General features: G+C 45.4%; 2 protein-coding genes and 1 long non-coding RNA gene across 5 annotated transcripts; 2 read left to right on the top strand and 1 right to left on the bottom strand.

Annotated features, from left to right (window-relative positions):
• Nucleotides 1–12813: 12813 nt before the first annotated feature.
• On the top strand, nt 12814–13519 carry LOC106697368. Its single transcript, XR_001348464.2, has 3 exons — nt 12814–12878; nt 13247–13289; nt 13457–13519. It is a non-coding gene; the product is annotated as an uncharacterized LOC106697368 (long non-coding RNA).
• A 130-nt stretch (nt 13520–13649) lies between these two features.
• On the top strand, nt 13650–41324 carry VASH2 (vasohibin 2). Its single transcript, XM_023754814.1, has 5 exons — nt 13650–13925; nt 22596–22684; nt 26206–26262; nt 26814–26904; nt 38292–41324. Exons 1-5 carry the CDS (start codon nt 13650–13652, stop codon nt 38406–38408), a joined length of 630 nt encoding a protein of 209 aa, XP_023610582.1. The 3' UTR covers nt 38409–41324.
• Nucleotides 41325–42773: 1449 nt separating this feature from the next.
• ANGEL2 (angel homolog 2) lies at nt 42774–55380 on the bottom strand. 3 transcript variants are annotated; one of them, XM_006089887.3, is made up of 10 exons: nt 54390–55213; nt 52692–52942; nt 52007–52065; nt 51105–51361; nt 50370–50439; nt 47981–48402; nt 46985–47111; nt 46284–46341; nt 45617–45780; nt 42774–44216 (listed from the first exon to the last, which is right to left on the bottom strand). In XM_006089887.3, the coding sequence occupies exons 3-10, from the start codon at nt 52011–52013 to the stop codon at nt 44065–44067; spliced, it is 1257 nt and encodes a 418-aa protein (XP_006089949.1). In that variant the 5' UTR covers nt 52014–52065; nt 52692–52942; nt 54390–55213; the 3' UTR covers nt 42774–44064. The 3 variants fall into 3 exon arrangements, with proteins under 3 accessions (XP_006089949.1, XP_023610533.1, XP_014312327.1); XM_023754765.1 differs by lacking the exons at nt 52007–52065; nt 52692–52942 and adding an exon at nt 55360–55380 and having other exon boundaries at nt 54390–54715; XM_014456841.2 differs by lacking the exon at nt 52692–52942.
• Between the last annotated feature and the right edge of the window lie 1643 nt (nt 55381–57023).

Genomic DNA, 57023 nt, shown 5'->3' with positions numbered 1-57023 from the left:
TTAAAAAACAAGACACTCGCAGCCAAACACAGACACACACACACACAGACACACACACACACACACACACCTCAGCGGCATCAACTACTGCACTACGGCTTCATCAGCACTACACTGATAAAGGCTTTGGTGAAAGATGATCCTGAGCCGATAACTGTTCCTTCGTCCCCAGCGCAGTACATGAACCCCTCCCGGGGAGCCTCACTCAGAGTATTTTGGGCAGCCTGAGAGTTTAACCCTCATTGGCCCCAACTAAAAACGGACCCGCTGGAATTTTTATGCACAGCTATTAAGCATCAAGTAGAACTTTCAGTGCATTGTTACAAGCTCTCTTACTAATTATACCTCCCAGCCCCTCATGAGCAAAGGAGGCTGTTTTGTCCTGCCTTCCAGGGGTGAAAGCACGGTTGCTCTTATCACTGACAATTTCTCCACCTCCCCGCCGTGCCCCTGGGCTCTCCGGAGCACCCTCTGCCGCCTTGTAGAATTTTGCTAATCGTTTCTATTTCGAGCATGTTACAGCCACTGAAGCCACCAGCCTCCTCTATGGAAGGAACTGAAACACCTGGTATGGGGACCCCTGCTTAATGTCTGGAGAGCACTCAGCACATTGGCTGTGATCCCTAGGGGGCGCTACACACAGCTAATTCATTATTTGCCAGTTGCTTCCTCATGAATAGCCTTGTTTCATCCTTCCAGATCTCCGGTGAGGTGGTGTTACTGGATCCATTTGCAGAAGAGGAAATGGGCTCAGTTACTTGGTTCGGCCACGTCTACCTGGCTCTCTGCACTGACTATACCTTAGACCAGTGGTTCTCAACCTTGGCTGCACATTAGAATCACCTGGGAATCTTTTTAAAATCCTGATTTCTGGGCTTCATCCTCCAGAAATTCTGTTTCTTTGTTATGGGGTGGGGCCACGAGACTATTAAAGAAAAGATGGAAACTCCAGGGAAAAAAGCCAGTAAATCACGATTCTTAAAAGATTCCCAGTTGATTCTAATGTGCAGCCAAGGTTGAGAACCACTGCCTTAGACAATCTGGGTCCTGATGGTACTCATTTCCTGAAGGCAGGGGCTCAGAGAGAGTCTACACACGGGAATATGCCAAAGCAGAGAGAGAATCAGCTCCAAGAAGAGAGGCAGGAGGAGAAAGGAGTGAGAACCATTTAGTCCAGTTGGGGCAGACCAGATACAACATGTCAACATGGCCCATAGATAGGTCTTAAGTGGCCTGTTTCATGATGGAATTTGTTGCCAATATTTGAAAAAACACATTTCCCCCAAAAGATCTAGACTTCCAAGTTTTCCTTGAAAAACGGTAGATCTGACAATGTGGTGGGCAGTTAGACGGACATGAGCAGAACAAGGATGATGGGCCAGATACAGAAGGTCACCAGGGTAGAAAGCCCAGGTACCTAGCAAAGGGCAATTGTAGGATGGGACCTGGTCCCCAGGGTGACCTTTCCTCCCCTAGCGTATTGATGGTCATTCAGTTTGGACTCCCTGACCTTTCCTCCCTAGAGATATCATCTAGGCCTCAGTTGTATTTCAGCTCCAGCCCAGAAAAGCAGCAAAACCAGATGAGCAACACCATGACTTAACACAGGACCAGCTGCATTGAATAATGAATGACCCACTGTATTGGTGCCCACCAATCAATCAGTGGAGACCTAGACCCTGAAAGGACACACCAGGAAAACTGATGAGTATTCTATTAAGATCTTCCCCTAGGACCTCCCCTAAAATCACCACCCTTAAGACTGAAGACCCAGTGTGCTGTCCCTCCCCCTACTGGGAGCTTCTCCTCCACCCTCCAAGCACATGACCTTTACCTTCCTCACTTCTAAACTACAAGGGCCCTTCCTTTGCCCCTATAATTTGTTTCCTAAGCCCATTTCTTCCACCTCTATGATTTTCCAAATAAACGTTCTCTTATCATTTGAGTCTTGGCTCTGAATTCTTTCATAGCCAGAACTCAAGTACCGAGGTTACTGAACCCAGGTCGAGTCTGACCCCACTGGTCCAACCCCTGGTGCAGCCTCCCCACACAACCTTGGGCTCACAGTTGATGCTCATGGTCTGGATACACCAATGCCTTGTTCTCCGTCTTGTGTTAAGTCCTTGTTACACCTTATCTGTCTATCCCTTTCATCCCCACGTGTGTGAAATTCCTCCAGAGGACAAGCCCCACCCTGAAAATTGAGGTGCATTATCATCTGTTTGCCACCTTGCCCATCCACTTGCTGCTCTGCTTTCTGCCTAGAGATTCCCTGTGACCTGTTCCTCACCTACCTCTAAACCACCTGGGTAGGTGTTTAAAAATGCATTTTCTAGGCTACCAGCCCGGATTTCCCGAGGTCAGAATGGACCAGATCCCACAGGCCAGGCTCAGCTGACCCCAGTCCTGTGCCCCCTCAAAACAATTGCAGCCTTCACCCTCTTCACCAGCACCCCCCACGCCGGACCATCTCTGAGCTCCTCGGAGGGGCTATGCTCCTTGTGCCTTAACGCTAACGCTAAACCTAACCATACCCCTAATCCTAACCCAGCCATAAACCTAACCCTACCCTATCCCTAGCCCTAACTCTAACCCTAGCCCTAGTCCTAACCCTAACGCTAGCCCTAGCCCTAACCCTAACCTTGTGCCCTAACCCTAGCCCTAACCCTGACTCTAACCCTAACCTTGTGCCCTAACCCTAGCCCTAGCCCTAGCCCTAGCCCTAGCCCTGACTCTAACCCTAACCCTAACCCTAAGAGTTCCTTGCCATCCTTGACGGTTCCCTTCCTCCTAACTATGCCTCTGTCAAACACATACGTCTATCACTTAAAAATTTTTGAGAGTTCCACCTGTTACCTGCTTGACCCCTGACTGACGTAAGAGGAACCAATCTGCCCATAGTTTTCAGGGGACAGTAGAGAGATCTGAAACACCCCCCCAACCCCCGCAAATCTGCTCAGTACCCTGGCATGCTCAGGGAAGATTTCCAACTCCACTTTCTGTGCATATTCATCACACAGGTCCTGCGGCATTCATCACACACCCAGAAGTGGCTACCTGCCTCACCCAGGATGTGACACGCAGAGTGAAAATTAGCAGGTGGAGGTCCCCTCACATCACAAGGGTTTCTGAACCTTCAGAAACACCTCAGTGTAGTTCCCATACGATCCCAATCACGTGCCTCCACAGCAACTGCTGTAGGCCTCACTCATCAGATTGGGCCGGCCTGGGGCAGTGTGTCCCATTTTCTTTTGGGACACAGATGCCATCCTGTTAAACGGGCTTCATTTTCACCTTCCTAAAGAGCCAGAGAGCCCAAAGGGAAGCTTCTTCATATAACCCCAGTGGTCTCAAGGCATCTGGGCAATTGCGACTCTCTGAGTTTCAGGAAAGCCCCACAAAGGCCACATCCAAGTCTTCACATGATGGTCGCCGAATGTGTGTGTCCCTCCAGATGATGATAGTAGGAGGTGGGGCCCTGGGAAGTGCGTAGGTCATGAGAGAGGATCCCTCCGGAATAAGATTAGTGCCTTTATATAAAATGTCTGAGAGAGCTCCTTTGTCCCTTCTGCCATGGGAAGACACGGCGAAATGATAGCCATCTATGAACTAGAAGGCCATCCCTCTCTAAACACTGAATCTGCCAGTGCCTTGAACTTGGGTGTCCCAGACTCCCGAACTGTGAGAAATACATGTCTGTTGTATATAAGCCATGCAGACTATGCTATTTTTGTTACAGTAGCCCCGAATGACTAAGACAGTCGCTTTCCTAGGAAGGAGCGGGCAGGCACAGAGCCTCCAACTGCACTGTCAAGTAGAGAGATCTGAGGTTTCTCCCTGAAGGCTGCCATTGTAAGAGAAGACAGTGATTTTACAGCAGGTGATCCTCTTCTCTGGGCAGAAAGTAGCTGGAATCCAAGAAAGTCTTAAATTTCTGCTCCCTCTCGCCAAATGTCCTCAAAGTACCTTAGCACCCTAACGCTGGCGGGAACAACGTAGTGCAGGGCCCCGCTCCTGCCAGTGGGTTATTCAGGCACTACTGTGGCCCTTTCCCTGGTGGCCCTTTCCCTGGTCTTGGCCATTTTGTTTCTAATTCTCCTCCATGCTCCCCCTTCCCTGGCATCCCCTCTCCAAGGGATAAGTTAGAAAAACAAATGAGCCCGAAATTCAAGAGACTTCCCTAGAGGGTAAAAATTTGAATCATTAGGACAGTAAAACTTTTTGATCATAAAGATGTCTGGGAATTGTCTCTGATTACCATTTAAATCCACATTCTTCCTGCTATTACAGAAAAAGAAAACAAAAGAAAAGAAAAGAAAAGAAAGAAAAGAAAAGAAAAGAAAAGAAAAGAAAAGAAAAGAAAAGGAAAGAAAAGAAAAGAAAAGAAAAGAAAAGAAAAGAAAAGAAAAGAAAAGAAAAGAAAAAAGACCTGCATTACAAGGCTCTAGAGTCTAGGCTTAATTCCCAGTTCTGACACTTACTAATTGTACCATCTTATGCAAGTTACCTAACCTTTTCAAACCTGTTTCTTCCTTTGTAAAATGGAAATAATAATACCTATCTCACAAGGTTATTAGAGTAGACATTTATTATGGTTTCAGGGGTTATTTAGTCCCCCACCTTTTTCTATAACTTTTTACTTGGAAATAATTTTAAACTTATAGAAAAGTGGCAAGAATAAGAGTAGTTAGAAGAATGCCCATATACCCTTTCCCCAGATTCATCTACTGTACTGTAAACTTGTTGCCACTCTTTATCCTGCAGATCAAATCTAACTTATGATCAGGCATCATATTTAATTGTCATGTCTCTTTAGTCTTTACTCTGGAACATTTCCACAGATTTTCTTTGTCATTGATTACATTGACAGTCTTTAAAGCAGAACTTTCCTTATTTTGGCCTGATGTTTCTTCATGGCTAGATTCATGTTATGGATTCTCAGACAGAGTAGTGCAGAGGAGATATTGTGTCCTCAGGGCATCACATATGGAGACATGGTGTCCATCTGCCCATCATTGGTGATGTTAATTTTGATTACCTGGTCAAGGTGTTGTGTAATTACTCCACTGAAAAGTTAATATTTTTTTCCCCTTGAAACTATTAAGAATTGTGTAGGAAGACACTTTAAGACCATCCAGATATCATGTTCCCTGAGATTTAGTATGACTCTTGCCTGAAATAATCTTACTATTATGGTTGCAAAATAATTTTCTAACTCTAACACTTTCTATATTCATATTCTATTGTAAGCAAGAGTCTCCCCTTCTTCTCTAATTTGTCTATTTATAATCAATATGGACTCATAGATTCCTGTTTTTTCCCCAATGGCTTGCACTTCATTCTGTGGTTAATTATTTTGTGCTCAAATTGTCCCAGATTTGACCAGTGGGAGCCCCTTCTAATTGACTCTTTGTCCTTGTGAGTTGCCTTCATCATTTTTCAAAACAATTACTTTCTGACCTAACAAGATATACTGGGGTCCTCTTGTATTTACCCTGCACCAGCCATGGAACTGACCATTTCATCAAAGAGCTTTGGTTCCTTTTGATGGGGAATGGTATTTAGACAGCAAGGTATGAGCTCTCGGTGTGCTCATTGCTACAGGGGCATCTTTGCTTCTTGACCCTTTCAGCAGATGGTGCTAGTAAATGTAAACATATAATACATATACACATGCATATATGTGTACATCTTTATATACATATACACATATTTTAGAAATAATAGTTCACATCAATACCTATAATTCCAATTCATCCTACACGGTTCTTTTTTGCTTCTCTGATTCCATATTCTATGTTCCTGCTTCCATAGTGAGAACACTGTCTCCCAACACTAGTGATACGTTTACTCATTTGCTTAATCCTATCGGATATCTAAAATAGTTTAGGAACTGTGTAGCATCTTTTGAATACTCTTGTTATGTCTGTGGAATTTTCCACCATGTGAATCTTTTTTTCTAAGATAAGTCTAGGATAAAATCTAGAAGATTCCCTCTTCAACTTCCTTTACAAGTAGGGCACACACAAGTGACCTGGGCTTCACCAGTATATTCATCATATTCAATCAATGTGATATGTTGATTCACAACAAAACAGGGGGAGGAAACCCACCCAGCACTAAACATCTATTTTGCTGGTGAGGGTGGGTGATGGCTAAACAGTCTGGATTGGAAGATTCACTGGGGGTGTTAGGTTGAGTCCTACACAGAAATGGCATTGAAGGGGCCAGCAAGATCCACTCCAATAAAGTCAAGTTGGCAAATTGTAGGATCTAATATTAAAGGTGGTGGCAGCAATTCCTCACCAAGTCCAGTTCTGCAACATGATTTTGCATGTTGACCTTGGAAGCTTAGCCTCAAGTCTGGTTCTCTAGTCCTTCCAACAATTCTGCAAGCTACTCAGCATCCCTTTAATAAATGTTTTTTCTACTTGTAACAGGAGTCAGCTTTGGTGCTTATTATGAAGAATTCTGGCTTGATAAACTTTCCCTATCCTGGGTAATTTGCCCATATTTTCCACTAATTTTTTTCAATTTGTTTTTCACAGGTAACTCACCTAGAATATTTTTCAACATTTTTTTCTTAAGGCTATGTCTTAACCCATAGAACTTGCTTCTCTCAAAGTGCGGTCCTCAACTAGCAGCATCATTGGGAGCTTGTTAGAAATGTGGACTCTTAGGCTTTACTCTAGAGCCATTGAATCAGCTAAGTGATATGCAATTTGAGAACTTCTGCCCTAAAAGCAGAGCCTGAAGCAAGGATTCCCTGCTGATGGTTCATTTGAGGGGTGTTAACTCACAACAGGATGAGTGAGAAAAAAGAGAAGTGAGGCCAGGAAAGCTGGGAAGCAATGCAAGGTGATGGGTTTCTACTCTGGCCTCAGCTTTAACTGAGTCTCAAAGGGACAAAGTAGTTTGCTTGGAAGATTTGGGTACTTGACCATTGACAGCTTGTATGGAGAAACTGTACATACAACAATGGGGCAGGTGAGGGAATTTATTCTCATAAGACTTCCATTTCATGCTTCTCATTGGTTCCCCCATAGGGAGTTAATCATGATGCTTCTGGGACTCTTCGGTGGCCATTCACAAGCCAGGTTTCACATCCTATGATATGGTATTTCACCCAAGTCTGGAAGTAATAGGAGGAGCCAGAGAATATATTTATCCACTGGCCAGCCTGGCTATACAACAGCAACCAAAGAGAAAAGCCTAGGAAGTAGAACTGTGTGGAGCAGTCAAGGCCAACGAAATCTGAAAAGGCATAAAAATATGCCCAATACAATCTATCCTTTTACCAATCAGAAAAACTGTATGATATAACAAGTCAATGGATGAGACATTCTGTAAACCCTTAGATGGTGGTGCTAGTTGAAGCCCAGTGGATGATTAAAGCAAACCCATATATGGTATATATGTTGATTCCCGTAAAGACAGATCACTGCCCCTCCCATTATATATGGGTCCTGTATTAGAATATGGAGCCGCCATTCTTTTGCTTTAAAAAAAAAAGAATAAAACACCCTTACCTCTTTTCCAAAAGAGGGGGTAAAAATCCATTCAGTTATGAAGTTCTCTGCAAGTCTGTGGCCAGTTGCAATCTCCTAGAAGACCTAAAGGGAAGATGGCCAATGAATCAACTGACTGTAGCTTGATTCAAGCTACTATGGCTGGTCCTAAGGCAGCGATGGCGAACCTATGACATGCGTGTCAGAGGTGACACACAAACTCATTTTTTTTTGGTTGATTTTTCGTTGTTAAATGGCATTTAAATATATAAAACAAATATCAAAAATATAAGTCTTTGTTTTACTATGGTTGCAAATATCAAAAAATTTCTATATGTGACACGGCACCAGAGTTAAGTTAGGGTTTTTCAAAATGCTGACACGCCGAGCTCAAAAGGTTCGCCATCACTGTCCTAAGGCTATAACTGATATTCATCATCTCCCTTCTCCACCACCCATTCTAGACTTCCCTCACTTGTGTCCAACACTTCAGCTGCTTTATCTAGATTGGTTGTCTGATTGGTTGCCTACTTGGGAGAGGGTCTGAAGCTCTTAAGTTGAAAAAAATCAATAAAATATATTTAAAAAAAAAAAGTTATTGCTTTGCCAGGCACAGAAGTACTAGGAGCTATCTCAGGAAACCCTGCAATCCAGGAGTCGTCAACCAGGCTCCTTGAGGTAGTTAGAACTGCTATACTTTAACTCCTTTCTTTGCCAACTGGCCTCACATGGCCAGTGCAGTTAGGTACAGTCACAGTTTTCAGATCAGTGGAACCTTACTGGCAGAGCTAGCTCCTTGGAAATCAGAACCTCTCACATAACAAAGTCCAAAGTCTTAGGAACAAAAAGCACAAATTCCTCAAGGGGGTCACTGGATGTAATAGTGAAAGGTGCCACTTCTGCGTCCCTTGGTTCCTGGATGCATTCTTTCTAGCTATTGGGTATTAGTATCCTGTATTGGTCATTAGTTTAAAGAACATTATAACCTAAAGGACTGTACCACAACGTTGCCAAGTGTCCCCTAGTTTTGCGTTAACTGAGTTTCATGAGGCTTTTCCTCTATATTATCAGGTCAGCTGCATCTGGATTTGGGATGCATAGTAAGACCAGTAGACCATGGTCATGAGCCCATTGTTGCCCCCTCCTTCACCATAAAATGGGTCTCTTGTTCTGAGGAAATGTTGTAAGGGGTAACATGTCAATGCATAAGGTAATCTGCAGGCTCTCAGATGGTGGTACTGCCTGCAGCCGTGTGTGCAGGGAAGACAAACCCATATATTGATTGAGGTCAAGTCAAGTCTCTGCCACCTCCAAGGTAGGAGATGTGATATAAATTTACCTGCCACTAGGTGGATATCTGGCTTCCCTAAGGAATGCTGCTATATTGAGGGTTCAGCATCAGTTTTGCAGTTGGCCAGTTGGGCTCACTCAGCAGTGGCAACAGCTTTGGGACAAATCTGACTTAGACTTGGAAATTAGGTGAAGGTCTATGATTTTTCACCAAGGTGACCAAAGTCAGTCTTCTGCCCACCAGCTATTCTTTCTGATTATATTGATCAAGCAATAGCCTGCATGGCTGCTCATCTGTTTTAGCCTCGGTAGGGTAACACAGGTGTCAGTTAGACTAGGATGGTCTTGATGTATACCATGTAATCATTACTAGCACCCCTTCTTGCTCTCAAAAGTAGCTCAGTTTGGACAATAAATTATATGAATACTCTTTCCCTAGGAACTCTATGAGCTATTAGTCAGCACCATGAGTCCTGGCAGAGAAAGTCGCCCTGATCACTCCTCCACCTTGCTGTTCACTGCGATATGTCCACCTGGTCTTTTATGACTTAGTGCTCCCACCTGGCCTCTGCAATTCTGGGATTTTTGTCATTTTCACTAATAGTAAGGAGCTCAGTTACAGGGTGGTTTTCCCCAACCATCAACCCTGAACCAAGGACAGCCACTACCAACTCTTGTGGTGCTCTTGCACATCAGACTTATTACCGTCTCTCTTATGACCAGCAAAGGGATCTCTATTGATTTCAGACACGTAAGCAATGCACTCCCCATATCCATCCTAGAACCACTGGTGGAACCAATGGCCTGAGCTCAGTTTCCCTAGGAAACAGAAATCTGAAGCAAAAGTTAAATCTGATTGAGAAGGCCGCAAGAGTGAAAGGGGAAACGAAGTAGGCTAGGATGAGAAGCAATGCAAGTGGTGTGTTGTCATGCAGGCAACTGCTTCAGGACCAGCTGCAAAGAGCCATGGCAGGTTACTCAGTAGGTGCATCTCAGTAGCTCTGCAGGACATATCCGGGGAGGTTGTCCATAGGAAGGAGGAATGAAAGAGAATGCATCTGCCCAGCTCCCTCCCATCTCTTGTTTCTCATTGGTCAAAATGCTCCCCACAGGGAATTTCCTAGGGTGCATCATCTAGTCTCTTTGATGGCTGCCTAGAAGCCACATCCTGCAGTATGGCATTTCCTCTGAGTCCAGAAGTAGTGGAGGAGTCAGAGACTCCAGACATGTGGCTGGCCAGCCTGGCTGTGCAGCAGCGGCCAAGAAGGATTTGGCTGGGCAAGCGACTAGTCATTTCCCAGCGGCTGAACGGCACAGATTTAATTGGCTGTGGAGGCAGCTATGGAGCCAGCAGAAAGGCAAGGTCTAGCCGATGTGAGGAGGGACATAAGCTGTGTCTGATATACTCATTAATAGGCTATTAACACCAACAAGTGATGGAGCTAGAAAAATGATCACCAGGTTAGCATCTTGTCTTATTTACCTTAGAGACTCCAGCACCAGGCACTTGAAAAATGAGATGCTGTTTAAACCGTTTTTCTTGTTCCAAACCTTCCCACTACACCTCTCTGCTGTGCCAGTCATTATGCTAACGAATGGAGGTGACTATGCTCTTAGAGGTTGAGCATAGTCCCTGTTCAAATCACAAGTTGGCTCTGTCCCACTACATCACTGTTATTATTGACCCAAACTTTCAAAACCCATCATCTGTCAGGCCTGGGTTCATTTGAGACTTATGTAACACAAAGTACACAAGGAAAGGAAGAGCAGAGTTGGCTGGTCCATGCAACTCGCACAGCTCTCAAATGCACAAGGATTCTGAACAAAAGGGCTCTTCTGCCGCCCAGTCCCTCACTGGACAGCACAGTTCACTTTAGAAGCCTTCTTATCACCTTTTGGGAAAAGTAGTTAAGTCTCACACTTCTCTTCATATGTCATGTGGCCTCCCACTGCATCCCACCGCCCAGGGAAGAAGAGAATGCACAGCTGGAATACTGGACATGAAAACAAAAGCTTTTCGTTGAACTGTCGAGGAGTCCTGATGTGCCTGGGGCAGGAAGATGAACGGATAACCCCTCTCTGGTCCCTAGGATTCTGATTCAGGCAGGGCAGGATCCAGGCCTTGGTTTAACAGGGTGATTGTAGTTGTTTGGACCTGGCCTGAGTGCCCACACTGGGAATCAATACCAGGGAAGGTGACACTTGCCAGACATTCTTCGATGTTCACCAACGGGTCTGATCACTTGAGCTTTGAGAGCTCAGTTTTCTCCTGAGGGAGTGTGAGGCCAAATCCTCATCCTCTGCACACAAGTCTTCATCCTGAAATTCTAGTCTCCTGGACTTGAAACTCCAGGGAAGTGAGAGAAAGGGACAGATCTGAGAGATGGGTGAGAAAAAAGGGAGGAAGGATGCTTGAGATGAGAAAACAGATTGCTCGCTGAGGCAGGTTTTCTTTTAATCAGGAAATGAAAACGGAGCCAATTATATGGTGAGAGGGTCATTCCCCCCCAATTTCCTGATATTTTTCAGGTGATTCTCCCACTTGAATTATTCAGATAATTTCCAGAATGAGCCAAACCGTTTCCTTTGTGTTATTGGGACCTAAGTTATTATTCTCATTATTGAATGCATCAAGTCCTAGGCATGGGCTCTTGTCTGCAGCCATGCAGGGCTGGTCCAGAGTCCTGGGCTCCTCACCCATGTCCGGACTCTCAGCTATACCCAGTGACCTCTGCTGGCACTGGCCCCCTCGCCATGCCTCCCAGGGAAGAGAAGTTCCAGAAACTGATCTGTCATCAGTGGCTCTTTGACAAGTGCATTCTTAATTCTAGGTTAACTTAGCATCGCTATCACCACTGCTTTACCCTCTCAAAGCTGGCATGCTGGCTTGGAGTTGAAAGAGAAAGGAAACTAGAGACAGGTTCCTAAGTGCCCACAAGAGAGAGTCAGAGAGAATCACAGAACCTCAGAGCCAGAACAGACCTTGGAGAGTGAGGGGCTTGGCTTGCTCTCCTCTTCTCAGAAAGAGGAGCTAAAACCCAGAACAGGCAAGTGGTTTGTCCTGGGTCACACAGCTTAGCCCAGTGATAAATGTGGACTTAGAGCCAGCCCTCAGGTCAGCAGTCTGGTGCTCTTCCCATCTCTCCTTGCTCTTCTCTTTCTTTAAAGAAAAAAAAAAAAAAGAGGCCTTTAAGGAAAAGTTGTTCCAGTGGGGAGTGGGGAGGGATTTCCCCCTTCACCCTGACCTTGAAGCATCTCTCCAGCCCCTCCTCTAACTCTATAGTTCTGACCAAACGACCAGGGGGCGGCTGACCACCTGGGTTTTAGGTGTCAGCTTAGGTTTAAAGGACTTGATTAATCACGGCTAACGTCAGACAGTACATGACTGTGCCCCCTTGTTAGTTTGGGGTAATTTGTCATGTGGGATTAAAAAAGAGATTGCTTTGTACCTTTCTGTACAGCCCCTGCCTGAACCCCCTGACAGAGGCAGGTGGCTGTGTCCAGCCTTCCTCAGGGGATGATGCTCAGAGGAGAAGCCCTCCTCTACTTCTGGGTCACTTCCCAGGTGACTTGTCCTCTGCTTCTCACAGCTGCAAACCCTCGCAGTGCCACGAGCCCTGGGGGAACTCGGTCTTCCGTCTCTTGGACAAACGCTCCAGCCCCAGGACACGACCGCGATCGCAATTTCGCGTGGCCGTGCAGCTCCCCCTGCTCCTCCCCTCCACCCCCACCCCCACCCCCCAGGCCCGGGAACCTCGGAGCCAATGGGAGCGTCGCGAAACTCCGGGTTGTAGAGTTCCGAGCCCGGGACCCGCCCCTCTTTGTTGCGGCGGCCAATGGACGCATTCGGAACATCGGCGGCTGCCCGGGTGACTCGGTTATATGTCACAGAATAACATTCGAGAATGGGACTTGGAATGAGGGGCCGCCCGCCGCAGCCGCAGCAGCCCCAGCCCCAGCCCCAGGCCCAGGCCCAGCAGCAGCAGCAGCAGCAGCAGCAGCAGCAGCAGCCTCCGCCTCCTCCGCCGCCGCCCCCGCCGCCTGGAGTTGCGCCGCAGCAATGAGGCCGAGCGCCCGGAGGTGAGGTCCTGCAGCGGCGGCGCCCTTCCCGCGTCCCGCCTGCAGCCGGTCCCCCAGGGGAACTCGTGGAACGCGGGCGGGTGGACCTATTTCCACGGGAGCCTGGGGGCTCCGGGAGGGCTTCCTGGAAGCAGCGCGGCCGCCTTTGCAAGCCCAAGCGGCTACTGCGCCCTCGCGCCGACCCCGGGCGCTCACGTGCGGGCGCGTTCTTGGTGTGCTCGGCGCTCGACCCCATCGGGCGACCAAGCGCTGCGTGGAGCCGTGCGGGGACCCCCTGCTCCTTGACGCGGCACGAGCCGCCTTTCTCCCCCCGCTACCCGGTCCACTCCGCACCCCCCACGCCTCTTTATTTCCCTCCCGGTGTGTAGGTGTGCGTGACGCTTTGTGCCAAAATTCCAGTCGCCTTTCGAGGTAATTGCGGGGCTGGACGCTCGTAATTCAAATCTGTGGAGGGTCTGTCAGCGAGGGGGTGGAGGGGCGGGAGTGACGCGGGGACAGTCCGAGGCCCCACCGCCGTCGGGCACGGTGTCTCGGGTGTCCACTTACCGCGGTGCGTGCTGTGTCTCCGCTGGTTGCAGGCTCGGCCCGTAAGCGGAGCGCCCGCCGCCGCTCCCCCTTGGCGCGTCCCCGAGGCGGCGCGAAGCATGGAGGAGGCGGCCCCCCGCGGGGCACTGATCCCGCGCGCGCCCGCGCGCACACGCCCCCCGCCGCCGCCGCCGACGTCGCGCGACCCCCCGCCCCGCCCCCGCCCTCCCGGCCCCCGGCCCCACCATGACCGGCTCCGCGGCTGACACTCGCCGCTGCCCCCACCCCAAAGGCGCCAAAGGCACCCGGTCCCGCAGCAGCCACGCGCGGCCCGTGAGCCTCGCCACCAGCGGGGGCTCCGAGGAGGAGGACAAAGACGGCGGGGTGCTCTTTCACGTGAACAAGAGCGGCTTCCCCATCGACAGCCACACCTGGGAGCGCATGTGGATGCACGTGGCCAAGGTGCACCCCAAAGGGGGAGAAATGGTGGGCGCCATCAGGAACGCCGCCTTCTTGGCAAAGGTCAGTGGCTTCCGAGGAGGGGGGTGGGGTGGGCGGCGAGGGGACCATTTCGGTCTGTACAGGGCAAATAGAGGCACTATCCACGTCCCGGGTTCTGCTACGAACACCCTTCCTCTCCAGTCTTCCCCCCCCATCCCCAGTCCCTTTGCTTAATTGAGATGTTTGTCTTGGAAGCCTTAGAAATGGGGGAGGGGGAGGTGGGGGCTGGCTGTCCTGGGACTGTGTGGTCTCTTGTGCCAAGGTTTCCTTGAATCTCTATCCAAACTCTATTATTTATTTACTCACCCCCATGTTCATCCTCTTTCAGCAAGAGCTGTAGCCGCTCTGTTGCAGCGGCGATGCCAAGAATGCATAGGTCCCCTAGGGATCCCACCCTGCTTCTCCCCTTTGGAGTCTCCCCCTTGCAAATGATTTATTAGGCTGTGAATGAATTTGACTCAACCAGTCAGACTTCTCAGCGTGAATCATTTCTAGACTTTTTGCCAATTTTTTTTTTATGACAGTGACTTTCACCTCTGAAACTTGCAAAAACAGTGAACTATCTCTCTTTTCCCAGCTTATCTGGGCTCCAAGAAAAAAAAAAAAGAAGTTTTGGCCATGCCTTAAAGGGGACGTTCCAGTCGACATGATGAATTAGTCTCACTGGATTGAGAAGGAGGCTCGGGAGTAGAACTCTTTTTACTTTTTTTACTTTGGAGAGAAGCCAGTGAGCTGATTGGGTTTGGTGGCCAAGGATCACTTAGCAAGACGGAGGGAGGGAGATGTGCAGTGGTCACTGTATGAAACATAAAATGCAAACCTGGGGGAGAAATGCTGCCAGAGCCTGGGGGGGTTGTAGCATGGCAGATGGTTTCCCTGGCACCCTGGGGACACTGGCATGGCTGAGAAGATTCCTGGGCAAGCCTAGGAATGCCAGACCTGAGACCTGGAAGGCCATCTGGTCGAGTCCCCAACCTGGAGCATCTGGTGACCTGAGCGTCTGAGCCCTACAGGCCAGAAAGCTGTGTGTGCCCTTGGGAGAAGTGGCCCAGCCGGTAAGCTTCCTGTCGCAGTCAGTCACAGTGTCTTATTACTCTGCCGGTCAAGGAGCTCTTCACTGTGCCCAAGGAGAGTCCTGCCTGCTTTCCTGTCAGCCGTAATTACCCTTGCTGAGACCTCCTTGAGCATGAGAACAACGTTGGTCCTGGCTTGTGGTTCGGGCTTTGTCCATACTTAAGTGAGCCTTCTTTACTGAAGGACGAGCTGGGAGCCCTTAAACCTGGAGGAGAGGTGGCCACAGGCAACAGAGGCCTGTTCCTACCACCCCGTGCTGCCTTTCTAATTCTGCACCCTCAGCGGCGACCCCGCTTCTAATTGTGGCTTCATCCTTCTCCAGATTTTGTGTGCAGTGACCCCCTTTCTCGATGGGAACCAGGGAATGTTAGTATCTCCCTTCCGCGTTCTGAAGACCTCCTGAGAACCGGGGGCTCATTGCCTCCCAGGGCAGCTGGTCCCAGGCCTGGCCAGATTTGATTGGTGGGAAAATCTTTCCTGGGACTGAACAGAAGTCCTCCTTCTCTCCCCTTAGTCACATGTCACCACGGATTCTTGTGTTGCCCTTTGAGCCAGAGTAGCACATGCCAACTTCCTTTGCTACTCACAGCTCCCTAGAATGTCACTAGACGGGGCTCTTAGAGAGGAAGGGACTGAATTCCAGTCCTAGCTGTGCCACCTCTAGCTTACTTAAAACCTCTGATCTCAGTTTTCTCATCTATACAATGGGAGTAGGCCAGACTTCAAGTAAAGTTCTTTCCAACTCTCACATTCCATAATGTTATGACCCGTGGGTCTCCAGGTTCTAATGCTGACCTGTGTGACACCAGAGGTGCACGGAATTACGAGTCCTCAGAACTGTGACATCTGTCAGTCTGCACCTTCCTTTAGTCTCCTTTGTCCACAGGTAGCTCCTTTCACCTTTTCTTATTTGTTAGAGTTCCCAGATCAACTCACTCTTCTCGCCTTCTTTCTAGGACAGTGGCTAGTTTGAAATCAGTCAGTCCCCTAAAATAAGCACATATGAAAAACAATATTCTAAATGTTGTCTGAGCAGCTTAGAACATAGATTGCTACTTCCAGAGACCTCCAATACTGTGGCTGAATGCTGTGTTCTTAAAAAGGAGTGGCCCCTGCCCTCGCCGGGTGTTCAGTGGTTAGAGCATCAGCCAGTGCACCCAAGGGTTGTGGGTTTGATCTACGTGTATAGGAAGCAACCAATCAATGTTTTTCTCTCTATCTCCCCTCCCCCCCAACTCATCCCCTCCCTTCCACTCTCTCTAAAAATCAATGGAAAAAAAATACCCTCTGGTGAGGATTAACAACAACAAAGAGTGGTCTCTCTCTTTTTTTTTAATAGAGTGGCCATATTGCACTTTTATTTTTTTTTAATCCTCATCAGAGGATATGTTTTTATTGATTTGAGAGAGAGAGGAAGGGAGTGGGGGAGAGAGAGAGGAGGCTTATGGGCCCTGACAGGGATTGAATCCTCAACATAGGTATGTGCCCTGACCAGGAATTGAACCCACAGCCATTTTTGGTGTATGGTACGATGTTCCCACCAATGGAGCCACCTGGCCAGGGCCACATTAATACTATTGTAGTAACTCGTAGGTCACGTTTGAACTCCTGCCAAGCCAGGACAACCCCAGCCCGAACGTGGTCATTGGCTTTTTGAACCTAAGTAAAGAACTTAACATTTCTCTCTCTTACATTGTGTCATAATGGTTGGTTCTCCACCCCCTGCCCCATCATGGGATCCTACCTCTCCCTGGTCCCCACATTCCCCAAACCTTGACTTCTACACAGGCTTTGAGATGGGGACCGTTTCAAAAGCTCCTGTTTCTAGGTGCCACTCCTCTTGGATTCAAGGGCTATTCCTGCGCTCAGATTGGCAGACTTTTCCCTCTGGGACCAAGTCCTTTGCTCCTTTAACCAAATCGATGCTTTACTGAGGAATTTGTAGAGAAGAGGAGGAAGTGGTGGAAGGGTTGGAGAGTTTCAGGGAGATTATGTTTTCTGGCAACTGAATTTGGCAAAGAAGTAGGCGGAGGGAAGGTGTCAGAGGCCTAAGAGGGGGACTGAATGTTACTTCCTTTGACTGCCGGGCATTCTGTTAGCAGCCATGGTAAGTTCTGCCCGAAGGTCCAGGTACCCCCTCCTGGGGCGTGGAGGAGCTCACCTGCTCTGAGATCTTCCTTCTAAATTTTCTACCAAAGACCCCTTCTCTGCTGGTTGCTACATCTGGAGTTAACAATTGTGTAGGTGAAGGCCAGGGTTTTTTAGGGATAGTGCAAGAAAGCAGCTCAAGCCAGGTGGAGGATGATAGAGGATGGGAAGCCAGGGGCAGAGAGGGAACTGGCCCAAGAAAAAAACAGCTGGGCTGTTTCTTTCAGAACCCACATTCTTGTGCCTCATTCTCACGTTGATCCCAAATTGGAAAGTAATTCACATTTAGAGGACGCAGCTTTGCCTGAGTGAAGAGGTAAATGCTATGAGGTGAGACTTTGCTGCAAGCAGGGCTCCACTCCTGCCCCCTGCTGGTTCACTGGGCAGCTCCTTCCCTCCCTTGTTCTGCATTCAAGACCATCCACTGGTCTTTCCTGCTCAGCCCAAGGTTGTGGCCCCTGGGCCTCCATGGCAGGCTACCACCAACAGATTCCAGGCTGCTGCTGATGCAGGGGCCTGGGGCCATTCTTGGGCTCATGAGTGATGTTCCTTGCTCTCCTCCAGGAGACTCTTCTGCCTGGTGTCTGCCAAGTGTATTTTTCAGAGCAGGGACAGCAAAAGGCTTTGCTTTGTCCTTGTTCTCTCTTATTAAAGATCCCTGGTACCTGGGGTTCCAGCTGCCTCCCTGGCTCCTCTTCTAGCTCCCGCTTCTCTCCCACATGGTGATGATATGCACTTGTGTCCATCCACATCCCTTCTCCTTGCATTCTTCTTTTTTTAAAAAATATATTTTTATTGATTTCAGAGAGGAAGGGAAAGGGAAAGAGAGAAACATCAATGATGAGAGAGAATCATTGATCGGTTGCCTCCTGTGCGCCCCCTGCCAGGGGTTGAGCCCACAACCCGGGCATGTGCCCTAACAGGGAGTCGAACCATGACTTCCCGGTTCATAGGTTGACGCTCAACCACTGAGCCATACTGGCTGGGCTCCTTGCATTCTTCTGACAGGTCATTGTATTTGGCAAGAATGGAGTGAAATTGAGTCTGTCCATAAAAACCTTGCCTGTGGTTTGTTTCATCATTATTCTTGAGCAATCCTTTTCCTGTCCACTCCACTTCCCCCTCCCACTCCCCGACCCCTGACCACAGGCATAGTATGGAAAGGGTCATTTTGACTTGTGCCCTCTAGATCCTGCCTCCGTCAGCGGGGCTGTGGCTTGAGGGGACTGGATGCAGATGGCAGGAGGTGGGAATCTTGAGGGGAGGGGCCATGGGAAATCTAGGCTGGCGTTTCAGGTGAAATAGGGCAGGAAAATGACAGGAGAAGAGACTCTCAGGTCCCCCATCATGGAGAAAACAAAAGGAGTGTGCCCTGGGCTTTTTGTTTTTGTAAACGGTTGTACCAATTTACACTCCCATCCGCTGTATGGGAGCATCCCCGTCAGCATTGAGTGTCCACGCTTCAGAGCATCCCTGCTAAATGGAGAGGTGAAACTGACATTCTGCACTGGCTTTAATGTGCATTTCTTAAATTATTAGTGAGTTTGAACTTTTTTTTTCAAATATTTATCCACTATTTGCATTTATTTTTTTGTGTGAATTGTCTTTTCACGGCCATTTAAAAATTGTGGTAAAATATGCATAACATATAGTTTACCATTTAAGTGTTCGGTTTTGTGCATGGTTGTGCATGCAACATCACCACCTTCCATCTCCAAAACCTCTTCTTCTTCCCCAGCTGAAACTCTGTACCCCTTAAACAGAAACTCCCTCTTCCTCCCTCCCACCCCTAGCCCCTGGCAACCACCCTTCTTCTTTCTGTCTCTATGACCTTGGCAATTCTAGAAACTCATATAAAGGAATTGAACGATATTCGCGACTGGCTTATTTCACTTAGCGTGAGGTCCTCAAGGTTTATCCCTGTTGTAGCATGTGCCAGAATGGCCTTTCTTTTTATTGCTGAATAATATCCCATTGTGTGTACATGCCCCATCTTGTTTATTCATTCACCTGGTTTGCTTCTACCTTTTGGGGCCATTAAAAAAAAAGGACAGATTGATTGATTTATTATTTTTATTGATTTCAGAGAGGAAGGGGGAGGGAGAGAGAGAGAGAGATACATCAATGATGAGAGAGAATCATCGATCTGCTGCCTCCTGCACACCCAACACTGCAACCCGGTCCCTGACCAGGAATCGAACCGTGATCTCCTGGTTCATTGGTTGACATTCAACACTGAGCCATGCCAGCCGGGCCAGTTGTTTTTTTCTCGAGGCCCCAAAGTTTTCTCATCACCTTGTGTGAACACTTCATGAATTAAGGAGGTTAACGCATGGTCCCAGAGGGAAGTGGATGGTTTCATCCTCTTTTATTAGGGTGAGAAGGCATCTCAGGAATGCTCCCGAGTGTCCAGGGACTCAAGTGCTGCTGATTCTGTTTTCCTGAAAAGTGAAGACATATCAGGCCTCCCCGTTGTCCGCCCCTGAAGGCACACTTCAGACGATAATAACACAGCTCACACTTAGAGAGCACCCAGTGCCAAGCCCCAAGGTGCAGGTTGTATACGTAGGTTATAGAATCCTCATAGCCAGCCCAGCAGGTTTGGAGTAGGTGATATTCTCCTGTTTTATCGGGAAGGTAACAGAGGCTTAGAGAGGTCATGTAGCTTGACCAGGGTCCACAGCCAGCAGGTGACAGAGCAGGGACTCCAACCTCGTTGTGTTGGACGCGTCATCACAACTGAAGGAGCCCACCTGGTTAATAGTTCATCGTCCTGTGGAGGCATTGGCAGCCTGAGGGGCCGGTTGGGAGCTGAGTCCCAGCCTGAGTCTCAGTCAGCGCTCCCAGATGTCAGAGTTGTAGCCAGATGACATCATCCCCTCAGCAGCCTCGGCCCCTCTTCCTGCCACAGCTCTGCTCCTCAGCTGGGGTTTGGGGAATGTGGCCACTCGCTCTCAGCAGGGGCTGAGGTAAACAGGCAGCTGTTCTTAAAAACCTTTGGGCGCCACTGAGCTTCTATTCTGAGGACCAGCTGCCGCCTGACTCCCACCCCGTCATCCGGCTCTTGTGGGCTCTGTTGGGTTTGCTGGAGTTGAAATAATTTGGTGGTTGGCCCCCACGGCCGGCTGACTCAGAACCCCGTTTCTCTGGCCACCTCAGGGCTGTGGTCAACAGATGCCCCTCTGGGGATCCCTCAGGTGGCCCGTGCTTCTATGGGGCATTTCCCTGTGCTTACCAGCTTTTCTATTAAATAGGTACTCTTCTGTGTGGAAGCATGCTCATGACTTAATAAACTGTGTCATCCTGCCTTTCTCTCTGTGCCCCTCCCACTTTGTGCCTGCTCTAGAGCTGGGAACACAGCAAGTACTAAAGAGATGTTTGTGCGCATCTCCCCTTCTCTCTCTGCTTCTCTGCGGAATTTTTGACACGTTCTTACACAGAATTCCCGGTTTGGGTATATCAGTGGATGTTATTGCACACACACAAAAATAAGGACAAGCCAGATACTTCTTGGTGTTTGTTAGGGCAGAAAACACAAAGGTACACTTCATTTTTTAAAAAAATATGTTTTTATTGATTTTAAAGAGAGAGGAAGGGAGAGGGAGAGAGAGAAATATCAATGAGAGAGAAACATTGATTGGTTGCCTTCTGCATGCCCTCTATTGGGGATTGAGCCCACAAAGCAGGCATGTGCCCTTATTGGGAATCAAATCAGCGACCTCTCAGTGCATGGGATGATGTTCAACCAACTGAGCGACACAGGCCACAGCTACACTTCATTTTTTGACTGTGTGTGTGTCGGGGAGGGTGAGGGGCATGTGAGCAAATGTTCCAATTTGCTCCCAAAAAAGACTCTCCAAGACAAGAATGTGATTTGAGTTGATATGTTGTAATCGAAATGTAGTTCACAGAACAGCTGTGTGTGCACACACTCTTACATTCACACACACACAGCACCTTGGCTGTGAAGTAGGAAGTGTGACTAGTTTCCTTTCTGTTGAAGGGGCAGTTGCTGTGAAGTAGGAAGTCTCAAAGCCAAGAGAGAATAGAGGCACAGAGAGGAAAAGAATGTCAAGTAGCATTATAAGTAAATGCAGCCTGGGGTACAGAAGTATGAGCAGCCCTCTCCATTCCCCCTCCTCCTCCCACCCTCCTCAGGCCCAGGGCCAGCATACCCTCCAGCTTCACTGGGGCCTGAACCCAGGGAGCTGGGAGAGCTCTGGTTCCCAGCAGGCTGCCCAGCACTGTCCCCAAGTCAGTTGACCAGCAGCTTCACTGTCCATCAGCTAAGCCCTAAATCCCCAGGGCCTCCCTTTCCCTGTTTTCTCCCAGGATGGAACTAATCTGTCCCGAGGCCCTTTCTGCTCCTTCCTAAGCACATAGGCCTGCAGGAGCCTCCTCTCCTTCCTGACAACGCACTGCAGGGGCCTCAGGCCCACATGAGCCGAGTGCCTCTGCCCCCAATGGCCCTACCCCACCAGCGAGGCCGAGGATGAGAGACTGAGAAACATACAGGGGGAGAGAAAGCAAAAATCGTCCCTCACTTCCCAGGAGTGACTGGATTGGAAGCCCCAGCCTGTTCTCACTCCCAGCCTCGTTGGCAGCCTGCTCAGCGCTGAGTGCTGTCTGAGCTCTAAATTCCAGACAAGAGGCGCCTACCTCCCCCTCTTGCGTCCTTGCCTGCCATTGCTCCTTTCTCCTCCCTGCAGGGCTTAGCACTCTTCCCTGCAGGACTTGTAGACACTTGGTGAATGTTGACCAAGAGGCAGACTAGGAAACCAAGAGGTGGCTGGGTGGCCCTAAGGGGAAAAGGGTGAGGTGGCTCATGAGTCAGAGGAGCTGCACTTACCTGGGAAGAGTGAAGGCAAGAGGGGACTCTTTCCTCATCCATCTGGGTCTTCTAGACTCATAGGAGGGAGGAGATGGGCATTGCAGGGAGTGGTGTTGAGAAGAAATGGCGGCCAAGGCGCCCAATATTGCATTTCTTCAGGGCACCATTCATCTTGCGTTCAATGGTGCCCTGGAGTGGGGCACATAGAATGGGTCACACCAACCATGCAGCAAAAGGTTCAGTCATGCAGTAAACAATGTGAGGGTTAATAGAGCGCCTCTGTGAACATCCTGGGCCAGGCTCAGTGGGGGACACTATAAGACATGGTCCTTGGCCTCAGTGAATGGCTGAGGCTCCCTGGGAGGCTGGCTGTGTTCTCACTCACAATACACAGAAGGCCATAGAGAGTAGAGAGTCACTGTGACCCACAGTGGAGTGTGTGTAGAAGGAATGCAGAGAGGGAGGACTTCAGCAGGGGACCAGCTGGTGTGGGGAAACCTTGTCCAGGAGGTACCACTTGAACAGGTGACCATGGCAGGGTGGCCATCTGCTCCCAGGAGCAGTTCTCCGGTGGTCTCATTCCTGGGCCTGCCACCAAGCACTGGGCCCCAAAAAGATCTCTCTCTACTTCTCTGCAGCCTTCAATACCCCAGGTTCCAAACTACAGGCTGTCGATGACGATCCCAGACTGGCTCCAGGCAATTCAGAACTACATGAAGACACTACAGTATCCTTCCCACGAGGGTCTGAGCAGACACAGCCAGGGGATGGGCATGGTGATTGCAAGCCTGATGGCCTGTCTTTCCCCAGCTGGTCAGCAAATACTCTCTAAGGTTGGTGAGGCCGGCATGGAGGGAGGCCACTATGTGAGAGTCTAGAAGGAGGGATAACAGAGGATGTAATTACAATGATCAGACCCCGCCCTTTTTAGCAGGATGTGAGCCAGGATGGCGAGACAGTGGTGGGCCACCTCGAGCCCCTCTGCCTTCCAGCTCCTCTTTCTCCACTTCCTCCTCCTCAGTCATCTTTCCCTCTTTCTTCCTCTGCAGTCTTTCTCCCTCTTCCCTCCTAGTCTTCTGTTCCTTTTCTTTCCTCTCTCACTTTTTGCCTTCATCTTGACTGCTCATAATCTACTGGAGGCCCAGCTGGCGCTGCTTTTGGCTCCCCGAGTGGCCTCAACTGGTGGCCTTACTCCGTTCCTTGTGACTGAATGGGGCTCTCTCCCCTCATTTGAGCTTGAAATAGAGCTGGGGATCCCGTGGGTCCAGGCTGGGTTCAGACCAGCCAGACTGTTTTTCTTCACCTCCAGGGTTCCCAGGTTGTTTGCAGTCAGGTTAGATCAGTTCTGAGGGTCTGTGGCAGCAACATTGTCAGGACAAAGGGGCAGAGGCGGATGGCCCACTGGCTGCTCTGGTGTTTTATCAGGGATAGGAGTCAGAGGGGAGCTGGGCTGGCAGAGGTATGTGTGAGAGGGACAAGCCATTTGCCCAAGCAAGTCGGTAGCATCTCAGAGCTAAGCCAGCATCAGACGCCCTGTAGACCCCCAGCACATTGTCCAGGATGCCACGCCTCTTCTGGCCTCTTCCCTAAAGACCTAGAATGTAGCAGAAAGGATTTCACGGGCACTGGCCTGTATCCCACGTGCTCTCTGTGCTATAGGCAAGAACCTTTCCTGTGGATTTATTGTGACTTCCTTGAAGGGATGAATACTACCAGGTGGGAACAACACCAGTTCTGCTGTTTGGGTAGGCAGATTACTCAATTAGCCTCTCAGTTTCCACTTTACAGATTATGAACTCCCCCACAGGGCATCTTCCCAGTGGGATCCTGAAGCGGTGTTAGAGGGAGAAGGTAGCGCCACCCTCTGCTCCAGCCCTGGGAGTGTATTGATCCCCAAACTGGGACCCCACCTAGGGAGCTTTGTGTGGTCCAGAAGCATAAACTCCTACCAGGGTAGACTTGGACCCCAAGAGCTGAGCCTTCCTGGATGTGACCGACTTCCTCACAGAACATTCCAGAAAGCAACAGAAATTAGAATGGCTCCTTCCTTCTGTCTATGACATGGGCTTCACAAGGACCACTTGAGCAGAGATGAAAGAGAATGAGCCTGGTGGGGAGAATTTGCATTCTCTGGTAAACCCAGCAGCACACCCTTAGCCAGGTATTCATTGTTGCCCCGAAGGAGCTGCTTTTGCACTTTTCTCTGATGCATTATGATGATCACCGACCCAGGTCACTGACTGAAGGGAAGGCCCGGCCGGCTGCTGGACTGGGCTCCCTGTCACCTGACCATTGGAGCCACCACATAAAGAAAGCAGAGGGTGGTCTTTGTTCTAGCTTCTGTCCAGACTTTCACTTAGTTCCTTGGGATTTCCTATTGCTTTGTCCTGAGCAACATGACCGGTGCTAGAGTACAGGGACCTTTCGGGGCCAGTCCTGACTATAGATGTGTGCAGTGGGTAGTAGCGATATGGAAAGACAAATCCTGCCTTCCCGTCTGACAGCCTCAGGGTCTTGGCCAGCGGGAGTGCTGATTTTGCACTGTGTTCTGGGAAGAGGTGTCACTGATTGTGCTGTTGGTACACTCGGTCTGTGAGTCTCTCTCCCTGAAGGCAATGTTTATAGGAATTCCCTCCCCAGCTCACTTGCAGGTGCTGAAAACTCTTAGGAATTGAGAAAAGATGGCCAGATAATTTTTCATTATTTTATTACCGTGAGTTTGTCTCACTTTATGTACAAGATGTACAAACTAGATATACATACAGGGAAAGTTGGGCATATGCATTGCATTTTTGCCATTTGAATTCTACTCTAAATATACCAGAATCTCATGGTTTGAATGGCATCTTTGGTAAAGTAAAAAAATCACCTAACAATGAGAGTAGATTTTTTTTCTTCTACATCTAGGGTTTTGTATATTATTTTTCTAAAAACTAGGCAAGCCTATATTGTTATTGGTTATTCTTATGTCCGTGCCAGTACTTTCCAAACTGTGTGCTTATTAAAATCAGCCCCTGGTCCTCGCCCTGGAACTTCCAATTTAACAGTCCAAGATGAGGTGACTCTGAATGGCATTTAGGGTTAAAACCATGGCCTGAAATCAAAATCTCCCAAGGTCGAGCACAGAATGTGCTTATAATGAGCTGCTCAGGTGGTGGTTCCGTGTGCTCGTGTCTGAGTGCCAAGCACATCTGTGGCAGGGAGGACTCCCAGCCCTTCTCAGGAGGGTGTTTAGCACCACCCTCTGCAGCTGCCTCCACCACAGTAGGGGCACACATCTAACCTCATACACCCTCCCTGCCTGGGCTACAAGTTCACGGTTCATTAGCAATTCCCAAACATGCTCTTTTTAAATAGAATTTTGTTTGAGGCAGTATAGGGAAATGCACAAAGCAACGTTTTTCAGGCTCAGAAAAATTAAGATCCAGTCTCAGAGAAGAGAGCATGACATTAGGGAATCTTTGTCATTCAGAATGACCTGGTGCAGGCTCTCCAGTCCCTGAGACCGTCTGGGCAACTAGCTAAATCCAAGGCTGTGGATAATGTCATCTCACATTTAGTAATCAATGTCAAGTGTCAGTTCAGGCATGAAATGAAAGTAAGCTCTGCTGCAGTCTGAGAAACTCTACTGCCATCCATCTACTCTTCCGTATATATTTATTCCCTTCTTCTTTCCTTCCTTCATTCATCCATCTATCCAGCCAGCCATCCACCCATCCACTTACCCTTCTATCTATCCAACCATTCATCCACCCTTCCATTCATCAATTATATTCATCCTTTCTTCCTTTCATCCATTCACCCATTCATTAATCCATCATCCATTCATCTACCTTTCCACCCATCTATCCATCTATTTATCCATCCATCTGTCTACGCATTCATTTACTTATTCCTCATTCACTAGATTTATGCCGGGCTTTATGGTTGATATAAAGATGATAAACAAATGGTCCCAACTCTCAAAGAGCTTTTAGTCTAGTAGATGAATTAAGACATGTATTCAACTAACCAGGATACAGAGCAGATTGAATATGGCTATTCTAAAGGTCCAAGGTGCTTTGGGGCCTAAATTAGAAGTTAGATTTCCAGGCAGGACAGTGGAGGATGTTGACTACCTTCTGGCTACTGGACACCTGGAAAGCTCTCACTTCCTCCTCTCATTGGGAAATCAATGCATAGCTTCCTCCGTTGGATTCCTGGGACTTTGGAGTTTTCTCTTACTTTCCCTTTACATACTTCACACAGATACAATCATACAGGGACGCAGTTCTTTGAAATTAGAAAAATGAGGCCACTGAGTGGGTAAGTGGTGCATGATCTGTGGGCCAGGTGACCTCTTTCCTACCTGAAAGCTGCTAACTCCCTCTCCCGCCCTCCATCCCTGTATCCCAGTGCTCACTTTCCTGGTCTGTAAGGGGTGGAGACGGGGTGTGGATTGGGGGTGACCCAGGGCCATGTTGGAGGTGGGGCTTGGGTCTGTACCACCCTGACAGCTGAGCTCAGTGGTGGAGACTAACTCGTTCAGGGGGTGGGGGATGCCTATGAAATGTGTTTCATGTGGCCTCCTTTACTCCATGTGATGCCCCTAGTCCAGGGGCAATGGGAGGACACTATGGAATATGGCCACTAACATCCAGGAACTAGCTCTTGGAGAGAGGAGTGGAGAATTTAGGATTTTATTTCTGCCAAGTGCATATGTGCTTTGGTGCCCTCCTGCAAAGTGGGTCCTCCCTTTTCCCTCTGTATTCCTACATGGTGCCTAGTGTGAGGACAGGCATGCTGACCGATTGACAGACAGACAAGTTGCATTATTAAGTAAGTCCTGAGACCCTTTGCTGTGCTCTATCCTACAGGTTAATGGAAACGGCGAAAGAAATGACTCGAGAGTCCTTGCCTATTAAATGCCTTGAAGCTGTCATCCTGGGCATGTATCCTTTAAGTTATGTTTGCTTAAGTTTAATCCACAGATGGACGGTGGCCTCACTGTGGGGCTGGTGTGCTTTTAATGTCCTAGGTCCACAGAGGTGATGACTAAGCTCCCCTGTTGTGTCTCTTTAATGTCCACCATCTGGAGTTGAACCAAATCAGAGCTTGGCTCCTTGGACCATCATCACTGTAACCTGTTAGCTAAAGCTTGTGTCAGGGCCAGCTCTTAGGCCGGCCTCACTAGTCGTAAGGAGAATTCTAACGTGGAGGGACTAGAGAGAGAGAGTGCAGAGAGAGAGTGCATCATTGTATTTTGCATTCATCTGGCTTCGCAACAGGAAAGGCACTCAAGGGGAAATGGGGTCCTCCAAACCCATCTCCAGGGAAATTTCTGAGAGTGGATTGTGGAAGAGACCGTGTAGTGGTGTAGTGTCCTGACTGCAGAACATAGAGCTGAAACCAAGGTCTGGTCTCTCTCACACCCTCTGTTCCATTTTCCACCACACTCCTGGCTCCTCAGCTGAATATGGCCCAGAAAACTGTGATGGCACTGACGTACTAGTGGTGAAGGCAGTAGAACATGATCTGATAGAAGAGCAAAGAAACTCCCAGTCCTTTGGGGTGTTGGCTAGAAGGGCCTGTGACCAAGAGAACATGGCAAGATGTGGGCTTAAGAGGTGGTCCCAGGTCAGACCAGTTAGGTCCTTGGGTGCTGTGCCAAGAAGTGTGACGTTTTGCAAAAAGGCAATGGGCAGCCCAGGTGAAAGCTCTGGAGCAGAGCTGTGACATCATCAGGGGTGCGCTTCAGAGAGGTAATCCTTAGGGCAGGTTGAAGGCGGACGGGAAGGCTGGGGCTGGATCTGCAGAGCCAGGTAGGAGCTGTTACATGAGGGAAATGGTGGTGCTTGAACCATGGTCCTGGCAACAGGAATGGATTGGAGAGACAGTTTGAAGAGATATGAAGGAGATAGAATTTGCAGGCCTTGGAGGCCAGCTAGGTGTAGAAGCTGATGAGGAAGGGATCAGCAAATACAGGTTTCTGGATTAAGCGACAGTCTGTGCAGGAGGAGCTGGAGGGGTGAGAATGACAGACAGGTGAGATACGTCAGCACAGATGTGAACGAAGACAGCAGCAGTGAAGGTGAGGAAGGCGTTGGGGGTGTCATCAACTTGTGGACCGATCAGATGTGAGGAGTTAGAGGAGAAAGAGGCGGTGACTCCACATTTCTGGCTTGGAAAACCGGGGGATGGGATGATCCTTCAACAGTCCAAGGGAAGGACTTAAAAAGGAGGATTAGGTTTATGGGGAGATGAGTTCAGATTTGGCTGTGTTGGATTTGAGGTGCCTGTGGGATGCCGGGTGGGGTATTGGGAGTGTGGAGCTCAGGAGGGGCTCAGCGCCAGAAATGCCACTTTGGGAGCCGTGTGTTCAAGGGGTGGCAGGTGCTGTTCATGGAGAAGAGAAAAACCTCAAGGATGAAATCTCATTATTTTTTGGTCTAGTTGACACAAAAAGCCCATAAACGACACTGACAAGGACAACTCCAAAGGTAGAAGGTAATCCGGCAAGGAGATACAGAAATGAGCGGAAGGATGGGTGGCTGAGAATCAGACGGGACAGTGGGACATTTTTATGGAAAGGGGACTTTCCGCCCTTCTGCAGTCTGCAGAGCACTGGCAGGCCTGGTCTGAACAAGATTGTCCACAGGTGCCCGGGCTGACATTTCAAGAGTGGAAACTTGAGCCTTACAGAAGCCCCTCCCCAACCCCCTGTCAGACCTCCTCCCTGCTTCTCACAGAGATGAAAGGGGTGTCTGGGGAGTCCAGCAGGAGTGCAGGACCAGGGTGGGTGGGGGCAGCAGTTGGCTCAGGGCCCCACTCCCCCCCGTGGCAAGAGGCAGCACAGCTGTTGGGCAGAGCCTCCTGCAAGTTTAATGGGGGTGAACAGTTGTTGGGGATTTGCTGGGGGAGATCAGAGAAGGAGATCACAAACGCAGACCCTTCGCTGGGTGGACAGTTCCCTTCAGACGGCCTGCTGATGGATGTCCGAGTGCACCTGGGCCATCTTGCTTTACGACAGTCATGCACACAGTAGACTTGACCCTGTGCAAATTTATAAATTCAAGCCTTACTTTAAGTTACAGGGATTACCTAAAAACTTTTAGGCCTGGCCAAGGTGGCTCAGTGGTTGAGCATCGACCTATGAACCAGGAAGTCACGATTCGATTCCCGGTCATGGCACATGCCCAGGTTGCAGGCTCGATCCCCAGTGTGGGGTGTGCAGGAGGCAGCTGATCAATGATTCTCTCTCATCATTGATGTTTCTATCTCTCTCTCCCTCTCCCTTCCTCTCTGAAACCAATAACAATATATATATATTAAAAAACAACAACAACTTAGAATTGTGGGGCTAGACCAGGGGTGGGCAAACTTTTTGACTCGAGGGCCACAATGGGTTCTTAAACTGGACCGGAGGGCCAGAACAAAAGCATGGATGGAGTGTTTATGTGAACTAATATAAATTCAAAGTAAACATCATTACATAAAAGGGTAGGGTCTTTTTTTTTTTTTATGGTTATTCTTGGTGTTGGAAGCCCCTGCCATTTCTTTTCTCTTTGCCCTAGAGGACAAATATCTTGACTGAAGTTTCAAAATGGATTGATGTGATACAGGAGAGAAGATTCTCTCCCCAGTTCCTCCTACACCTGATTTAAGGAAAGTGTGGGGAGGGTGGAGTAATTCGGCTCTCACTGCCGAACTCAGGGAAATTTGACCCTTGGGCACAGACAAGAAACGAAGGGCTGCGAGAGGTGAGGATCACCGGAAGAGCTAAAGCCCCAAGCCCCTCCCTCCCTCTCTAGATCCCTGCTTCCGCCAGGGGCCACACTAGCACCCCAACACCCCGGTTCCCAGAGGTGTGTCCAGAGAAAAGGAGCTTTTCACTCGCCCAGGGCCTTCATCTCGTAGGCCTTTCTCCAGGTAACCTTGCTGTGGGTGAGGAGAAAGTGACGAATTTTGTTATGACTCAATAATTCCGCCAACGCTGGGGACCCTACTATAGTATGGTCAGGGCGCAGTAGGGTTGGGGACTCTGTCACCGAGTTATTATTTCAGCAATGACATAAGGCCATCGAGTCATTTCTAAATGTGTTGGGTGCCATGATGCGGCTTAGGAGTGGCCCAGAGAGTGGAAAATGCCTTAACAGGCAAGAGGCCCATCAGCTGTGGGGCCCCAGGCCATCTGTGTGTGGGTAATTTTAGTGGCTGTACATCTCCCCTCCTCCCCGCAGCAGGAGCCTCTGCCAGCCCTGCATTCCTCCCTATTTTTGCACTTGTCGGAATAATCCTGGCAAGGAGGATCCGTGTCACTGGGTTGACAGTCAGCTGAGTGGCACGTAACAAAGGGTGCACTAGCGCCAGCTGAGACAGTCTCAGAGGGAAACGACTCCCCCACTCTCCACCCACCAGTCCTTTCTCATACTCTCTCCCTGAGGAGAGCTTAAAGCACCTTCCACGCGGAACAGTCGAGTGGTTCCTGTGGTTTTTAGAGACAGGGAAATGGAGGTTGAGATCCCTGTTTAAAAGGTCTCCTGTGAACTCAATTAAACCTCTGTCTTCACAGTCAGTTCCCTCCTAGCTCTTTCTTCACAGAGGGGCGTCCACAGTGGTTCTCAACAGGGGCCAGGACGCCCTCTGGAGAAGGGTTAGAAATGCGGTGGGAGGGGAAGTGAGAGGGTGCTCCCCTCTAGGGTCCCGGGGTGCCAGGGACCGTAAATGTCCTAGGGAACTCAGGACCATCCTCCCCAGTAAAGAACCAGTCCACCTAAAATGCAGCAGCGGCCCCACTGAGAAACCCGAATGCCATTTGGGGTCCTTTCCAGTTCTGACAGCCCTCGCTCCATGCTTGCTGCCTGTGACCTGGACCTGGGAGGATAGAGGTGAGGGGACAGTGGCTTTCTGGCTGGCCTGTCTGTGTTAGCATGGAAGCAACTCGTACCCATTGGAGTGACACATGGAACGTTCTTCCAAATTGAAGCAAGAGTCACTGAGGACGCACCAGAACCTCTGTCTTCTCTCCCCCATCTGGCTCCTTTGTCCTCTGTCCCTCCTTCACTCTTCGTTGCTGTTCATGATTCTTTTCCTCTCTTTTTTCTTCCTCTTTGATTTGCCTTCTTCGTCATTCACTCTATAGGGAACAATTCCCGTCTTTATCCTTCTGTGAAGGGGCCAACCCCATGGTTCTTTCCTGCTGTTTCTTTCCTGTGTGCCTCCTTCACTTCTCACACAGACACGTCCTCTCTGCTGGTTACCAGATGTGTGGTTTCCCCCACACCAAGCAATTCTCGGTGACGCCAGCTGGGTGTCCTACTCAATTCTGACACGACCTACCAGCTGGGTATAACTCAGTTCTGACACTACCTACCAGGAGGTAGCGTCAGACCTCACAGATTAAGGGCCCAGCCCCACAAGACTACCCCCAACACATGCACTTCAGATGCCAGTCGAAATCCCAGGTTATCACTGATGCTTCTGACCAACAAGCTCTAGATCAGAGGTTCTAAGGGCCCCCTCCTCAGGTTCAGTTTATTTGCCAGAGCGGCTCACTGAACTCAGGGAAACTCACCTGTGTTTACCAGTTGATTAAGAACACAGGTGATCAGCAGGATGAAGTGTTGCATAGGGTGAGAGGTCCCCATGGAGTTGGGCCTGTCACCCTTCCAGTGTGGATGTTGTTCACCAGCCTGGAAGCTCTCCGAACCCCATACTTTTGGGAAATTTTTGGAGGCATGATTGATCATGAGCTCCATTTTCAGCCCTTATCTCTTCTCAAGAGAATGGGGAGGGGTAAAAATTCCAAGCTTCTAATCATGGCTTGGCCTTTCTGATGACCGCCCCCAGCCAGGAGCCCCTCCACAGTCACCTCTTTACTACAAAAGATGTGCCTAGTGCTCTAGTCACTTGGGAAATTCCAGTGGTTTTAGGAGCTCTGTGCTGAAAATGGGGTTGAAGCCCATATTGAATATTTCTTCTTATAAATCACAATGTCCCCATCTCAGTGGCGGGTCATGGCTTTAGGGGGCTTTGCTCACCCTCAGGGTTGCAGAGGTCAGTCAGCCCCCCCTTAATACAAGGTCCCCTTTCACTGCTGGGCCGCAAGCTGGACAATGGAACTCCCACTGCACCCTGTGGCGAAGGATCAGGAAAATGTCTCCAGACATCTGGTTGAGTGAGGGCCAAGTCTGGTGCTGTTTAATGAAGTCACAGATAATCCATTTGGTTCCATGGTCTAATCACATTGACAATGTGTTGAATGGGGCCCAAGAAGTCATTCTGTTTAGATCCCAAATGAGAAAAGATCCCCAAGAATGGGAAGGAGAAAATTTCTTTAGCATGGAAGGCAGAGGGGAAGAGAGAGGGGGGAGAAGTGTGTGTGTGTGTGTGTGTGTAGAGAGAGAGAGAGAAAGTGAGAGAAGGAGAGAAAGAGAGAGAGAGAGAAGAAAAGCTATGGAGGAAAAGTAAAACCTCCAAGATGGTGTGGGGTTTCTTTCCAGACTCCCAGAGAAGGTAGTTTCCAGCTCAGAGGATTGCCCAGCTCAGCTCGCCATGGGATTTCACATGGCCCAGGGTCCCTGGGGATGCTTGGAGAAACCAAGATGGAATGATGGGCCTCATCAGGGGAGACTGCCTTAGGCAGAGAGCCAGGTCTCCAGAGCTGACCACTGTAGACAGTCAGACAGGGTTGGGTCCTAGAGGGTTCTCCGCCACAGAAAGGAGACGTGAGATCAGAGCCCCGAAGCTGTGCCCTGGAATCTCAAGAGCTGATGGCTCTTGGTCTCCGGCCAGAGCCTCCTGCCTGGGGAGGGCTTGGAGGAAAGGGCAAAGGGCTGGAGAGGCTCTTCAGAGCCAACCCTGTCTTGGCCGAGTTCTATTTACATTGCAGCCTCAGCTGTCTGCCCTGTCAGCTGCCAGCAACGGTGTCTACAGTCCTGGGAAGTAAGGAATGCGAGCGAGGAGCAGGACTGGCCTTGAACGAGGGTGACAGGTGTGAAGGAACCAGTCCCCATCCCAGGGTTCCTGCAGAGGAGGCCTACCCAAATAGGCCACAGTCCTAAATCGGGGCCTGGCCTGAGCTGATTCCTTCCAGACTCGACAAGACAGGAGAGCCTGGGGTCTCCCGCTGAGCTTGTGAATGCTGGGCCAATACCGCCCTGACCTCATCTGTTCCACGTCCTTAACAGACTAAGAGGCTGATGTTAGAGCTGCACCTTTTCCGTGCAGCCCTTCCTAGAATCCTGAGTCCACAAAGAATCAAGTGTCTGGTTGTAAGGGCGCGTGCAGGTGAGCACATGGGCGCGTGCACCCCACCCTAAGGGGCTGTGACCTCGGGAGACAGGAGCGAGAAGCATAGATGGACTGACTGGTGGCCGGTGGGTCCCCAGCAGGCAGCCCTGAGTGGACCCAGAGGTCCCATGTCCCTGAAGTGTCTCACACTTGAAGGGGGAGAAGCAAGAGGTGAAGTTGCATGGGAAGAAAGGGAATGGATTTGGCTCCACTGAGAGCACCCAAGACCTAGAAGGTTCTTGGCACAAAATGTTGCTAAATCAATTCTTGTGAATGCGTAAGTGGCGAGCGGGTCTCAGGAGCCCTGCTTTCCCGCTGCCACTCGGGTCCTCTGACGCGTCCTGACAGCAGCCAAGCAGAGTGGAGGCAGAGGGGCCGGGAAGGGACTGCATGGTTTAGGGGGAACCCTGGGGGCTTGCCTTCCACTTATTGCTGCTTTCATGTATTTATTCAAAATATATTTTTATTGATTTCAGAGAGAGAAGGAGAGGGAGGGAGAGGGAGAAACATCAATGATGAGAGCGAATCATTAATTGGCTGACTTCTGCATGCCCCACCCTGGGGATGTAGCCCGCCATATAGGTATGTGCCCCCAACTGGGAATCGAACCTCGACCTTTTGGTTTATAGGTCGATGCTCAACCACTGAGCCATGCCGGCTGGGCACTGCTGCTTTTCTTAAACCTGAAGTCTCAGAGACACGCACCAACTCCTACATTCAGCCCCAGGATGCGATGTCATCCCCAGCTGGGTCCCCAACATGCTGCCCACTTTCTGGTTCTGAGGCTTCCCTGGCATCCACATCCCGGCCGAAGCTCTTCCGGGCACTGAGGCACAGAGATGGTCCACATCCCTGCAATGTCGAGGCATAGGCAGCAGTGGTGAATGCTGGGAGAATTTCCCACAGAATACCTTCTCTGGGGCCACTGCCTCTCCTCCCCAACCTGCCTCCTGAGTAGCCCGTCTCAGCTGACCCTGGACTGCAGGCCCGAGGTTGGGGTTCAGCGTAGACGTGGGACCGGGCCATCGAGCATCACCCTAGTTCTCCCTGGATACATTGACGTGAGAACAGACGCAGCTGGGGTTACCCCCAATTGGTGTGCCCCCGATTTCCTTCCACAGAGTGCGCAGAGAAAACGTAAAGACCCCGCCCCCTCTTCCCGTAAAACAGAAGGCGGCCTGAGAGCCTTTCAAAGGAAAATCTTTTGATTTCTTTTCCTTGTTGGGGCTGGGGAGGGGTTTGGAGAAATATATTACTCCGTCTAAAAGAATAACTCTGGCTGTGATGAGAGGTTCTGGGCAAGTGCAGACACGGCTGAGTCATCCTGGTGCTTGTGTTTCTTAAAAATAAATCCCCCGCAATGTTCTAATTATAGCCGGGGGAGCCCTTGGAAGAGCCTCTGCCCACACAGTAGTGCCAGCTCTGGCCCTGAGCAGAGCTGGCAGGGACGGAGCGGCGTTTCTGGCTGGGCCTGCAGGCAGGTGGCACTGTGATAACCCACTTCCCCCCTTCGCCAGGCCAGTGGCTGTGAAAGACAAGGGTTTCCTCTTCCAGGCAGTTCACTGGGATTCTCATTTCCTGCCAATATTGGTCTTTTTTCCTCCCCTAGTTTCTGGGTACCTATGGGGACGTAGGAGGGGCAGGGGTACAGCCTAGTAGTCCGCTTCCTTCGGAAGCCCTCACACTACCTGTCACTGCAGAACCACACTGAGCTTTCCGAGGAGGCAGGTTCCCCAAGTGGCTTCCAAGGTGAGGTAAAGCCTCTCCTATACAGAAAAAAAAGACAAAACATGTTCTTCCTACTTATTGATTCTTAGAATGTTGTCATGGTGACTTGAATTTCTGGCCCAGGGCCTTGTCTCTGTTAAAACGAAAATAGCCCCCGGTAAAGGGAACAGAATGAAGCCCTGTCCCCCATTTGCATGTTAGTGAGAACTGGACCAGTTTTTTGAGAGATTTGGGATTTTCAACCGTGGGGATTCACAGATGAATTTACTCGGTCCCGCTCTCAAGCTGATCACAGTCTCCAGAGCAGGCACAAGGTTAGGAAGCTGCAGGATGCTGGAACCGATGAACAAAAGGAAATGCCCTAGGAAGTCAGGAAATTCTTCACGGGAGAAGGGGCGTTTGGGCTGGGCCTTGAAGGGATGACAGAAAGGAAGACATGTGGGAGGGCATTCCGGAGCCACGGTGAGGGGGCAGGCGTGGCCGGGGCGCCGTTCTCCGGTGCGGTGCGGAGGACAGGGCGGTTGGCATCTGGTTAAGGACATGGGCTTTAGATTCTGGGGGCAGACTCTGGCTCTACCACTGACTAGCCATGTGACTTTGCTTTGAGCAAGTTCCCTCACTTTCAGTGCCTCTGTTTTCTCCTCTATTACATGGTTAGTAACTGTATCGACCCCATAAGGTTATGGTGAGAATAAATCCATATAACTCTCCTACAACAATGCCTGGCACATAGTAAGGCCTAATAAACAAAAGCTATTTATAATGGACATGTCTCTGCACCTGGAAGGCGTGGGGGAGCTGGTGGAAATGCTCAGGGAAGGGTTAGAAAACGGAGGCCAAAGACCCCAAATTAAAGTGCATTTATTTTCAAGGGTGCCAATAGAAGAACATGAGTAAAGGTAAATGGTGGAGTGTTAGGAACACACAAACTATGAGAAATGTGGTGAAAATTCTGTTCCACGAGGCTGAGGGGCTCCAAAGTGAGCCCCTGAGGAGGTGGTGTGCCTGTGATTGGTTGCTGCGGGTACCCTGGGGACACCCACACTACAGGGCTGAGTGGGGAGGCTTTGTTCTCTCCTTGACCTACCCTGTAGCCGATCCTGCCACCAACTTTCCAGCAGGCACTGCTGGTGACAGGACTGAGGGAGAGAAAATATAGGTGAGTGCAGATTTCTTTTTACCCCTGAAAAACAATAGTAAGCCGGTGTCTTACCAGCAGTATTGTTATATAGGAAGGGCAGCACATTGAGAGTTTCAAAAGAGGTGTGACTTGGTGTGGAGGAAGGTCCCAGGCCAGGAAGAAGGGTTTAGATAGAACCTGGGTGAGCTCATTGGTGGGTACTGCAAGGGCCATGGGACAGGGGTTGTCTTGTTAAACACAAGGAATTGCTTCATTTTCAGAGACAACCGGAGAGCTGATGAGCCACCAGAGCTTAGGTCCTACATAGGGTTCCAGGGAAGAGATGGCCTGTTAGAACCGTGGTCGGCAAAGCACGGCTCGCGAGCCACATGTGGCTCTTTGGCCCCTTCAGTGTGGCTCTTCCACAAAATACCACGTGCGGGCGCGCACGTACAGTGCGATTGAAACTTCGTAGCCCACGCACAGAAGTCGGTATTTTGTGGAAGAGCCACGCTCAAGGGGCCAAAGAGCCGCATGTGGCTCGCGAGCCGCAGTTTGCCGACCACTGTCTTAGAAGTCAGTCTCTGGACTTCATTTAGGGTGTGGCAGCTTGCCCTGAGTGGAATTGTAGAGAACTTGCTAGAAACATGTTCTCCTTATGTTCTCTAAACATGTTCTCTAAATACTAACCTTCAGGCCTACTTAGCACTCACTGTTCCTCGCATGTGTCCACATTCGCATTGTATTCATGAGTTAACGGAGGGAAATGGGACCAGTTAGGATAACCTTCCCCTGGCCGTGGGGAAGGTTAGCTTGAAGCTGTGGCTTAGCCATGATTCACCGTATGTGAAAGAAGCTCAACTGGGTGGGGGTGTGGGGGGGTGGCTCTTACTATTCTCTGCCTCTTCAGAGAGCCACCTGAAGGGCCCAGCCCCAGCTGTCACTTCCCCAAGAAAGACAGGAAAGGGAAAGAAGGTGAAGGGCACATGCCAGGTGTCCTTTGAACAGGTGTCCTGGTAACTGACGGCCACTCCACATGTCTACTTAGTCCAAGGCGACGCCCAGCTTCAGGGAGGCTGGGAAACATGGTTTGTATTCTGGGCAGCTCTGTGCCCAGCTAGAAATCAGGGCTGTCTTTATTGAGGAAGAAGGAGAAGAGTGGATGTTGAGGGGCAGCTGACAGGCTCTGCCATACAGCGCATTAAAACCATCTGCTAAAAACAGGTGTCATTTATATCCAGGTAAGAAATATATACTTACATAGTCACAGTATTGGGAGAGGTAGTGTGGAAATCATATTTTAATTGCTCTAGGAAAGTAAAGATTAGCTATGAGTACTTCAAACGTAATCTTTGAGAAACTGAATTTTTGATGACTGAATTTTCTAAAAGTGAGGCACACCGAGGCGGGGAAGACACATAAATGCTTCCGTGTAGTTGTCTGTTGGAAAGTACCGTAGAGAGTGTGTTTAGGGAAGAAAGATGTTTTGCCACTGAATGGTTTCGCAGTGTGACCTGCTTTTTCAGATGTATTCTCAAAGGTTCACCTGATGATATACATTCAAGTCTGGAGTAGTAACCCTCTCTCAAAGATAACAGCATCTCTCCTTGAGACCAAGTCACCTGAGACCTCTTGCAGCTGCTGGCTTCCCCCAGGGCACAGACACCAGGAAGCCAAGGTTTCGAGGAGACTCTGGCTCCAATTTTTAGTCCCACTGTAATAATTCTTTAGACCCTTGTGAGGTCCACAAGTTAGAATGTGACTGAATTTTCAGGCTTAAAGTTGAACAAACTCATTCAGCAACCCGTACATCTTTTTGAACTCTAGATTGAAAGCCTGTTAAAATGTTCCTTAAGACTTGTCCTAGCTGGTTTGGCTCAGTGGATAGAGCATCGGCCTGTGGACTGAAGGGTCTCAGGTTTGATTCCAGTCAGGGGCACATGCCCTGGTTGCGGGCTCGATCCCCAGTAGGGGGCATGCAGAAGGCAGCCAATCAATGATTCTCTTCATTGATGTTTCTATCTTTCTCTCCCTCTCCCTTCCTCTCTGAAATCAATAGGAATATATTTTTTAAAATGTTCCTTAAAACCTATAAAAGGTGGACAAGAACAAGAGGCAGAGTTGGGAGCTGAGGCTGGTGGAGTGGGGCGGGGCAAATATCTCAGGATTAGGAAAACGGAGTAGAGGCGGCCCCTGAAAGTACTAAAAATGTTCTTTCTCCGTCCCATCCCTTTGTCCCACCCCGTCTTTTATCCCTAGGCCTGCTCTGCCTGAGAAGAAAGTGGCTGACCTCAGCACTCTGAACGAAGTGGGCTATCAGATTCGGATTTAGGCAAGCCATACCAGCCGGCCAGAGGGCTTCTGTGGTGCTTCTCTCTGCACTTTACCCAGCATCTTCAGGAGGAACTGCAACTATTTATGAAGAACCTGTGGATTTTATTTTTAAGGATTCACTTGGAAATAGAATCTGAGTGAGTGGTAACAACGTAAAAACAATTCACAAAGGGGCAACCATGAAAAGGCTAAAGTTATAAACCCCACTGGGGTTGGACTGTCTCCCTCACTCCTGATGGAAAGGATATTACTGCCACTGTAGTTCTCTATTTTTCCATTTACCCCCATTCTTTTACTTGCTTTCACCATTATCCCTCACCAAGTAAATGTTTCTGAAACCCTCCCTCCCACTTTTGATATAGTAAGGTAACTCGATCAGTATTAATGTTTTTTGCAGCAATAACAGAGGCAAAGATTGGTGGGTGTTTTTTTAAGCCGTCAATATTACCTCAGCATTTTGACATCAGATATGCAAGCTTAATGGTGTTTTGTGTTTTATATATTCTATTTGTATGGGTTCCCCAATATTTCCCATGGGGACCGCCACAAAGTTTGGAATTCTTTCCTGGTGCATACATGTGATGAGATTTAAGGTATTATATGCAGGTGTTTTGCTAAAAAGCACTGAAATTCTCTGGCAATACGGGAAACCATTTTTAGGATCTTGGAGTCACTTCTTTCTTAAAGCATTCACTGACAGCAGCTTTTGTTCTTTCAAAACAAAACAAAAACAGCACAGTGAGAGCTAGTCTATGTTCTGTCACTAACATTTAAACTTTGCAGCCTCTACAAAAGTAGAAGGGATCACGCAGTACTGGGAAAATTTAGCAGTATGGCAATTACCTCCAATAACAAAACTCAGAAAGGCAAAGAAGCCAGGCATGAAACAGCAGGTCTTCAGAAACAGATCATCTTTCTGCTCACATTTCATCTGATCCTTAAATTCTGAGCTGGGCCTTGATTCTGAAGGACTCACTGTTGTGAGAGACGTGTTCTGATGTCTTATATTAAGACCAAATGGGGTGCGAAGGGATTATTTTCCAGTACCTCGCTTTTCAGTATGACCTCATGACATTTAGGAACTGGTATTGGGAAAATGCAATGAATTAGAGAAGCACGGGACCTTTTTGTAAATGGAAAAGTCTTCAGGTCCCATGTTACACCGGAAAGCGTGACTTGGTCCATGAAGCACAGTATGACTATCTGGCCTGCACATGGTAGTTACAGTGACTTCCGGCTGCAGATCATACAGCATAACTCCAACAGCATCCCAGGTCTGTATGTTATCAATAGCAGCTTCTCTTTCATTTGTTTTATCTTAGTAACCACGCCAACTCCTGAGACCAAAAGGCAGAGTTAAGTGAAGTCCGCTAGTCAGCAAAAGTGTTAGTTCAGTCTCAGGGCTTCCCTCTGGCTTTGATGAGGTGGTTTTAGGAAGGGTTAAAAAAAGATGAGAATCTGCTCATTCAGATTCTTTACCTCTTAGGGTGACATGGAGAGCAAAAGGACTTCATTCTCTAGCCATCTGCACATGAACTTGTTACCCTCAAAGTCACTGTTATGACTGGAAAGTATTGTTTTCTAGGAAAAGAAGTCTAATGTCTTTACATAAACAGGAGCAAGTAGGTATACATCTCAATTAAAATAAAATATAGCATTAAGTTAACAATTCTGAACTTAATTGCTTCAAGGATATATTATCAGTCAGCAGAATTTAAAATGAGTTATCTTTGTATATCTTCCCAAGGCAAACCCATTTGCAGCCCATGGCCACGTGCATTTAGAGTACTCAGTAAATCATTTCATTCTCATGCCGAAAACGATACTATCAATCTGAAATTTTATTATATATAAGAAGACTACTTATAACATTGCAATCGTTCTAAGAGCTTGGAATAGGATTTTCTAAGCATTACCTAAGTACTGTCCCAACTAAAATACAAAAAGTCCATAGCTACACAGCCTCTTGTTTCCTACAAAAAAGAGGAAAGTAGGGATATAAACTGTTTCTATTATGCTGATGGATAAACCTTAAAACTGCCAATTGACTTGATGATTCAATTTCTTCCATACTAACTTCTTGATTTTAATCATTTCCTCAAAGCAAGAGTTAGTCACAGAAACATGAAAATTCATGGAAGATGTTTTAGTTGTCATTCTATTTTTAATGCCTATGGAATGTTAATTTCTAAAAGATGTGAGAAAGAAACCAAACTTGTAAAGTCTAATGCTGTAATTTAATATTAAGTCAAAACGAACAAAAAATCATGATATGACTTACCTCCCCAAAATTGATTTTGAAACCGGCTACAATTTAAAAAGATAAAAAATGAAACGGAGATGATTTGAAATCTAGTTTTGAAAAAGTTATTTATGTAAGAGAATTTTTATGCTTAAGCCACTGTGGCAATAAATGCAAAGTTTAAATGAATGACAGGAATCTTGATTTTAGACTCCATGTTGTGCTGTTTTGAGTACACTTTATTTCAAAAAGTGATATTTAGTATTTTCTATACACTCTGAAATCATGAACATTTCACTTTTTCTAAGTCAATTATTTCATAAGGATTTTATTAATAGATATTGGTAAATAGAACTTTGGAAATCTTAATTCAGTATTCTTACTATACCCAAGGCTTTTGTAACCTAGTTTTATGTACAACCTTGTACAGTTTTTTTGACATACAATTCAGAATCTTGTTTATTCTCTTGGACTTTGTTCTGGCCAATACATTTTTTTTAAATCTTTAAGGAAAACTGTGATTGTTTTAGTGGGTATTTTTCTAAGTAAATGACAACTTGTACAATGTATTTTAGAGAATGCCAGATAGTGCATGTTTCAAGTTCATGTTTTTCTCATCACTTATATGTTTATACAGCATGAGACTTTAATAAAACCATCCTGGAAACTTAAGGATTGTTTTTCTTCTAAAAATGTGACATGATGTAATTTTTTTCCTTGTCCACTTACTTGTCCTAGTCAACTAGTTTTTCTCTCAGCTTTGACTTCTTCCAGTTTTCAAACTCTACATTAAACATGACTCTATTTTGGCACATCTTCATTCACTTATATTTTAGCATCAGCCTAAGTAATAAAAGCTGAAAAGGGTAATGGAATAATTTAGAAGAGGCAACAGGCCAGCTTACACAGCTTAGTATACCTTACCAAGAAAACCTCAGACACAGCCCTAGCCAGTTTGACTCAGTGGTTAGAGCACCGGCCCTTGGACTGAAGGGCTACGGGTTTGATTCTGGTCAAGGATTCATACCTTGGTTGCAGGCTTGATCCCCGGCCCTAGTCAGGGAGCCTACAATCGGTGTATTTCAATCTCTGTCTCCCCGTCCCTTCCACTTTCTCTAGTATCAATGGAAAAAATATCCTTGGATAAGCATAACAAAAACACCCTCAGGCACAGATGGACTAGTATAATACTTTATTAGGTAATTTACAGGTACAAAGTGCAAATGACTCGATGTCTGTTTCCCCAACCCCTTATACTCTCTGGATTCTTACATTTTACTCAAGCAAAGGGTTAAAACCAGACTGTGGCTAAATTAAAAAAAAAAAAAAGATATAAAGGACAAGTTTTCAAACATGACTATTATCTTGATATCAAAGGAATAATCAAACCAAAATTTCATTACTCCACAACATCCCTTTCCATTGAGAAGTTGGATAGTACAGCACTTGAGGTTGTGGGAGACTTAGTTTCAGCAAACAGCCAGATTCCATTGCTTTTGGCAGGTAAATAGGCTCTCACAGAGTTACAAACTCTTCTAACCAAAACAGATAAGTGGATAATTAGTTTTAGTGAAGCTTTAAAAACTTGTGAAAAAGTTACATTGACCTTTTTGGCCTCCAGTCCTACAAACTAATACTTCTTCATTCTATAAGATAAAGGAGAAAGCTATTTTATGGATTAACTCAATAAAAATGAAGCAGATGAAAAGGGCCTAAAAATCACAATATATTAATCAGGATATGAAAAACTGAATTTCCACAGAGGTTTTCAGGGATGTTAGTCTGTCATTAATGAATATATATATGTATGTGTGTGTGTGTGTGTGTGAAAGCAGTAATCAAGGAATTTTCATTTTTCTTTCCCAAATACTAAAAGGGGATAATTATACTATCTGCTGTTATTATTTGATAATGATAATATCTGCTAATTAGGACAGATCAGAATATTCTGAAAACTGTGACTAGAAAATCTGGAAAATCCTAGAACTATAGTTAATACCATAAATAAAAGAGCCCCAAAGTGAAAAATTAAACATTTAAAAGTATTTTCTTATAATTTTTACTAGCCAGATCCTTATAGCCCACATGCCTTTTGGGGTATTCATCTATTTTTATTTTTTTATAATGGCAGTACAAAATACAGAAACTTTTAAAGTCCAAGACTATAAAGTAACTACTGCTTTCTAATTTAAAGTGAAGCATTATACTAAGAAAACTCACCGTAAAAACTTTACTAATTCAGTATAATTCAATATAAAATTATTCGGTAAAAATACACATAATTCTTTGATTACCATGTCTAAAAAAAAGAGAAAATTTTCTTTTTATGGTTTAAAATTTTTGATTCAAACACATAGAGCCAAATGCAGAATTATTAGACCTGCTCTTAACCACTTCATAAAAAATATCAGGACTATCTCACACTGCTACATCATGTTAAAACACATTTTAGAAACAAAACACTGAAACAGTTAAAATTACTAAAGAATATTAGATCTCCAAGTCGGTATTTACCCACTAGATTTTTGCTGGCTTCCTCAAATTTCTGAGGCAAAACAAAAATAATCTTATAGCTGCCACTTTGTTCCAAAGACAAGTTTCCTAATAAAATAAATGTCTACAGTATTAGTTCGCTAAAATAAAATCTTCCCTAACCCAGAGATCTTTTCTTGAAACTGAATAGAGAAAAGAAAAAAAAATTGCTAGGGAAATGAAGACATAACCCCAATCTGCCTCCTTAATGGTCTGTCTGTTACAGGATGGAAAAGTGGGCTTGTGTAGTCTTCATCCCACTAATTATGGGACCTTTTACCCCAACAAAATGTAGATATATTACATGTCCCAGGATAGTAACAAGATGGATTAAAATAATCTGTACAATTTTAAAAAGCATTATCAAGCCCCCTCAAAAACACATTGAAATGGTTGGAGACTTGAAAATGACCCAATGATTTCTGAGATTAACTAATTGGGACTTAACAAATTTATGGTCCTCACAATGAAATAAAGCCTTCTGGAAGGGAAATGAGTTGTGGTTTGCAAGAACTCAAAGACACTTTGGGATTCACCATAAAACTTGCCAAAAACATGAAATGGAATTAAGAGGATTAAAGATGCACTATTTTTAAAAGTCACTGTCTATTTTACTAGAATTTAGAATAAAAAATATTTACAATTATTTTACAATAAAGAGCATTTAGATATCATTTGTCAGGAAAATATTCTTTCATTATGAAAACAGAAAATTGTTGTAAACTTGTGTCTCTGATATCAGTTCCAAGCATTTAACATAACCTCTTCAGAAACTCCACGGCGCAAAAATAAACAACATGCAAACTCTTAAGAACAACTTTACAGTCTTTGAAAAAGAATATAAATTGCAAAGAAAAGTATATATATAATCAAAGAAGAGTCAGAGTTCAAGTCTGAACTTGGCCAATAAAGGCAGATGATCTGAAGAGTTGTTTTCATTTGGAAGTCCATTAACAGTCCACAAGTCTTGTTCTGTAAGAAGTGACAGTCTAGCTAGAAGTTTCAAGCCTCCAACCAAAGCAACTTCAGTTCCTACATTAAAGAAACATATTTCATGAAACTGTCAACAGGTTGTAAATTAATCATACGAAGTCTTTTCTTTCTAAACAACAATATAGAACTAAAGACCCCTCTGGAAGTCTAAATGTGGAACAGTTTTCAGAATATGATAAAAATGTTTACTAATATAAGTTGTTAAAAGAAGTTTTTGGAATATAATTAAATATTTGTTGAATGTAACCTAATTATAGTTCTCAAATACACAGCAGTTTCAGATGCTTGTTTTTTTCTATTTAAGATATGTTTTCTATTTCAAGTTCTGAAAATAATCCAGAAGAAAACATCAATGTAATAAGAATGTTAAGACTGATTTGGTATTGACAACTACATAAGAAATTTATCCATCAACCATTCTATAGTTGTATAAAACCAGACAGGCATGGTCAAAGCTAAGTAGAAAGTTTATAAGGTGACTGGAGAATAAATTTATAATCATTGCCAATTGGGTCAACAGGAAAAATAAAAGTGGACATGCTCTTAAATGTTAAAATTAGAGGTGTTGGTCTATGGCACACTTCTGCCACCTAGTGAACAGTTCTTGCACGACAACTACCAGAACCTTATTACAAATTCAAAGGAGCATATTTTGTGGAGCTGATCTAGTGGGGAGGAGTAAGCCATCTCTTGAGTATTACTAATAATGTTATCCTCAGGAGGAAGAAAAAACACACAAAAGGGGAAAAGAAAAGTAGCATCAAGAACTGGAAGCGAAAATAGGGAAAATCAGAAAAGACAACAGCTGCCAACATTATGGACTTCCAAAGTTTTCTAAATGGTGTTTTCTGACTTCCACTTATATGAAACTGCATTTTCTTCTCTATGTTAAATCCTTGGTTAATAAAGTCTTGTTTTCATTGATTCATACCAGGAAATGTTTTATCACCTTTGCTTTTTGAAAACACAGTCACAGACCTCTTTCCAGAAAAAAAAATAGTGTAAGGTCAATATGACAAAACTGTCTATTGTTGGAAGTTTAAGCAAGGTCCTCCAATGAAGGCAGGGTGTGGCAATACATTTAAGTACAAACAATATGATGTTGCTGGCACAATAAAACAGTAAATCACAGCAAGTAAAACAAAAGGGCAATATGAAAGACCTAGAACTCAGAAGGTGACTGGGCTGGAGGGTAGAGCTGAGGATATAATTCCTAGATAATTTGTTTTGAGGTGTTCCACTGTCTCCATCTTTTTCAGGTGATTAAACGATTATTCAAATGCATTACCAATCTGTCAAATATATTACCAATTAAAAAGTATTTTTAACTTGTAAAGCTAGAACTTTATCTAGATGTTTAGCTAATAACTGCCAACTTCAGCCCTGAGGTTTTAGTTACTGTGTTCTGGGCAGAACTTAAGATTCCATGCTTTCTTTACCTGGCTCCCCAGCAACATCTTTCTTTTCCCCAGAATAGAAAATATAATCCACAGTTATGGCACTTCGGGAATGACAGGTGGTCACTTCTGGAATTCCAGTGTCAGGAAAATAATGCGAATAAACAGATGACAAGCTGAAATGGTGCTGTAAATGTGAAGATAACCTAAATTAAAAAGAAAAAGTGTTTAGCATCTATCAAGTTTTTCATGATTTATAATTCCTCCTATTAAAGCACTTTTTCATTTAATTTCCAGACAAAGCCAGACATTAGGACAGCTGTACTTAAACAGACGATATCACAGTTTGGCATTCATGCAGTGATATCAAAACCCATAAACAAGGCTGTGAAGCATGGTGGGGGGGAGCTCAATAACTAACATATGCATGTGATTTATTAATTCTATTCAGAGCCTCCACTTACCAATAAACACACATTCTAAAACAATTTACAGGCATTCCTCATTTTACTGCACTTCACTATTGCACTTTGCAGATGTTCCATTTTTTACAAATTAAAAGGTTTGTGGCAACCTTGCAAGTCTAATAGAGCCAACATTCTTCACCAGCACAGAATATCTTCATTTTTTATCACTTTTTTAAGTCAGTTTTGAGGAACTCTTTTAAACTAAAGTCAGCTAATGTCCACTATTGCTTTTCAGAACTCACTTTTCAGCTGTTGCTAGGACTTCTGTTTTATCCAGCTGTGTTTGTGTCGGATCACTGTCTGTAAGAACAAAGAAAACTACGTATTTTAATACTGTCAATATACTGTTTTATTCTAGTTTGCCTTAGTACAGTCTTTTTATTCTAGCAACAATATTTAAGACATATCTAGTTTAGATACAATGCCTAGTTAAATGTTTCATACTAAAAGCTTTATGTTTTGATGATCTCCAAAATTAGCAAACATAAAATGCAAACATTTCCAAAGCAACATGCAAGTAATTCATGCAAAGATAATTTGGGAAGTTCAATTTTAAAAAGGTAAGTTTAGAGCTCTCTGAATAAAGGAATAAGTAAACAACTTCATGTTTTTATAGTATATGAATATTTATTCCTGAGATGTTATCCCTTTAAAATTTTAGTTTTATGTTCAAAGGGAAAGCATTATGAAGTAGACTGCCAAAATATATTGCAGCCGAAACCGGTTTGGCTCAGTGGATAGAGCGTCGGCCTGCGGACTCAAGGGTCCCAGGTTCGATTCCGGTCAAGGGCATGTCTCTGAATAAAGGAATAAGTAAACAACTTCATGTTTTTATAGTATATGAATATTTATACCTGAGATGTTCTCCCTTCCTCTCTGTAAAAAATCAATAAAATGGAAAGCATTATGAAGAAGACTGCCAAAATATATTGCAAACACTTACCTGTCTTTTCTACTTTTGGTACCTGCTGTACCTCATACACACAGTTCTGTGAGATACCTAGGTTTGGGGGCCAAATTGGAATAGATAAAATTCTTTGTCCCCGTGTAGACTGTTCCTGGCCAGATACCTAAACAAAATTTCAACAGGTATCTTAAGTGAGTAGATTTTAAATAGTTTATGTATTGAAAAGTTTGTTAAATGAAAGGGAATCCAAGAATGATAAATATTACTTTTTATTCATTATATTAAGTGATTATTTGTGCTTATAGGATCTTGTTCAAATACAGTTCAGAAAGCACTTATTTACATGGAAATGGCAATCTTTTCTTATACGTGTTTTTCTTAATTTGGCCACCTAAATGATCTATCACTTTTGACTAATATTGCCCCTCCTTTTTGCTACCTGCAATATAGTTCCTATTATAGAAAATACTAAGAGAGGTAAACTCTTATAAAGTTTTAAACTATCAAATGTCAGTGGTGAAAAACTTACTTGGTTAAATATATGGAAGATCAAAGGATCAAAAGTAAGCAGAAGAGAGCACAATGGAAATAATGGGATAAATGATACTCAGCTATGGAATTAAAATATTTATCATTATGCAAAGGAAATTATAAAGAAATATTAAATTACTGTTTTGCTAACTGTATTCCTCACATCCAGCATTCCAAAGTCTATTCTGCCACCTTGTGAGTAGTTTCTTATTTATGAAGTATTCGTGTTTGTCAACGTTTCTTTTTTTTTCTCTTCCATTTTGGATTTTTTGCAGCCTGCTAATTCCTCCAAGCAGAATGTTGCCACAAATAGATGGAAAAGATGAAATTCAACCAAGTGGATAAAAGTAATTATTAGTAGTCGTGGAAAATCAACATAGGTTGGTAAAGTGAGGGTACTGAATCATTCAAGGTTTCAAACAGGCCTGTGATGACTATCCTCACATTACTGTGAACAGAGAGCCAAGTCCACCTCCTAGTAATGATGACGTGAGGACTTACCTTTCCTATGGCAAGTCCTTCATAATTCAATTTTCCGTCCTTTATGAAACTATAGAGCGGAGAACCAGGAACAGAATTAAAGTCCCCACACATAACAATAGGGTAGAAGCTGCCATCTTTCTGATGGGCAACACTGGAAATCTCTGCCAGAAGCATTGCCAATTGGGTCAGCTTAATGTCACCTCGCCTTGGGTTATACAACAGATGTGTGTTAGCTACACAGATTGCAGGAGAGGCACCACTTGGAATTTTGGGCTGCAAGAGTAACACTAATCCAACATTGTCTCTGTCCAACAGAGGAACATCAGGGCGGTAGAATTCCACTGGGTTCACTGATAAAAGTGAAAATTTGGAATGTTTGAAGCAAATGGCACAGCCATCCGGTTTCCTTCCCGTACGAATCTTGTACTCACAGTGATAACCTATTAAAAAAAAAAGAAATTTAAAACAATTTAAACTGGGATTTATATATATACTAGAGACCCAGTGCACGAAATTCATGCACTTGGGGGGGGGGGTGTCCCACAGCCCAGCCTGTGCCCTCTTGCAGTCCATGAGCCCTTGGGGAATGTCCGACTGCCAGGGAGCGGGCCTAAACTGTCAGTTGGACATCCTTAGCGCTACCTCGGAGGCAGGAGAGGCTCCTGCCACCGCTGCTGTGCTCGCCAGCAGTGAGCCCGGCTTCTGGCTGAGCGCCACCAGGGGGCAGCTCATGTGTTGAGCGTCTGCCCCCTGGTGGTCAGTGCGCATCATAGCGACCAGTCATTCCACTGTTCGGTTGATTTGCATATTAGCCTTTTATTATATAGGAAGTATATACACACACACACACACACACACACACACACACAGCTAATATTTTTGAACAATGTTTACCAAAGTATATTTTGCAAAACAGTAATGTAGGAATAAGTGTTGGAATCAAAAAAGTTTGGGGCTAGGTGTAATAGGTCTCTTTATGGTCAGACTTCAATCTTAAATATGCTAATGTGTAACATCATGCTGTCATTTGCATCCTAGTAAAAGTCAGTCATGACGCCCTAACCGGTTTGGCTCAGTGGATAGAGCGTTGGCCTGCGGACTGAACAGTCCCAGGTTCGATTCCGGCCAACGGCATGTACCTTAGGTGTGGGCACATCCCCAGTGGGAGATGTGCAGGTGGCAGCTGATCGATGTTTCTCTCTCATCGATGTTTCTAACTCTCTATCCCTCTCCCTTCCTCTCTGTAAAGAAATCAATAAAATATATTTTTTTAAAAAGTCAGTCATGACAAAGACAGCAGGGACTTATAATAACCTACCCACCAAGTACCTCTGATCCTTTTGCTCTAACTCTTCCCTTCTTGCTCCACTCCACACACACTAGTCTGCCTGTCTGCCTTAAGGCACTACAACCTTAGGGCCTTTCCTTTGCTATTTCCTCAGTCTGGAATGGTTTAGGCATGGCTTTTTCATTCACCTCCTTCAAGTCTTGCTCAACTGTCACTTTCTCTGATCATCTGTTTACAACTGAAATCTGATTCATTCCACTTTCCTGCTTTTCTCCAGGAAACTACCATTACTTTATGAACTGTTTACACATTTATTTGATTTATTGTCAGCCTTTCTCCACTAGAATGTACACTGCACAAGGGCAGAGACTTGTTATCTGTTTTGCTCACTGCTGTATCCCCACTGCCTAGAATAAACATTGCATGATGTTCAGCAGGTATTCAAAAAATATTTCCTGAATGAATGCAAAGTAGGCAGCATTTCTCAAACAGATAATTTAAAAGTGTTCACTCATCAAAGAGGCTTTTAGTTTCTATCCATTAGGCACGGGTAAACACTTGTGTTATAATAATGACCTCCAGTGGTCAGCAAACTGCGGCTCGCGAGCCACATGCGGCTCTTTGGCCCCTTGAGTGTGGCTCTTCCACAAAATATCGGCTCTTCCACAAAATACCGACTTCTGCGCATGGGCCACGAAATTTCAATCGCACTGTACATGTGCGCATGCACGTGGTATTCTGTGGAAGAGCCACACTCAAGGGGCCAAAGAGCCGCATGTGGCTCGCGAGCCACGGTTTGCCGACCACGGAACAGAATGGTCCCTCATCTCATGGAGCTCAGAATTCTGAGTCTAGTAGTGATGGGCAAAGCAACTCCTACAAAGGAAGCTATTAAGAGATTCTTACACATCTTTCCCTTTGAATTAAAATTACATACCAGCACAAAAGTTTTCGCTTGAAATACGTCAATCTTTTCCTGGCCTTTTGAAATAGGTATTACATTTTTCAAAATTAAGATTTTTGGCCCAAATACGCCACACTTCTTTGTTAGCAAGTTATGCTTTAACAACATACCAATCTTCCAAAGTAAATTTGGCTAAAATAAAAGTTACATTGTACCCAACGATTCCAAACTTGGCCTGATCTCTGTTCCATAATGATCTGCTTGAACTTCTTGCAAACAAAGTACCTTGGAAGAAAAAAAGAGGCTTTGAATTAAAAAAAAGAAAAAGAGAGAGAGATAAATGTTCTGGTGCTCTATCTCTGAACAGACTTTAAAATTTTAAAAGCCTGATGAAAGTTGCAAAATCCTTATTTTTCTTATAATTTACAGGTCAATCAAATTAATGTTACATTTCCAAATTTGACCAGTGCCCCAAGCCCTGGCCTTTAATCACATGAAGCTTTATTACTATACAAAACTTACTATATTCTTAATTTACGCATCAGAATATTTTCCCTGAATTTATACATGTATTAGTACTAAATTCTTCTTGTCCTTTCTTAAGAGGTGATTTCTTTGAAAGTCATTTTTTAGATTTTTGCATCAATTACTTAAATTTAAAATAAAAGGAAATATTTACTAAATGCTTAATATGTTGCTAGACCCTATCTCAGAAGTGACCAATACTAAAGATTTTTGGATCTTTTTGAAAAGTTAGATGATTACTTATACCAACAACCATTAGCAAATGACTCTTTGGAAGTCATGATACCTTGTTAAAAACTGTTCCATCACTATATTTAAATGTCTTCCCTTCTTACAAAACAACAGGGAGAAAACCATTTAGTTTACAAATAAACCATTTAACCCAACTATTACTTGTGTGAAGAATTTAGATATTTTGTACTTACATCTGCATCAAAGTTTTTAATTTCTTTCAGAATATTGGGAAACCTAAAACTCCAGTGTAACACTGGTCGCCGGCAGTGTCTATAGAGGTGTGAATTATCTTCCAATAAATTTTGTGAAAGTATATTATAGGACATCACTGTAAAGTCAAACTTGTTCTCACTGTCTTCACATATGGGGTCAACATTTTTGTCTCCTAGAATCTTCATATTTTCTTTATTATGGTTACATATATATTCCCAATGCCGTTTGATGGTGCCTGTTAAAACATTGGACAAAATATAAAGAATTAATTTTAAAAACAGGCCATATGTTTTCTTGTATATAAGTATTTTCTTGCCTTTTAAAAATTTCCATAGGCAATGAATACAATGTTTTCCCATAGAAAATGGCAATATAGCACTAAATAACCAGAAGTTGTCACCAAATTGATTAAAAGGCTGTAAAATGAAATACTGCCTGACAAGAGGTACACAACAGGTTAAAAGGATGTAGCAAGTCATTCTGAAGATGAAGAGTATGTGTTAATAAAACTAAGACTATACAGGGGTGTGGTTTCTCACTTCTTTATGGTTAAAAAGTGACTTAGCAACTTTGTAACCATAATAATATATTTGTATGTCACTGCTGGCTTTCCAATAAGATCATTTCACATATTTTATTCCCTATTAGTAAGATAAGATCATCCAGTGATTCCATAAAGAACACATCTCAGAATTTTGCTTTAGACACAAATGAAGGGTGTATAATGACAATATATAGAAGCAGTATTTAGTGTCTAAAACTGAAGTGGGACGATGCAAACAAAATGAACAAAAAAAATCTTTTTAATGCATACCAAAGCAAAAGTTACATGTAACATAGTTACAGAATGCTGGTAAATGATAATGGCTGGTTGACGAACCTAGCATGCAGCAACCAGGAATGTGTGATGATTTATATTCTGCAAAGACATCATGTACCCTGAAAAAGTGATGAAAAGAGAATCAAAAAGCATGAGATTTTGCAATTACAGGCAGTCCTCGATTTAGAAATGACCACCATATATGTTTTCACCTTTGATCTTGTCTCCCTCATCCCACCACTAAAGGGCATACTTTAACGGCCTGGAAGCCATGAAGAAAAATGTGGAACTTTTAGAGAATGTATGAACTCAAAAGAAGGAGAAAACAAGAAATGGGAAGACCTTGGAGAAATAAACTAGGAGATGGACTTCCAAGTATGATTCAATAATATAAGAAATCTCAGCCCTAGAATCTCTCCCTTTTCTTGCATGAAGGCTTTTATTTTATTGGATTACACAATACCTAACATTCCACCAATACAGTGGCTTTCAACCTCTGGAGTTTGTACAACCCTTCAGCATTACTTTTCATGTCATGAACATCAATCCCTGGTATACTGGGACTGGGAGTGGAGTGATGGGGTAAATACATTTATCCTGACCACACTGCTTTGAATAAACATACAGAAATGTGTCTGAATGCTAGAGTTCCATGGAAGACAATTTGAAAACCACTGATGGAGTAAATAGTCTTTGGCCTTCATATACTTCACAACATAAATTCATACCACAAAAGCTTATATACCTTCCATGTCAGGAGGAACAAGGTGATCACAGCAGAGAAGACAGATGAATCAAAGAAAGTAAGCACTAGGCCTGATCAGGTTTTTAGGGTGCCTAATTAAAAAGTCTTAATTGTGTCACACAAATCCTTCAAATACCACTTTAAAGTGATAGGCAAGTTAGCAATGCTGTTCTCTTGATTGAAAAGTATTAGTGAAATATCGGAAGTCACAAATATGGCTTAACGAAGAGCATTTTCCTTATTCACAATACCTAGGAAGAATGGACATATAGAGAGTCAGGTTGCAATCCAAGTTTATCAGTGTGTAAATGTAATTCCCCATCCATTAAAGGGAAAACACCACCACCACAATTTTCTGAGTACCTACTATGAAGCCAACAGTATGCTGGGCACTTTGACATATCATTTCATTGCCAACAGGCTTTGAAAGTAAGCACTACTTTACACTAGGAGACCAAGGAGCAGATTCAATAATCTGTCCAAGTTTACACAATTGGTGGAGCAGAATGACAGCAGGGAGTGGTTCCTAAGCCCATGCTTATGTCATATGGCACATGGCACAGCTCCACCTGACAGCTACCAGATTTACAAAAGAGAAGTGTGCTGCCTCAATAGGCGATGAATACATCAATGAAAAGCAATCTCATATCATATAGCCCTGGATTTACAGATTATAGATTGTTCTTAGGAAACTAATTTTAATGCCTCTAAATCTTTCATTGATTCAAACTGTGGTTAATAGATTCTCATTTCTGAGTGAAAATAGATTTTCACTTCTGAGTGCTTAGAATTTCTACTTAAATGTGTAGTAGAATTTCTTCTTAAAAGAACACTAACTAATCTTCTAGCTCTGACTTCCAAGTTAATGTCTTCCTTTGACAAAGTTATGTCTGCTCTCTACACATTAACACCTACACAGCCTACTTTCAATTATCTTCAGAGGCATCATAGCTCAGTCAAGAAGACAAGAAGACAATTCCAATTATATCCTTGGGGGCAGGGTTAGGACTGGCAGCATAGAGGGAGTCTTGTTAATTGTTTTGAGTAAAAAGAATATGAGAAAAACAGGAATAACCAACATATTTAGAAAAAACAGTTTCTTAAAGTTGAATCAGGTATTTTAAAAGATAAAACTTCCCACAGCCTCTCAAGATTAGATCAATAGACCTCAGGATGAAAATACAGATTTCATAAGGTAAAATCCTATTCTGTGAGAAATTATCTTTCAATTGATTATTTCTATTTAAGAAAATTCTTTTGTCTTATTTTTAAAAGTTATCATTTTAAAAAGTTAGCTTAAAAATGAAAACATGAAATTTAGTTTTATAGATCTGTGGACTTCCAATAATACATCCACCAATTTCTAAGAAATCTAAGAACCTTTGTTTCAAAAACACTGGATTTAAAAATTTTCTTCAATTAAACTTAATGTTTTAATCTAGTCCTCCATTCTTTCCCACCTTATCCTATTTGTAGAGTCACTTCTGTTTTTACTGCCAGAAATACACAATTAATTGAAGATAAGAATAACTGCATTTAAAAAAATAATGTCCCTTTTCCTTTCAGAAAACTACTGGCTGGAAGTAAAAACCAAACACCTCTTAAACCTGCAGGAGGTTTTCTTGAAGATTAGGCATGAAAGTTGAATCAGTCCATGGCTTATATCTATTTCTGCACCAAGATAAATGTCACCTTTACCTTGGTGTTTTCTTCGTTTTGATGAAGGCTCATCTCCCTCAGAGTTCATGATGGAACTAGAGAGATGAATCAAAGATGTCTGGCTCAGGCTGTCAGGTCTCCAATTCCAGTACTGAAACTGAGTTCTAGACTCAAACAAACAAGGTGGTCTCCAATTTAATGAGAAATGCCTACTACTGAAGTAGGGGTAAGGAGCACGAGAATAATGTCCAGGCCACCTCATACAACTAGAAATATGTCTGTTCCAGCAACACCTTTGCAGATTCTCCCACGGTGTAGTCCAGTCTCTGCCCAGACTCCTCTGGTGATGGGGTAACATGGGGTATCTAAAAGAAATAAATACACTCCTTGAGGCACCACTTTAGGTTCTGCTACAGTACACAAAACCCAAATCTGTTTCCTCGAGGGAAGACAAGGTCTCATATTTACAATCTGACTTCTAAATCTGTGAAGGAAGTGGGAAAAGCAGCCATCATTTAACTATTAGAGCAGTATATCAATATTCTCCTAAACAACTTGGACTGGTATTCTAAACACTTAATGTAGAATCCACCAGTTTCCAAAACAACACATTCACTTCAAAAAGTCCACCACAGTTCAACTGAGAGCTAAATCAACCATCAGTTTAGCTTTCTGGCATCTAATAAAACTCAATGGACAAATAAAATCCACAGCAAGCATAATACTCATCAAATAAGTATTAAATAACACATAAGCTGACTACAATTAAAGTGAACCTGTCTTCCAACTTGGTTTGGAGTAAAAACCAAACCTGTTTCTGAACAGTTTTTTTTTTTATACCAAAGTTGTATCTTCCCAACGTTTGTATAGCTAAAACAAAAACCGTATCATAACTTCAAAAAAAGACCTCTCTGGCTAATCAGTAGGTGGATAATTTATTTCTCTCTCTCTCTCTCTTTAAAAGCATGCTTTTCCTCGAGGGAAGTGGAAGAGTATAGAGATTACTTACTAGAATTCACCAATTTAACCCATCATCCAAAATATCTCCAAAGTAGCATTACTATTATGTTGAGTAGATATGTTGCTCTCAGGCTTTATTGGGCACCATCTTCTTACTATACTATTCTGGCAAAATATTAGGATTGAGGACTTCTATCCTTCCCTTCCAGAATTCATTAAAGGTACATTTTTCCAAGGTGGTGTCAATAATGTCCACTTCTGTTACCAAAGGAATTTCGCTTAAAGTGTATCTTCCGTTACTTGACTTTTATAGGTTATGCTCTTTTCATTTTAACAACATCTAATTTTTATTATATATTTATGGTGTTTATACATTTTCAAACTGTTCTCTAAATTCAACTTAACTGTAAATCTTTAAAGGCATGAATGGGCAGACTAACATGTCTGGTGACAACATTACCAACAATACATTTTCCATCCTAATAAGCGACCATGTTGAAGTATCATACCTGCAACTACAAAACGTTCTCTCTATTTGCAGTTAACTTTCAGGGAAGGGCAAAAGTAGGTTTACAGTTGTTCCCATGGAAAATAATCCAACAATTTATAACTAATACAAGAGTAAGTTGTGTTTCAGTACTCACAACAGGAAACCTACTTTTGCCCCACCCTGGCAGAGATGTCTTATGAGCTCCTTCAAAGCCAGAACTTTGTTCATCGTTACCATTTTAACCCCCAGCCCTTCCCAAGTGCCTAGCACAGTGCCTGGCACACAGCTGGTACTCAAGAAAACATGGTTGAACCGAACTGTCATCAAGTCCCAGGACGACAGGAGTGAACACCCAATCCCCCCAACTGATGTCATCATTAATACAGGGTGTGCTTCCCACATGGGGGACACGAGCCAGTCCCATACGGCACACAATTAAACCGCTTGGTTTTAAACATCGGATGATTTACTTTAAAGGTGTATTAAGAAAAACCCCCCATCGGTCCATCCAAGCCAAGATTCCGCAGGTAGCTGCTCAGGGCTTCGCTCCTGTGGGCGGCACTTATCCAAGTGCTTTTTCAAGTGAGTCAATTTCAAGAAAAAAAAATCTCCAGTAAATAACACAGGTGTAAACGAGAATTCGGTTGGTACACGAGAGACTCGAGTTTGGGACACACGAACACACCAACCAACCAACCAACCAACCCCGGCGTGTGTGCGGCGCGCGCCTCCTCGGGGTCAGAGCGCGGGACCTATGGGGACCGGCGGCCTCCCGGGACCGTCAGCTTCCGGCCGGTGCAGCGGGGCCTGCGGGGCGCGGGGAGGCGCGGGCGGCCTCGGAGGCTGGGCGGCGGGACAGTGGCCGGGCTCCAAGCCGAGCCTGGTCCGGGGGGCACCCGCCCCGCCGCGGCCGATGCGCTCCGCGACTGGCCGCGTCCTCGGGGCCCCGTGCCCAGCGCCGCGGGGGGGGGGTTTTTATTATTCTGGGAACCTGGGGGGTCACGGGGGGTCTACCCGGAGACCGGGCACCTTTTGCCTTCTAAATCGTCCTAAGGTAGGTGTTTCGTTTTTTTGGGTCCAGTGGGTTTTGCGAGGAATTGGGGACTCCTTCCTGGGGCTATGGCGACCAGGGGGGCAGGGTTGAAAAGAAGTTCTCACGCTCTTTCAAAGGGGTCTTTCCCCCTTTCGTGAAAAGATTGATATTTTCCCTTTAATGTGACCAT

Source organism: Myotis lucifugus, unplaced genomic scaffold (genome assembly GCF_000147115.1).
Source record: "Myotis lucifugus unplaced genomic scaffold, Myoluc2.0 scaffold_65, whole genome shotgun sequence".
In the NCBI taxonomy this organism is placed as follows: domain Eukaryota; kingdom Metazoa; phylum Chordata; class Mammalia; order Chiroptera; family Vespertilionidae; genus Myotis; species Myotis lucifugus.
The sequence above is the reverse complement of the archived record's forward strand: the minus strand, read 5'-3'. Positions and strand labels throughout refer to the sequence as shown.

Coding starts and splice junctions, on each gene's coding strand:
- VASH2 (XM_023754814.1), top strand. CDS start 13,650: ATGACCGGCTCCGCGGCTGACACTCGCCGCTGCCCCCACCCCAAAGGC. Junction 22,685..26,205: donor AACTACATGAAGACACTACA/GTATCCTTCCCA, acceptor TACTTCACACAG/ATACAATCATACAGGGACGC. Junction 26,263..26,813: donor AAAATGAGGCCACTGAGTGG/GTAAGTGGTGCA, acceptor TCTATCCTACAG/GTTAATGGAAACGGCGAAAG.
- ANGEL2 (XM_023754765.1), bottom strand. CDS start 54,708: ATGTTACCCCATCACCAGAGGAGTCTGGGCAGAGACTGGACTACACCG. Junction 47,112..47,980: donor AAGGACTTGCCATAGGAAAG/GTAAGTCCTCAC, acceptor AATTTTGTTTAG/GTATCTGGCCAGGAACAGTC. Junction 44,217..45,616: donor AGATGTTGCTGGGGAGCCAG/GTAAAGAAAGCA, acceptor TCTTTAATGTAG/GAACTGAAGTTGCTTTGGTT.